The sequence below is a fragment of the Schistocerca serialis genome, chromosome 2 (genome assembly GCF_023864345.2).
Source record: "Schistocerca serialis cubense isolate TAMUIC-IGC-003099 chromosome 2, iqSchSeri2.2, whole genome shotgun sequence".
NCBI lineage: Eukaryota > Metazoa > Arthropoda > Insecta > Orthoptera > Acrididae > Schistocerca > Schistocerca serialis.
Genome location: NC_064639.1, coordinates 1,052,144,204 through 1,052,216,292, shown reverse-complemented (window position 1 = coordinate 1,052,216,292; position 72,089 = coordinate 1,052,144,204). Strand labels below are relative to the sequence as shown.

The window sequence follows — 72,089 nt, the reverse complement described above, 5'->3', positions numbered from 1 at the left end:
ATAATCGTGGTTAGTATGCGCTTGACCGCGCGAGTGTTGCGAGCAGTTCGCTAGTTGTCGTCATGTAGAGCAGTACGCTAGTAGTCGTTGTGCAAGGCAGTCGGTCGGTAGTCGTCGTGCAGTACTCTGTCAGTAGTCGTGCAGTGCAGTACAGTAGTAGTCGTGCAGTGCAGTAAGCTAGTAGTCGTCATGCAGAGTCGTCGGTCAGTAGTAGCAGCGCAGTGCGGTTGTGTGATGTAGTCTGTCGGCAACACTGGTCAAGATGCTGAATGAGGTATACTGTTAATTAAGATAATCATCGGATAATGTAAAGTTTATTTATTGTAATTAATTTTCAACAAGTGCCCCCAATAATAATTTTGATTTCAAAAGCAATTTTACATAAAAATTTTATTTAATTGAAGTAACTATTTTGTTCCACTTCCCTTAAAGAAAAGTTTCAGTTTTCAGTTAAATAATAAAAAAAAAAGAATATTATTATTTGCAATGCAGTTCCTCCAAGCCGTGCGCAAGAATAAGAGCAGAAATTTGACTAGCAGTTACAATGAGGTAAGAATTTAATTCTGATTTTTGCACAGGGCCAAAGACCGATATTTCGGTGTAATTGAATTAACATTATCGGTGAGATTTTGTTGTCACTGAATTGACTTTAATTTTTTTGTGAAGAGCTTACACCAGAGTCAGATTGCGAATTTCACATTTTTGTTGCCTTTGTTAGTATATTTCATTGCAGGGAGGTTATGCTTCTTGGCTCCATTTCTATTAAATACTGTCTTTAAAATTTCAGTGGAGAGGTTACACTTAGCGCAATGTCCATTAGCACTCTTAAATAATATTGTCATCTAATAAATTTTTGTGGGGAGGTTACACTTGGCGACACCCAGTCCAGGATCGTATTTCGTTGAGAGTCTTTTGAACAACAGTCAGATATCTGCTCTTATTTGCTTAGATATAATTAGGATTTGGCGCAACGCTTTTATTAACTTGTGACTTTCTCTCTACAGGTCAACGGCAATTCGTTGCTCTGTTGTATTTGTGTGTTGTTTTTGCATTGTGCTTATTTATTTTGTGAAAAATTGTGACTATTGTAAAAATGCCGCGAAAGACTGTGAATAGTGTATCGCGAGGTATTACGAACGAAATTACCGGCTCAAACGACTTTACCGATAGGACATGTGACACGCAGTGTAATGATGTCAATCCTGCATTCACTAACAATTAGTGCATTCGAACCACTAATGATGACTTTTCTCTTAATGAGGAACAAACGAACTCAATTGTCTCGTCTGTTAACTTGACGACAATTGATGACGCCGAGCGGTCTATAGTAATGAGCGCTGCCGAGCTTAACACAGCCGATTTGGAAAACTCAAGTAACGTACAGACAAATTCTTCTAATGAAAGTGATCTGGATACTCAAAGTAGGACGGATTCATTTAATTCCGAAATAGTGACCGACAGTGTACATACGACTGATAAACCTTTTTGTAAATTACAGAATGACCAAATGGTCACACAAAACGCGACAATTATAGATACACCATCAAACAGTACTGAGAATAGAGTAGGTAATGTCACCTTGGAGCAATTTATGGCAATATTGATAGAACAGAATGAAAGGCAAAGTGAGAAAATGGATAACAATTCCAAACAACAGAGTGAAAATCTCAAACAACTTAGTGAACAGGTCAAACGAGATAACGAAAATCTCAAACAGCACTTAAATGAAAAACTTGACAATAATGCCGAAGATCTCAAACAACTTAGGGAACAGAACAAACAGCTTAATGAGAAATTAGACGACAATTCCAGACAGCTTAGTGAACAAATTAGAGCCGTTGCCGCGCAGTGCCATGACACTAAGGAACAGTTGCGCCTGGAAATTGAGGCTTGTTCACGAAAAAATAGCGAAGAAATTAAGTCTGTTGCGCAAGAATTAAGGGAAATGCAGACAGCCGCAACAGAAACACTCAGAGACGAAATTAGCGGAGTCGCTAAACAATGCTCTGAAAAAGCTACACAATTACAGGACGAGTTTAAAGCAATGACGGTAGAACTTTCGCGCACAATGGACGCAAAGATAGACGCGAAATTCGAACAACAGAATACTCAGATTGACGAACGCTTTAATCTTCACATACAAAACAGTGATACGCGTTTCCGCAAATTTATTCAAGATCAAAACAAAGTAAAACGACAAGTAATGGAAACAATCACAGCACAAAGACAAGAAGACAAACGTAAAATGTTCGCGAAAGCGAAGACGTATGTAGACAATAATATTACTACAGTGTCCGACAAAATTAATACCATAGAACAGTTGAATGCGGAATTACGGGATGAAATTTCTGATCTTAAATCAAAAACAGATACACACACAGTAAATATTCAAACAGTGACAGACAGATTCGAACAATTAGAACTAACACAGGATTGCGATGTCATCAAAGCTGATGTTAAAAAACTGAGCGAAACTACGCGTAAGTTGCAAAAACATTTTAATGCGTCTGATTCTAAAACCGATGATCAGGTTAAAATACTGACTGAAAAATGTGATGAATTGGCCAGTCGTATTGATGTTATCGAAAATACTAATGACAATAAATCAGACGATACTGCACCGGTTTCATTTAACCAAACACCTGAATTTCAAAATTTACAGCAGACAATTAATGAGATCGATTCATCTAACAACACGTTACGTAGGAAGTTGTCAAATTTACAACAAGAAGTAACAGAGATGAAAAACATTTCAGTTAATAACGTACCACAACAGACGCCGCTTTATGAACATTTGTCAGACTCACGCAGCGCGTATAATTTGGGTAATCTACAGAGAGTACGGGACTTAGATTCCGATCAACCACAGTTCAATAGATTCTCTTACGATCCTGAACCTGTTCCATCACACAGAGATGATAATTTCGATTACAAACATTTTCTGTCAGTGAGAAAGTTTAAAGTTTTTAAAAACGATAGAACGCAGATTCACCCACTGGATTGGATTCAACAATTTAGCTTTGCTCTTCCACCGACTTGGCCTGTAACACATAAACTTGAATTTATTTGCAGTTTTTTGGAAGGCGAACCGGCAACTCGTATGAGACCGATCGCGAGACAATGTTATTCAGTAGAGGAATTTCAGAATGCTTTTCTGTCAGCGTACTGGTCGAAGACGACACAGCGCGGAATTAAAGATCAGTTGATTGGTTTGCCGAATTACGAGAACTCCAATTTTCCCAGTGTGACGCAATTTTTTGAGCACATGGTACAACAAAACCAGTACCTAAGTGAACCGTACAGTGAATCCGCACTTATACAATTATGCATCTCTAAATTACCACGGTCATTACGAGTATCACTTCTAACGGGCCAGCAAAAAGAAAACATTTCAGCATTCAGAGATCTTTTACAGCTCTTGGAAGTACAGCAATCTGATTATTCTTTTGTAAACAAAAACTTTTCGTATAATAACCAAGGTCAACAAAAGTACAGCAATTATGATCAGACACGTAATTTCAATAGGAAAGATAACAGACGCTTTAGGAACGACAACTACCAAAACTCTAATAACAGCCAAAATTCTAATTATCAATATCGTCAAAATTTTCAGCAACAGGAACCACACTTTAGTAACAATAGAGGTGTTTCACAACAACAACATCAAAACCAGCCGGTTAGCATACCTAACCAACAATGGAATGCACAAGGTCAACCAGGCTTTAATGTTCCGCCGCGTGCACGTATAGTTCAAGATCCAACAAATAGTAACGCACGGGAGCAAGGAAACAACTATGTACAAAGAAGACAGTATTTCAATTCCCATCGCAATACACCGTATAGGAATGACTATTACGACAGACGTAAAAATAATGAGAACAATTTTCAACGTACATATAATAACAGTCGGTCTCACCAACAGCAAAATTATCCGCAAGAACCTATTCTCATGAATGAACCGGACAGTAGGTATCACCCAGAGCGTAATACGTCTGGAAGAAGTAATAGGACAGTTCAAATAGTCGAAATGCCACAACATCCTCCTAATAATAATAACACGTCAGATAGAATCTGACTAGATACTGTACAGGACGCATCTTCCAATAATACAAGCACTACCTTTGATACGCAAAATGTTGTTCACGAAAATGTAATTACTTTTGACGATATCAGAGACACTCTCTTGCAGGAAAGACGAGTTATTCAGAAAACCATTTCACATCCTGTTATCGAAATTAAAATTGGTTCGTCGAAATTCTCAGCAGTAATCGATTCCGGATCACCTATATCAGTAATAAATGAGGAGACTTTTAACGAGTGTAACAAAGAGAATACCTATCCGACATTACCTTTAGGCAAAACAAAAGTGAAGGGAGCAGTATCGAGTAAAGGAGTAGACGTTAAATTACAGACGCATTTATCATTTTGTATTGGAGGTCATACTTTCCACTCTAATTTTTGGATTGTTCCTTTATTGTCAACAGACGTTATTTTAGGTACGAATTTTCTGGTACAACACGACGCAGTTATCGATTTTCAAAATTGTTATTTAATGTTAAAGGATGAAAATGTACAATTGGCTTTAGAATTTCAGCACTCACTATCTGCGGAAGAACAAACAATTAACCGCACAGAGGTCATTTCCGCAACACGCAACATAGACTGTAATTCTGCATTGTTCACGGATACGTACGTACACAACTATAATACTCCAGACGAAGCTGACTACGACGTAATGCAATTGATTTCTGATAAGGTTAAAGAGAGCAGTGCAACTACAGACGACGAACGAACGCAATTACACAAAATTCTTTTACAGCAAGCTCCAGTTTTCGACAACATTCCTGGTACTATGTCCGGCTTTATGTATGAATTTCAAGTCAAACAGCACGACACATTTAAAGCAAAGCATTATCCTATTCCATATATCCACAGAGAACAGGTTAAAAAAGAATTGCAGGATATGCTTGACCAAGGAATTATAGAACCAGCAGTTAGTCCGTACATAAACCCGCTACATATTGTTAAAAAAAAAGATGGCTCACTTCGCCTTGTACTTGATTCACGTCACATTAATGACATTATTATTAATGAAACTGATCGACCACAGACACTAGAGGAACTTTTACAGAAATTTCACGGTACTGCTATTTATTCTACACTAGATTTGAAATCGGGATTTTGGCAAATTCAACTTCATCCGAACTGCAGAAAATATACAGCTTTTCTCTGTTTCGGCGACTGTTATCAATTTTGCTAATTACCATTCGGCTTAACTATTTCTTCTGCAGCTTTTATTCGCGGTTTGAACACAATACTTGCGACAGAACTTAAAGACAGAATCACGACGTATGTAGACGACATTCTTATCGCAGAAGCTAATTGGTCGGAACACAATATGATTCTTGAACAACTATTACAAACTTTTCATGCACAAGGACTTACAGTTAATCTTAGTAAATCGCACTTTGGCAAAACTTCTATAAAATTTCTTGGACACGTAATTTCAGCAGAAGGCATTGCACCTGATCCGGAAAAACTTCAAGCTCTACGTGACATTACTGTTCCTACGACAAAGAAGCAATTACGCAGTTTTTTGGGCTTAATTAACTTTTTTCGTAAATTTATTCATCACTCTGCCTTAGACACACCCAGATTATGTCAATTAACAGGTAAAAACAGTATTTGGTCTTGGGATAAGCAAGCACATTCTGAATTTGTGAACCTGAAACATGCTTTGTTGAATGCTCCACTTTTATCGCACCCAGATCTTACTAGAAATTTTTCCATTGCCACCGACAGTTCCAACACCGCTTTAGGCGTACACATTTTTCAGGAAATAGAAGAAGATGGTTCTACAGTAATCAAAAACATCGCATTTGCAAGCCGCATTTTGTCACCTGCTGAACGAAATTATTCTGTTACAGAACTTGAAACATTATGTGTTGTATGGGCTTTTACGAGATTTAGGCACTTTCTTTATGGCAGACATACCACCGTCTACACAGACCACAGAGCGATACAATTTTTACTTTCGGCTAAATTTACTCACGACAGGTTAAGTAGATGGAAACTGTATTTACAGGAATTTAATTTTACGATTGTTCACATTCCCGGCACGCAAAATGTTATAGCAGACGCACTATCGCGTTCTCTGAGCAACAATCAGCAAGACGTAGCAACCAACTTCTGCAAAACAAATTTCAGTGTCATGTACATTCAGCAAGTTGCATTTGAAAACTTTATTTCATCGTCATTACAGGACATAGCAAAGGAGCAAAATAAAGACAATGTGTGGAAAGAAATTAAACACCTTTGGCTAGATAAGAATAATGTTACGATTAAGAACCACTACACTGTAAGCAATGACATTCTGTTTCGCCGCTCTCATCCTGACAGCAACAATTGGTTATTATGCATTCCTGACGAACTGGTCAACAAATTAATCTGGTACACTCATTTAAGTTACGCACGTTACGGAGCAAGAAAATGTTTTCTTATACTGAGACAGAACTGTTATTTTACCAACATGGGGAAACGTATACGACGAGTTTTAGCGTCTTGTAAAATTTGCCAGAAAGCTAAATCAGACACCACTTCACATATTCCTCCATTATATCCCATTATACCTGTTAAATTAAGACATATGGTCGCAGTAGATATTTTTGGTCCGATTCCGAGAACTAACAGAGGTTTTTGCTACATCTTTGTCGCTGTTGAGTTCACTTCAAAATTTGTTACTTTCACTCCATTACGCAAAGCTACTGCTAAAACTGTTTCGAAAGCATTTGTAAAACATTTTCTATTTCATGTAGGGCATGTGATGAGAGTAATTTCTGACAACGGATCTCAGTTTCGTAGTAGCGTATGGACACGAATGTTACGAGCCAGAAACATTTCTCCGATTTATATATCCAAGTACCATGCTTCTTCGAACCCTTGTGAAAGATTAATGAAAGAAATTGGTAAGCTGTGCCGAATATACTGCCACAAAAGACATATTGACTGGGATACACACATACTCTCATTCCAAGATGTAATTAATTCCATTCCAAATGAATCCACTATGCTATCTCCGTCTGTTATACTGAAAAACGTTGAACCACCAAACAAAATTAAAGAATTAGTAAACTTCCCTAAATGTCGTCGACTAAGACACCACGAAATAATTGACATTGCGCTGAACAACATCAAACGTGCCGCAGAGCGCCGGAGAAGACAGCAAAAACAGGTTTGTACACGCCGCGACTTTCACGTTGGACAGAAGATATTAGTACGTACACACTATTTATCCAGCAAAATAAAAGGTAAGTGCAGTAAATTTGAACTTCTATACGCAGGTCCATATCGGATTCGCAGCATCCCTCACCCCAATGTTGTACACGTCGAAACTTTGAGAACCAGAAAATCGAAAGGCAATCACCATATCTCAAACATTAAACCGTTTATTGAATGAAACCACTTTATGATGTGACATGCTATGATGCCATTTACTTATGCAATTATATTCACATGACTAATTACTGATGATTATCGTATTTTTTATTGGCAAGTGCCCGACAAGGTAAGGTTAGCAGGTCGCTTTTCTTGTCGTTACACATCAGACCGTGCACATTTTCCACTTTTTTTTTTGTGTATATGATTGCACTCCAGTTTTGTTTGTATGCACTGTGAAATAGTTAAGATATAACACACACCAGTTGACTTTGACATTTTTTGCCTTATGCCATCTCAAGATCATGACTGTTTTACATTTTTTTTTTTTTTTTTGCTTTTTGCTGCTGCATTATATTATTCTCTGTACATTTTGGCTTTGAACACTGTCAATGTCTTTGACATATTACGTTTTCTGTCATGTTCTGCTGTATGGTTAATTATGTTACCATAAACCAGTCATTATTTAGTGGGTATATGATTTAAATGCAAGACATTAATCTTTGTTCATCAATTTCAGAAAGAAATGATGCGTGTAAGAAATAAATCCAACAGAAATGGGAATTTCACCTACGGAATAAACGAAAGAAGATGCAATAACTTTATGAGGAAGAGTAAATGGATCAGGATTAACAAGCATTAACAAGAATATACTATACTCATCGTAGAATAGCAGTCTTAACTAATTTTTTCTTTCAGAATACAAGGTGATTGATGCAGGCTGTCAGACAGAACTACACATCTTAGTTTTAGTGATGAAATATGCTAGAGATAAGGAATAGTTGTATAATGAGTTATGAAGTGATTTTTTTTTGCAGATGATAATGAATGCTGATGAATAATGATGAAGAATATGCTATTATGAATAATGAAGTTTTTCTCTACAGGTGATGATAATAATGAAGTTTTGATGATATGGATAATGAAGTTTTCTTTACAGATGAGAATAATGTTGAAGTTATGTATTTGGGCTATGTAGTTATTTAGGTATTTGTTGCAGTTTGTTTTGACAGCAGGTGTTATATTGCATAGTAGGATGACGGAAAGTTTTGGAAAGGACAGCTATGGAATACATTTTTATACACATTTCACTACCTGTTAATTCGAAGTTCACTACTTTTCAGCATAGTATGCGTTTCTTCTTTCAGCTCAATAATCCATTTTGTATTTTTTCCAGGAGAAGTTTTTCATGATACTTACTAAAACTGTTACTTATTATACCTGTTCTAGTACTTGCATTTATATTTTTTACCCATTTGTGTTTATCATTTATAAATGTGATCACATATACTGCCTTGTTACATAACCTTGCTACAGCTGACTCATGACGAATGACGTTACCTATCCTCATTTGCAGCAATAGGTCAAAAGCAAATAGTGTTATGCCTCACCAATTAATTATCGATCCCAACGCAATGCATTGCTAAAAGAGGTATTACCAATCCCACATAATGTCACTAGTTTATGATAATTCTGAATAATACTAATTAGCTCTGAATAGTATGTCACTTCAGTAATGACTTCTTAATGATACAAAAAATATATATATATATATATAAAATAATGCTTTGTAACTGGCTAAGGACTGCCACTGTTTATTGTAATGAGATTACTTATAATGGCCATGATTATTAGTGCTATGACTATAATTAACTGATTTTTAATAATGACTTCTTAATGATCTGAATAATACTGAATGAGGAACAATGTTTTATTCTATTCAATACTTGCTGGCCACTGAGTGCCAATAATTAATATCACTCAACGAATTATGTTATTCATTATGCCATTAATTAGCTCCTGTTTTCAATGTTGATACTTTGTAACTGGAAAAGAATGTGATTGTTTCATAATGCTTTGTAATTAGAAGGCTAATGATTCTTACTATATTGGAATGACAAATGATTAATTAATTATGCTATGCTTTATAATTGGGAAAGAATGTGATTGTTTAATAATGCTTTGTAATTAGGAGAAGGCTAATGATTCTTACTATATTGGAATGACAAATGATTAATTAACTATGCTATGCTTTGTAACTGGAAAAGAATGCGATTATTTAATAATGCTTTGTAACTAGGAAAAGAAGGTTACTGATTCTATGTAAAACAATTAATGAACATTTTTCTGTAATACTACATACATGGTACAGAAATGTTCAATAACTGGGCTATGAATGCCGCAAACTACTACTGTAATTGACAATATTATGTGACTTAATGTCCTTCACCTTATGAGCTAACTACCCTGAATTACTGCAATGTCCATTTGTCCTGTCTGTCCTAGTGATCATGGAGCACTATCTTTGGTTTTGCACTAATTCTACGTTGGTGTGCCTTGTAAGAGCGTGGTGTTGACACGACATGCTGTCCACCACCGTGAGCGATGAAGACGTTATTATGGTCCCACTGTTTGGTGTACCTAGAGTACTGCCAAAATGAGAACATGGAACATTACTACGACAGTTCAGTGTCTTGGCTACACTGATAAATTCTGATGGAAGAAGAACTTCAAGTTGTGTCACTTGGTGTTGTACTTCTGTGGAAAGATATGGACTTTCAGAACAGCTGTGTGCAATCTAAAGTGCTACAACCATGATGCAATCCTTCCCTTTCCTATCCTAATTCTTGTCACATAGTGAAAATCATTTTTTGCTAACATTATTTATGTTCATGGGTTATACATTTTTTCGATTCGCTGAACTCCAGTGCGAGTACACCTTTCTCATTTTTCAATATGATGATTTTTTTTGCCATTATGTTTATTTATTGCGAAAATGCTAAAGACCTTTTTTCGATTTGTTCTGAAGTACAGTATATGTGCACTCTTGTCTTTTATATTGTATATACATTTTTTATTTTTTTGATGATATGTTCTGAACTACAGTGCATGTGCACTTATGTTAGATATTAATATGTTTTCTACTGAACTTCAGTGCCTGTGCACTTTTCTCATTTTTCAATATGATTTGTACTCATTCTGTATGTTCAATACTTCAGTGTATATGATTTTTTTTTTTGCCACTCTGTTTATGCTAAAGAATTTTTTCAGTGCGTGTGCACTCTGTTATCTGTCAAATAAATTGTATATACAGTTTTTCTGATTTGCTACTATGTTTTGTACTCACATTTTGTCTTTGTCTGATATATTTTGTACTCGGTGTGTGTGCACAACATTTAATTTATGTACTAAATTTGAATATTCTGTAGATTGTAAAAATTTCTTGCGATGGCAAGTCCACATGACTCACCATCGGTGCCAAATTTTTGCCCCCCCCCCCCAGTGGAGGGTTATGAAACACGTATGTAACGTAGCAGCGATGGTGAGGCACGTTAAAATCTTTGACCAGAGAGCCTATAATCGTGGTTAGTATGCGCTTGACCGCGCGAGTGTTGCGAGCAGTTCGCTAGTTGTCGTCATGTAGAGCAGTACGCTAGTAGTCGTTGTGCAAGGCAGTCGGTCGGTAGTCGTCGTGCAGTACTCTGTCAGTAGTCGTGCAGTGCAGTACAGTAGTAGTCGTACAGTGCAGTAAGCTAGTAGTCGTCATGCAGAGTCATCGGTCAGTAGTAGCAGCGCAGTGCGGTTGTGTGATGTAGTCTGTCGGCAACACTGGTCAAGATGCTGAATGAGGTATACTGTTAATTAAGATAATCATCGGATAATGTAAAGTTTATTTATTGTAATTAATTTTCAACAAGTGCCCCCAATAATAATTTTGATTTCAAAAGCAATTTTACATAAAAATTTCATTTAATTGAAGTAACTATTTTGTTCCACTTCCCTTAAAGAAAAGTTTCAGTTTTCAGTTAAATAATAAAAAAAAAGAATATTATTATTTGCAATGCAGTTCCTCCAAGCCGTGCGCAAGAATAAGAGCAGAAATTTGACTAGCAGTTACAATGAGGTAAGAATTTAATTCTGATTTTTGCACAGGGCCAAAGACCGATATTTCGGTGTAATTGAATTAACATTATCGGTGAGATTTTGTTGTCACTGAATTGACTTTAATTTTTTTGTGAAGAGCTTACACCAGAGTTAGATTGCGAATTTCACATTTTTGTTGCCTTTGTTAGTATATTTCATTGCAGGGAGGTTATGCTTCTTGGCTCCATTTCTATTAAATACTGTCTTTAAAATTTCAGTGGAGAGGTTACACTTAGCACAATGTCCATTAGCACTCTTAAATAATATTGTCATCTAATAAATTTTTGTGGGGAGGTTACAAACCACACCCTCGGAAATCGTAACATATTCCTAGAAAACACCCAGTTGAGTGTGACAAGGCAGGGTACAAATGCCATTGCTGCTTACTTCACTCACAGCAAATTCAGCTTTCATTTTTTTAATCAAATTCACTCCTAGGAGGATGCACTATTATATATAACATCGAATACCTGTATTGCAGAACATATTAGTATTACATTAATAAGAATGCTGCAGAATCTGTTACAAACGAGAAGATGAAAAAAAAGTTAGCACATGTGAACATACTTCCACTGATGCCACAATCATATGTCTCCAGTCATTATGCTACAGTAATAAATACAAATTCGTACATTGTCTTTCGTCTTCCAGTGTCTTGAAAGCGTATACCACTAGTAAGTCGTTACCTGACAATTATAACAAATCTTACCATCAGTGAATTGTTTGTAATAGATTTTCAAATCATCGTTGCCCTCGGATAGCATACTGTCACAACACAACTTTTAATATGAGCTCAATGTAATACGATGAATCCAATATGTTGTCCAACTGTTATTGAGTTCCGTGGTCACTTCGAGCTGCATGAGCATTAGCCAATCAGCAAACCCAATTCCTGGGGTGTGCTTGCATCTCTCACATCGTAAAATCATGATGTTGTCATGACTCAAAGCTGAGAATTTGAATCACACACTTCAATTGACCCCATATTTTTATTTCGTTTTTGTAGGTCATAAAATATTTATAAAAATTTGAATTATTAATAAATTCACTACTTTCAAAAATGAATAGTGAAATGGGACAAAGAAAGAGATGTTGGGGCTATTGTGGGGTTTTCCAAAAAGAAATGAAAATGTTTTTCAGTGAATTTGGAACATTGTATGACAATTTCCGTAAACATTAAGAGACAATCTACGTAATCATCTACATGATGGACGAAATAGAGGCCTATCACTCCCTTAGGGACAACGTAGACAAGATTATTGCCCACAGAGGCAACCATTCTTTCTGTGCTTCATATGTGATTGGAATGAGAAGAACTGTGATATGTGGTTCAGTGAGAGGTAACCCCTGAATTTCACTTCAGAGTGGTATGAAAAATATAGTTGTAGATGTGAAACACAAAGTGAGTTGACACAGTGCGACACTGGACTCATATCTCACATCAACAGGTGGCGGCGGGGGGTAGGGGGGGGGGGTTGCTAAAATCCGGTCCAACCATCCAGGTTTATGTTTACCATGGTTTTCCTAAATCACTTACGGCAAATCCGGGAATGGATATCCCTCCTCATCCTATCCCATTCCGTACTTGTGTTCCATCTCTTATGTTTCTTCTTGCATGCCAGCGTGTTATTTGCAGCTTACTGACAACAATATCTCTAAGTTAGCTATAAGCGTTCATAATGCTTGTGACAATACTAAAATTTTACGATGGTTGCAATATTTCTGCTATCAGTCTTAAAACTAGAAGTACGGGAGGAGCATAACGGCTGATTCACACTAAACTTCACATCACGTCACGTCACCACCACGTTACAACATACTCATACAGGTCATCACATTACGTCAGCTCAGTTCACTTAAGCCCAGCACCGAGTGGTGAAAGTGGGGTTATGAGATACCATCCGTGATCCAAAGATCAGAGTACGTATCGAAACTGATAAAATCTATTAATGGGCAAAACAAACTTCATAACATATGTTCTTGACCAGTTTTGTATGGTAACGTACTGACATGCGAAACAACGTTTCAAAACATCGACATTTAGCTGTTAGCGAAAATATATACATACAGAAACGTCGAACAACATTTACAAGTCAATAAATAAAGCCTTTTACCGTATGTGTTGCGTTTTTTCTTACATAACTAACAAAGTCATGAACGATTGCACGAGAGCTGTTCAATAAAGAATGATCATAATTTTTTATGGTCATAGCTTCTCGCGCTAAAATTTAATCTTATGATATTGTGTTAGATTAATGTGTAACAAACACGCCGTAGCAGTATCATTGTTGGCGCTCCTGGTTCCAAGAGAGGCCGTCAAGGTCAGACATGTTCAGTATCGCCTACCGCTGCAATGGAGGTAACATGCGAGGAACAATATGCGGCTTTGAAATTCGGTTCTCGTCTCAACAAATCTTGAGATGAGGCCTGTACAATGTTACAGGAGGCCTATGGAGAGTCTGTTCTTCCCTACAGCAGAGCTCGAAGGTGGTTTAAAATGTTTAAAGAGGGGGGACAATCAATTTCAAAGGAAAGTGGACCCGGTGATCCAGTTACTGCTCTTAGGGAAGAAAACAACACTGCTGCTGTCACTGTGAGATTGGATCGACGAATTACCTTAAGATCACTTTCTGAAATACTGAACATTTCATTGGTGCCTCCGACACGTTGGTGACAGAAAAATTACACAAGACACGTGTTTGTGTGCCATGGGTTCCAAGACTGTTGATTTCTGAACAAAAGGACATTCATGTGCAGGTCTGCATGCAGTTAAAGTTGATGTTGGAGGAAGAGCCGGAGTTGCTCTCAAATGTAATCACTGATGATGAAACTTGGCTACATCATTTTGATCCTGAGAGCAAACAGCAAAGCTCAGTGTGGAAATCTCCTTCATCACCAACCCCTAAAAAAGCAAAAGTGGTTGCTTCTACTGGGAAAGTTATGGTCATCCCATTCTTTGATATTCATGGAATGTTTTATCAGCATGTTGGCATGTTGTATCTGCACACACATCAGTAACTGGATAATACTACAGGGATGTCCTGAAAAGACTGCAAGTCCGTATGAGGCGCAAAAGACCACACTTCCGTGAAGCAGTGTGGATGGTGCACCACAATAATGCGCAGCCGCATGTTGCCAGTGTTGTTGGTGAATATCTTGCAAAAATCAATGTGAAGTGCTTCCCTCACCCACCCTTTAGTCCGGATTTAGCCTCATGTGACTTTTTTCTATTCCCCAACATGAAGAAACGCCTTTGTGGGAGGCATTATCAATCATCAGAAACAGTGGTGAAGGCTGCGGAGGCGATTTTGAAGGACTTCTCAAAAAATGGTTTCCAGCATGTATTTGAAGACTGGCAGAAACGCTGGGACAAGTGCATCGCATTCATGGGAGACTACTTTGAGAAGGGCCATCAAAATTATGAGGACGAATAAAGGTATGTTGTCAAAAAAAATTATGATCATTCTTTATTGAACAGCTGTCGTATATTTCTCCTTCATTAGAGCTGACTTTTTCACTTAAAAATGTGATTTAATGAGAATTGCTTCATCATCTTACGTTATTATGTATACACACTGTAGTCATCAGCTCTGTTCTGTCAATTTACTCTTTCAGGTACCTGATTTCGCTTATGGAAGAACACTCAATGGAAAAATATCCAAGTCATCGTGGAACATTTACAATTTGCCATGACAACAGTGTATAATAGTGAAATAAAGACTAAAGGCCAGTTGACACTGGGCTTCACGTCACATCATGGCATGTCCTGTTAAAACATTCTGCAACGCATTTCAAATGGCTGAATCCATACTGACCATCCCATCACGTCACAACACATCACGGCACCATCAAGCTTTCTCAGGAAGAGACGACTGATGTCATCCATCTGTTGTTGACCACGTGACCCCAAGTTCATTTCCTCCTGATACATGGCCATGCATAGATCTCCATATTTCGTTTCATTGAAGTTTTCGTAGTTAATACAATTGTTTGTTGTTCGTTATTTGTTATAAACTGTTTCATTTTGTTATTTTTTGTCAAAATTTATAATAAATGGCAAAAGAATAATTGAAGCAGTGAGGCAGCCTTCTCAATTGTGTGATGTGAGCATACTAAATTACTTACCTTTCACTACATTAATAAGGTGAATTTTTATACATACTGGTACCATATTTAATTTTTAGAATAAAATGTATTGCAATATGGCTGCAGCTTGAAGTGAAATACTGTGGGTACAATCAGAATGATTATTAAGTGGAATTAATTTTTATGTTGCCAGGCATCTGTAGTTTTGGCCGCTGTGTAAGAGAAGCAGGTCTGGAGACTCTACTAGGGCTGTTACAGGAATAACACACATATCAGAATATCTTCAACACACTAACGGAACTTTATTTGATTGTAGACTGCTAAATACAGTTTTTTCTTTATTGTATTTCAATTCCCCATCTGGGGTGGGCTGGCAGCAGTATAGGCGCTGCTCTTCAGCCGACAGACATTAAGTATATAACAGGAAGACATTTAAAACAACATAAAGGAGAAAATATGGCGGAACAGAGATATAAAAAGGGGGAACACAATGGAAGAGAGCATACAAAAAGGGGGTGACTGTAAAAATAGAGACAAAAATCTAAAAAAGTAGTTAACACAAAAAACCACACACGGTAAGGATTAAAAGAACACAAGGCGAAGTACGGCCGGAGCACAAAAGTAGCAGAATGATTAAAACAGCCATGCAATGGGCGGCGTAGCACAGAACAATCATGCACAGCAAAACTATGTACAAGTCAAGCACTCAATTAACACCACAGCACTTGACGTCACTGGGGAATGGCACCAAACACAACGCTGACATACCATACCGATGGTGAAGGACAAACTGGGAGGATCTGCCAGTAGTAGGGATATGAGGGAGAAGGGGGGAAGGGGTGGTGCTAGAGGGGGGAGGGAGAGAAGGGTACAGAATTTATGAAGATGATTGCTAAATACTGGGCTCACAAGACTAGGAATGTGAGAACAGATCAGCTGCACTTAGTGAGCTCATTATTTACTTGTGTTACTAGGTACATGGTACATAGGAACCCATAAAGACTAAAGGTAAAAAACATAGAATAACCAACATAGCAAAAGTAACAAAACAAGGAATAAAACCTTTGCTCATCCTGAGAACAAAACACAGCACCCCCAGCGAAACGCGTGAAACTACTTGGTGCACGTGCGGAAATTGATACTTGCACTCAGATTGTCACTCGCGCACTAACGCAACATGCACCAGATGATGGCTGCGGTCGCCACAACAGCCCCCTCACTGGGAGGAGAGCGCAATTTAGAAAGCGCGCCGGGAAGTGCACATGAGTGCCAAATCTCGTGGTGCAGTGTGGTACAGAAACTGCTGGTGAAGCAGTGCAGTTGTTCGGGTCACTTCTGGTGCATAGGTGAGCACTGGAGCAGGCAGTGGAGAAGGCTGTGGTTGTTGGCCCACAAGTGACGGTGGCTCTTGGAACATGTAAGACAGATTCGCTCTGTCTACAGTGACTGTGGTATGCATTTCATTGAAGAGAATGTCCATGGTGCAGTCTCCTCTGCTGATAACCTGATGTGGATCAGTGTAGGACATCTGGAGAGCAAGGCTGATGCTGTCGCTATGTAGCATCATGTGTAAGCATGATCCGCAGTCCTTGTACGTAAATAGCGAATTGGTGCCATGTCTGGATGGCTGTGGGAGGGCATGTTTTCTTTATGTGCTCTCTAAGACGCTCAACAAGCGTAGATGGTTCGATCTCTTGTCAGAGGCCGGCTTCTACAAAATCACAGGGTAGTCTCAGTGTTTCTCCGTACACTAGCTCTGAGGAGGAACCACCCAGGTCTCGTCTCGTTCCGAGGAGGACGATTCACAGAGCCTCAGTCCACCCAACTGCATGGCACAGCAGGGCCACTTTTAGGGTGCAGTGCCATGATTCCACTATTTTGTTGTTGGCAAGGTGGTAGCTGGTCATTCGATGATGGCTCATACAACAGTGTGCTGCCAGTTTTGCGAACAACTCGGACTCAAATTGTCTCCCTCTATCATTTCCGACATGGAGAGGCCATCCAAACTGCAATATTCAGTGTGTTACACAGCCAGTACCAACGTTTCAGCCGAAACATTGTCTATCAGAATTTCTTCAGGCCAACGAGTGAATCTGTCAACAATGGTGAGCAGGTAACGCTGGCTGTTTGAGGGCTGTAGCAGTCTGACGATATTGATCTGGACATGACTAAAGCACATTGTGATGGGGAAATTACCTAATGGCGCATGAATGTGCCTGTTAACCTCCCGAGCGGTTCTAGGTGCTTCAGTCCGGAACCGCGCGACTGCTGTGGTCGCAGATTCGAATCCTGCCTCGGGCATGGATGTGTGTGATGTCCTTAGGTTAGTTAGGTTTAAGTAGTTGTAAGTTCTAGGGGTCTAATGACCTCAGATGTTAAGTCCCATAGTGCTCAGAGCCATTTGTTAAATTCACTATGTTGGACTGTAGACAGCACTTCGTCAACTGTCTGCAGTCCTTCTTCGCCCCTATCCACATGAAGTGAGCTAGAACTAGACAGAGAATAGACCTCGCTAAGGTTGTGCAAGCGAATTCGAACGCTTGCTTATGGAAGTCTGGAGGCAGGTATGGACATAGTTTGGCTGTAGACACATCGCAATACAGCTATTCGCTGGTGCCAGGAATGTCCACAAACTGTGTCTTGTACCAGGTCTTGAAGCTCTTGTTCCGACCTCTGTGCTTCCGCGAGTGCTGTATAGTCCATTGTAGAGAATCTTCTGACGCAAGAGGGGCAGTCTACCACAATGTTGTCCATACCTGAGACGCGCTGAACATCTGTAGTGAATTGGGTTAATGCAGCAACTGATTGTCGTATCTCAGCGAGCAGCTCAGGTTACTTTTCCAGAAAACGAATGCCAGCAGCTTGTGGTCAGTAAATATTGTGAAGGTACGAACTTCGACATGAGGGCAGAAGTACTTGATGGCACCATATATCTCCAGTCGTTCTCTGTCACACGTGTTTCATTTCTTCTGTGAGGCCATCAGCTTTTTAGAAAAGAAAACTAGTGGCTGCCATGTCTCTTCGACACATTGTTGAAGTGCTTCACCTATTGCCATCTGAGTCACATCTACTACCACAGCCAAGAGTGCATTCATTCACCTCAGGATGTGGCAACAACACTGCATCCACTTATCGTTTGTTTACACTTCTCAAACGTCACAATCATATTGTCTATCCAGGTAATTGCAAAGTTGCCTTTAGCCTTCAGGCCCACCAACTACGCTGTCAGTGGCTCTTGAACTTCAATTGCCAGCAGTGGACTTGTCTGGCAAAAAGGTTATAGTACACCAAGAAATACGCTCCTGTAATTGGTTCATCCACATCTGCCACAATGAAATTCCATGGGAAGGCATGGTGGAGGTCGATATACAGCTCTGTTCTGTGCAGAGCGTGTGTGGACATAGGCGAGTTGTTCGCAGCCACCAGCCAGAATGTTGTACACAGTCAGTACCAATGTAGCAGTATATGTGGGCCAGTATCTATCAAGTACTTATAGCCATTGCATCCATTGCATCGATTGCTGATGAATAGCCCTTGTGACGTTGGCCGGCAATCTGACAAAGCACCTGTGGTCGATTGCTGCTGGTGTAAGAGTATGCGCAGAGCTTGGTCCAGCATTGCGCACATTCTCAAAAATGCCAATGGTACCAGCAGTCGTCCTTCTGTTTATCAGGTGTCAGTGCAGGCGAGTGACACACAGACCTGCTCAGAGAGCACCTTCTATCCATTTTCCGGATGCGTCTCCACTGGAGCTGCAACACGCTACCAGCTGGCTAATCTGTTGCGTCAGCTGATCAACTTTCGCCACTACTCAGCGCACCCTACCATGTTGCTTGTACTCGCGCTCTGTGCAGTTGATTCTGTAATGTGTTCGGGCAATTTGGCGTTCAGTAGTTTTTGGCCAATTTTGCCACGTCGTCTAATGACATCTCTCACTGCGTCACAATAATCGCCTTGATGGAAGGAGGCAAGCAAGTGTTCCAGATCGTATGCAACAGCTGATTGCGTACGGGACCTGCATCGATTTTGCCTCTAAGATGCAGCAGGTACTGTGACGCTCTTTGGTCGCCGATATCCTCTTGGGTCATTATCTGCCTAATACATTCCTCTTGAGATGCAGAACCATGGCGGATCAGTTCCAACTTCAAGTGGTTGTATGCATGGTTTTCAGAATTTCCAATTCTGTAACACACCTTAGGAAGAATGAATTACTGAAATTACTGGGATTTACCATCTGTGGTGGGTCCTCCCTACTCATCTTACTAAACTGCTCTATGAATCTCTCACATATTCCTTTAGGTCACTCAGCAATTTTTCATTGTCACTTATTATTATGTTATTGCAAAACTGCATTGTCACTCCCCCCCTCTTTCCTTATTTACTATACTCCACATTGTTTTGATAGCATTACTAGGTTGGCTTATCTGTTCAGCATACATCTGTGCTTTCAATGTTTTAAGTGCTTCCCTGTAGGTTTTTCTACAGGATTTGTATTTAGATTGGAAGTACTGCAGTTTGGTGTCTCTAAAAAGAATATATAAAGCCTTCATTACTTCCTTTAATTTTATCATGTTAGGGGGAAGTTCAAGATTACTGAACTGGCAGTTTTCTTTAGTATTTTAACCACTGGGCACGCTTGATAAGGCAGTGAGTTAATGTTATACAACATTTATCCCACTTTTCTTGATATCTTAGATTACATATAGGCCTACATGATGCCAATTTATGTGTGTCAAGGTTTCCTTTAAAGTATGATAGTCAAGTTATACAACATTTATCCCACTTTTCATTAATATCTTCTATTTCATATAGGCCTACGTGGTGCCATGTGTCAGGGTTTCCTTCAATGTATGATAGTCAAGTTTTCTTTCGTAGGTAAATAGGTCCCCATCAGCTACTATTTCTTCGTCTTTAAGAAGCTCTAGGACTAATGCACTATGCTCTGAAATGTGATTCTCAACAGTTCTAACTACAAGGTCTTCCTTTCTTAAGTTTGTAATAACATGGTCAATTCATGTCTGAGAGTCATATGTAATTCTTGTTGGCATTGAATTCACATGAGTATAATTATAGAACTGTAAAAATAAATATATTTAAGATTATTTATACTATTAGTTAAGGAGTTTATGTTCACATGGCCTACTATTATAGTCTGTTTTTTTTTTTAGGTGAGAGTTTGTCAACACGTTCCTCTAAATGACAGAAAAATTCTTGTAAGTTACTGTTAGGAGATCTGTACAGACTAGCTGTTATTAAACTGCTATTTCTAAGCTTTATTCTTATTGCAGGTATTTCAAAAAACATCTCACATGCAAGTTTGTCTACCCAATCAATTTTTTCCCACTGGACATTATTTTTGGCACAAATACCAAAACCCCCATCTTTTTGTTGTTTCCCACAATAGACACTGACCGTTTTATGATTACTTAAATCAATGCTACACGTTTCTTCAGTTTTGCACCCTAGTTAATTCACAAAATAAATATGAAGTCAACTAACACTTAGAAATTCGACAATTTGTTCTATTTTCTTGGTAATACATTGGACGTTTTGTGATATTATTTTTAGTTAACTGTCATTTACGATGTTGTTGTCAAGTACTTCGCATTCACATATACATGGTGAACGCTGTTTTCCTCTAAAAATGTCTCTGTAGGACTACTTTCGCTTGTGAACGATCTGTTTTTATCTATAAGGCTTTTCAGTTCAATCTTTTCTTTTATTTTTTGATTTAATTTTTCACACAAATAATGTTATCTGCATAATTCAAATGAAATCCGTGTTTAGTGTGTTGATCTCTATCCATCGTTCCTATGCCTAGAATTGAACAATTTCCATAGTTTGAACATAATGCCTTAATTGTAATATTTGTTCTTCTTACTCCCTTGCTAACGCACCAGATTTTCATCAGATCGTAACAATACGGGACAGTAGCGACAATCGTGTTTATCTGCTTATTTTCTTCAAGAGAATTCTTCAAAGCTTCAATGCAGACACCAGCTTCGTTGCTTCCCACATCATTCGCACCACTTACACAAACTATGAAATCATTGCCACGCAGCATTTTAGCTTTCAAGTCGGCGCCTTGTACGATGTTTTTAGTTTTCGCGGCGGGTTTCACAACACTTTATATTATATACAGTCATAGAATATTATCACTTCGCCGTTCACGTATGATTGACGTAACTAACTTACTTGCAGAATTAATAACAGTGTACTCTATGAATCACTCGTTTCTAGTCTAGGTCTGATTTTTGTTTCAGTAATTGCTCATTGGTTTATTATGCAAAAATCTCAGTAGTCGAACTTCATTGTAAATATCGATATATCGAACTTTGCAGCCGTCCTGCCAACCTTAAGCGCAACTATACGGAGTACCTTGTTTGTGTGTTTAAAATACTGTCTGTGTTTTAATTTTAATTGTATTTGGGGAGGGACTATGGCTGGAGCAATAGTTAGGTGGCAGCAGGTATTTCGGGGTAGTGTAGGTAAGATACTTCTACTTAAGCCTCACTTTTGCTCTGTAATATCATTGAATCAGTTTAAACGCGATACAGCTGTTAATTACGTGAAAAAGGTGTTATTCTAATTAGGATTATTTTCACTATACTCCTACTAGTGAGCATTAAATGCTTCTGGTAATCGCTTCAACTGTTGACTTTCCTTGTTAATATAGTTGAAGAACGCGAACAGTGAAATTTTTGAAGGGGTTACATAATAGTCCTCATGCTATTATAAACCATTCATCTGTAGTGGCAATATTTATCTTCTTTTGCAGTAACAAATTGTAATTCACCAGTCCATATTTTATATGCCACCAGCCGAGTTCATGCTCCATTTAATCTTGTTACTGTCATCAGGACATGTAACACATTATGTGTGCTCGCCTTTTACGATACAGAAACGATTCTGTAACTGATGTAGGCCTACTCCTAATTTATCCGTCAAATTTTATCAGAATTGTTTTATTTTATGTGCGATAAAAACATTGTTAACAAAGTATGCACCAGAATAAAAATGAAGTTACCGGATTTTGACATCTTGTGGTATATTAAACTGATAGGGACAAAGCTGATTACTTGCCATAGACTCGTAAGTGTAGTACATGAGCAACAGTAGAAAATTTGAAGTTCGAAACTCAAACTTTAACTGAGGGGAAACAATACAAGTGATTAAAATAAAAAGTGGGAAATGGTCATTCTTTATTTACTATTTGGGTTTTAAATGTTTGATGATACACTGCAAATGCAGCAAACAAATACTATTTGGTCAGTCTACTCTGCCAATCTATTAAGATGGTACGACTAAGATATTTGACCTACTTAAGAGATGTGAGGTTAAACTCCCCCATCAGGTCATTATGATTTATTTTATGGTTTCCTTGAATGATATGAGGCCAATAGGATTTTACTTGGTCCAAGTAGCTGCTGAGTTTTTCTTGTGCAGTTAATGACACTTGTCTGCATAATAGAGATCACTAACACATATTTATGCTGTGATGCTCACTCAGCGGTAGCAGATTCAAATAAAGTTATTCATTCATAAGAATTTATTGTTAAGCATTGTTGCTGCCAAGTCTGTGGCATTGAGTGGTATCAGAACATCAAGACACCCTCTGAAAATGATTGAATACATACCTTCATTGGTGTAAGAGTTCTGTTTGTTTTGCAGGTTGTACTGCATCAGTTGTTAACAATGTGCCAGTCAGGCACAACACCACCACAGCCACTCCACCAACAAAGGTAGGTAAAGGAAAGAAAAGGGAAAGACCATGACATGTCGTATATAGTTTTCTTACTGTAAGGTAGAATGAAAATACTTTACTTCAACTTTACAGTTTTTTTCCTCATTGATATATTTTTACATTAACTAAAATACCTTTCAGTTTGAAAGTTGGTGTATGATGTTTGTAAACTAAGCTTTTATTTTCAATATGCTATAACGTGTATGTGCCTATATGCCAACCTTGCTCAAAGCTTACTGTGTGTGACAAATTGTTCATTACTTACACCATTATTTGTGCCTCCATCCAGGATTCTGTATCAATGTATGACCCATTTAGACTTGACATATGTTTTACACTTCAAAATTATACCATCGTGTAGGGAACTAATGCTTGCTTACTCTGCCCATGAGCATTGAAATTGCTCATACTTTTGTTCTGGTTTCCTTCAAGCTTGAGAAACACACACTTCTGAAGGAGCTTTCTTCTGTTATTTCTGGAAATTATATATGGTACATATGTTAGTTGGGTTGCCCACACTGATCAGAGATATATGGAGAAATTAGATGTTCCCATAATTATAAATCTCTACATGGACTAATTTTTGTTCAAAGAAGTTAGTTTATTCCATGGTTTCCTGATAGTCGTAGGGTATCAACTGGATTAGGTGCAGATATACTACCAGTTAGTGATGTGTGAAAGTTTATGCCAAACTGGGATTCAAACTGAGATTTCCCACTTATTGTTAGCGGTTGCCTTAACCACTTAAGCTATCTGTGCAAACTTCCTGGACTGACCCAAACTTCCATAATCTCTGCAAGTCCATTTTTACACTGAATGTTTGTGGGACATCAGCTGTTCAGTATAAAGTGTCAAATCAAAATACCTTCACATATCTAAATTTCCAATTTTATATTACTTTTGCTACCAACCTCTGTGTTACATGGCCCCTATTTTGACTGCACAAGAGGTGAGATCTTCCTACAGTTGGTCAGATGGCATAACGTAATGCTGAAACTGATAGCAAAACTAATATAAAATTGGAAAGTGAGATGGTTGAGGGTGTTTTATTGGACATTTCAAACTTCCGTAAGTCACAATGTCTCCATTTTTGTGTCATAGTCGCATATATTCACGGCCTGATGTTCGTACCGTTACTCTGGACTCCCACACCAGTGGGAATGAGACTGTGGTGAGAGAGTCTTGACCAATGATGTTACTATCATTTGCACCCAGGACACCCCCCACCCCTCCTGTGGTGTATATTACTTACTACTTACTTTCGTGTTGGGAAGAATAGACATTGACAATGGACAGCCATATGAAGTCAGTCTGAAATAGGTTTTCTGACTATGAATATCTTGGCATTGGCTGTGTTAGGTGTAGGGATACTACCTATTGGGTTGGTCCAGTAGACATGTGTGGATAGCTGAAGTTTTTAGTCAACCAACAGGTAGTATGTCTGTATATAATACAGCTGACTTGAAGATATTTGCAATCAGCAGATTTATTTTGAATTAATTTTGTGTGGTTTGCGATCATTAGTACTGTCTATTCTTCCAGACATGCAAGTAAGTTGCAGGGTGCTCTGGAAACAGTAAGGCTTAAAAACTCTACTTGCTACAAGGTAAGTTGTAGTATAAATGAAAAGTGGTACCAGTCAGTGAGCAAAAAGACATTGTGCATTACAGCACACCACATGGGAGAAAATAAATGCAAAAACTACATGATCTTAAAGATGAGTATTGCTACTCTCTTGATATCGTGCCAAATGACCAGTAACTACCTAGGACTCAGACATAGCCCAGCCATAACTAGGACTCAGACATAGAAATATGGCTCCAATAGCATAGCCAGTGCCAGACAAATGCATTTAAATCCCTGACCTAGTTAAGTAGGTCATTGGCAAGGTAGGGCCATGCATGGCATCTACGGTGTGTCAGTTGTCCCCACGAGTTCTACGAGCGCAGCCTCAGTCAGCGCCATAACTATGATGCAGTGCCGCTGCCACCAGTCGCGGATTCATCTCCTTGGGTGGCACAACCTGCTGCTGTGCAACTAGGACATCTGTGGCTACAGTGTAAGATGCCTTCACAGACTTGCCACTGGCTACCAGCTCTGAGGTGAGAGTCGTGATTGTCACAGCCAACTTGGTGCCCAGAATGCTGAGCACAGTGAGCCGTATCCTGGACAGCAGGCATAGACCGTAGTCGGTTTGCTATGCTTACTTTTTCTGCATCACCAAGTGGAAATATTACGAGACAATGTCAAACTGTGCCACAGATAAGGAGTACATCCACGTAATTTTCCAAATCTGATGGGGTAATAAAGAACTGTTTTGTCCACGCTCGTTTTTCTTTCCAGCCACGTCCTACACCACTACATTCTGAAGTCACTCCTGTCTCCCTCACCACCATACAACAAACCTAGGTCACCCTAGGTGGGATTAGTGTGCCTCCTGAGCAGCAACAAGGCTGCTCCCACCACCCAGTGGTAGTCATTGCACCATTGAGCTGCTACAGACCACTTAATATGGATGCACATTGACGAGGAGTGATCAGTATTTTGGGACACTACTAGCAAACTATTGTACTGGAAATCTAGAATTGATAGATAATTTTAGTTTGAATGATTTCTGCAAATGTTTCAAGGATGATAACAATACATTAAGAGGCCAACAGGAATTCCACTATTAAATGCATGGGAGAGAGCACCTAGGTGGAAAAAGAACATTCAGTGCCTCTTTGAGGGGGAGGACTTGCCTGACAATGTGGCAGAAGAAGGAGTCAGTAGGGAAGAGATAGAAGATCCAGTATTAGAAGAAGAATTTAAGAGCTTTGTAAGATTTAAGATCAAATAAAGAAGGAGGGATTGATAACATTCCCTTGGAATATCTAAAATCATTGGCACAAGTGGTGCCAAAAAGACTGTTCACTTTGTTGTGTAGAATGTATGGGATTCGTGATATACCATTTGACTTTCCGTAAAACAATATTCACACAGTTCCAAAGATTGCAAGAGCTGACAAGTGTGAGAATTCTCGCACAATTAACTTAGCAGCTCATGCATCCAAGTTGCTGATAGACTAGTATACAGAGGAACATATAAGAAAATTGAGGATGTGTTAGATGATGATCAATTTGGCTTTAGAAAAGATAAAGGTGCCAGAGAAGCAGTTCTGATGTTGCAGTGGACAATGGGAGCAAGACCAAAGAAAAATAAAGACATGTTCATAGGATCTGTTGAGCTGAAAAAAAAAAAAAAAAAACATTTGACAGTGTAAAAGGGCGAAAGTTTGTGTTCTAAGAAAAATAGGGGTAGGCTGTAGGGAAAAATAGGTAATATACAACATGTACAAGAACTAGGAGGTAACAATGAGACTGGAAAGTGAAGAGTGAAGTCCTTGGATTAAAAAGGGTGTAAGACTGGTATGCAGTCTCTTGTTGCTACTGTGCAATGTGTACATTAAAAAAGCAGTGACAAAGAAAAGAAAAAGGTCAAAGAGTGAGATTTCAATTCAGGGTGAAAGGATATCAAAAAGTTTTGCCAATGACAGTGCCATCATCTTTGAAAGTTGGGAAGAATTACAGGATGTGTTGAATGGAATGAGTGCAGAACATGGTTTGAGAATAAACTGGGTTGTATTTTTAGTCAGAATGTTGGTGGGAAAGAACATCGGGCGGCATATGCCTCTAGACATTTGTATAAGGCTAGAACTAATTATTTGACAACTGAAAAATATCAGCAGTTATTTACAGAACCCCTTATTTTCATTGCTGTTTGTACAGTTGGAAATTCAAAGTGATTACAGACCACATGCCTTTAAAATGGTTATTACAGTTGAAAGATCCATAAAGCCAATTAGTGAGAATGGTGTTAAAATTGGGTTAGACTATGAAGTAATTCATAAATCAGGTGTCAGGTATGAGTGCTGATATCCTAAGCAGGAAGATAGCAGTTTTATAAGTAATAGCTGGAAGTCAAGGATATTGGATAAAGGCACAATCACCTAAACTAGATGTGAAGTACCAGGAAGACAATTTTACCTTCCAGCTACCATCATGGACACAACAGTGATTAACATATCCCAGCCAAAGATATATTTGCCAGAGGAACCACCACACATATTACCTAAACAGAACCCAATTTTTTTAAATTAATGATGCCTTAAATTCGAATTTGCTACACCCCCTAGATGAATTTTTAACTTGAGAAAAAGAACAAATTTCAGTTCCTCAAATATTGCAACATGTGAACAACATTACAAGAAACATAGACAAAATACAGTTATTTTCAGTGCATCAGTGACAAGCATTATCTTTGTTCTAATTTTCATATGAAACGTAAGATATCTCCATCTGAGTGAACTACCCTCGGATACCTGTGGAATAGATATGAACATTAATAAACAGTTAAGTGAAAAGTGTAATTGGTTTATGTAACCAGGACAGAATTACAAAGTAGATTAATTAAGCAACTAATAGGTTGAGAAGCAACCCAGAAAATGATTATAGAACAACTTAAAAAATACAAGGCAGGTATATAATTATTACTAATAAGTGAAAGAAAGGGAAAATTTGGGACAATAAAAAGAGGGACGTGCTATAGTATAGACTAGTAATGGGTAGACATTACAAAAAAATTTATCAAAACTCATTCACATTTCCACTGGTAAACTCGGGTCATACCAGAGACAAAGGCAGAAGCAGGAAGTGAGCCAGTGTGTCACGCCGTAGCATAGCGAGGAACTGAGACAGCAGCTAACAGCCTGTTAATGAATATAGTAGAATGAGGACAACACATATGGTCATTACGAACTCAGCTGTGTGTCATAGTCTCACGCCAGTTCCCTTAATATACCTCAGCTCTCATCACGAGTTAGTAATTGGGATCAGTAGCAGTCACAGTAGTGGCACTCTATTTCATGATGAAGATATTGTAGAGCATCTATGTCCTAGATGCCCACTACAGTCTATGAACTAGCCGAAGGTTTACTCGATGATGGACTTCGTCTGGTGAACTTCATGCTGCTTGCCACCAACCATTTACTTGTGGAGGAACTGACTGTTTTCCGACAACATCAGATACATCATAGATAGTCATCGGAGGTAATTGTAGAATTCAGAGTGGGACAGAGGACAATCTAGCAGCCAGCCTGAGACCATTTCACGGTGAGCAACAGCGACAGCTGCTTACCGGCAACCTGCCACGGCACTGGAATCATTAAACCTCACCTGTGCATGTACCGCTGAGTTGAATAACAGCTGAGGCGGGTGCAGATGGACGACCACTTACAAACATTGAGAATAAAATGATTGAGATCTAATAATATTTGATTGATGTCTTTGCCACGTCATGGGTTTCCAACAGCTATCCTGACTTCACATAGAGGTGTCTGCTGAGCCCTCTGTAGCAGTGCATAGAGAAAATACACAAAGCTTTAATTTAAGTTAAAAATATCTGTTTCAGTAACTCTGGTACGGATTTCCTTTTGGGTCAGTACTGGGACCTCTTTTCTGTACATAAATAAATAGACTGCAACAATGTTATTCCATAACTGACATCAGTGCAGTGGAAAATGCTAACCAGTATTTCGCTAGCAGTTTTACTTGTTCGTAAATGGAATGACAGCAAAAACCTTGGAGATAAGTGGTAGTATAACAGTCTAGACAGAAAATTTTAGTGTCAACCTCAGAAATTACTTTCTGCAGTAGACAAATAACCAGTGTTTTGGAGTGTAGGTTGGCTGATGGGAGAGAAGTAGAAAATACTTGTTCAAAAGTACAAACACCACTATTTGAGATATTTCATCAAGAGTCAAAATATCTGAGACTGATATAGCGCCCATTTCAAGCCTGCATTACATAGAAATAGAATACGCTGTGGAAAACAAAAAAAACACTTGTTTGTCCCACACTTTCAACCGTAAGGTCCATAGTTTTCACTGTTCTTACTACTTCGTATCAGTTGCCATCTAGTGCAAGACTTGCTAAATGATCTGATTAGCTGGTTCAACCCTTAAGTAGTGAAGTACTAAAACCTAGTTAAGTCACTTGACTTGTATTTTGCAGTGACAAGAAAATCTATTAGGTCACACTGATACAGGCTTTAGTTGGTTGCATAAACAAACATTCTACAAAAATTGGCAAGCTGCTGGAAGATGTGATGGTCAGCTCAGTGTCTTGTTGTCCACCACAGCATGTGAGACATTGATCATTCTTGATGGGGAACTAAATCCGTTAAAAAAAGTTACTGTTAGTATGCTGGTGGGGAAAAAAAACTCATATTATAGTGAACGGAATTCCTTTCTGTTTCTCATATTCTATTCGGTTGTATTGGTAACTATTTTTTATGACTCACAAATGTTCCACTATTGTTATTAATCCTTCACATTCAGCCATTTCTGCTTACAAATTGTTTTGTAATTGCTTTAATTATGTAGATGTGTAATTTTGAGTGGCTTAAGCTTGTATTAATTTCAGAGCAAATACGGACCCCTTTCTGATGAAGATCGCATCTTCACAAACTTGTATGGTAGACATGACTGGAGGCTGAAGGGTGCATTGAAACGTGGTGATTGGTACAAGACAAAGGAGATCTTAGTAAATGGACCTGACTGGATCTTGAGTGAGTTTTCTGTGCGGAGAAATTTCAGTTTTCTTTCCACCTCTAATTAAGGAAATGTGTGCCAAAGCAATAAAAAAGTGGAGCAACACTCAGCTATTTTTGCCCTGAGTGGGTGAATGTTTGCTATCAGTAGCCATCTACAGGCAGTTATTTCTGCAGAAAATGGAGGGAATTAAATACCCAGTTAATTTTGGTAAAATAATGTAATCAACTACATCTGTTTATTTTGCATGTAAATAATTTGGAAATTAAGGTAACAAGCATCAATTTTCTGAACAATAGAAGTGACACACACACACACACACACACACACACACACACACACACACACACACGCCAGAGAGAGAGAGAGAGGAGGGGGTGTACAAGATAGTGAAGTTTTCATAACTAATATATATATATATATATATATATATATATCTTTTGGTTCCAGTCAACGACTCAATGTATCTACTGTTCAGTTAATTGTTGCCTTCACTCCTAAATTATTTACAATCTGCCAGAACTTTCCATAACGTATTTAGCTTGTAACACAGTTGTGTAAATGGTTGTTACGAGAGGATTTTTTCTGTTTTGTTCTTAATACCTGTTGAGGTGAGTTCCCTCCACATGCAGTTTAGTGTAACACCATGGGTCTGTCTGGTCCATGTGTTAACTGAAACTCTCTCTCTCTCTCTCTCTCTCTCTCTCTCTCTCTCTCTCTGGTGGTGATGCTGCATAGGTACAATGTGCACTACAGAAGATATCACATTGTCCTTTTTGTTAAGGTTTCCATTTTCAATACATCAGCCATCCTCCTACGTGTGTCCAAGTTTCTTTTTTAATGATTTTGTTTTCCTCTATTTCTCTATTTACTGTCATGTGGGAATGAATGACTCTTGTGGGTCATACCATGTCAAATTGCCTTATGTTCAGAACATTTTCCTGCTCACAGATTTTGATGAAATTTTATATGAAAAGCAATACTGACCAACATACAGTCACTTCAACTTCAAGCACGACTTCACACAGAGTAAGTGAGAATTTCTGGTGACTTTTGGCTGTATATCTCAGGTAATATTTTGTTAAAAGAAATGAAATTTGGCTATCTTGTAGAGCTTTTTGTTCTCTTAAGAATTGCAATGAAAAAATTGTACGAGCCATTTTCATTCATAGGCAAAGCTGCATGAAAAAATTTCAAATTTATAACTCTGGGACTAACGGTATGACAAACAGGAAACTTGGCATGTAGTAACCTAACAACATAAGGTTCTCAAATGTAAAGTTTCATTTATGTGCCACTTTCCAGTGCTGTATAAATTAAATGCAAAGTTGAAGATTTTGTAAAAAAAACCAACTGTGGGCTGTAAAACTTCCCAAATTGGACCCATTAGAAAGACAGTGGTTTTAAATGAAAAAAGTTTATTTGATCAACCAGTGCAGGCTAACAATGCTAGATAATTTGAATCGGAGCTGTGCCTAAAAGTCACGCAGCATGAAAAAAAATGTAAACTTTGCAATTATTATCTCATAGAGTAAAAGCATACTGAACATGAAACTTCATATGCAATAGGTCCGGTTGGTCCGGTTGCACAAGGATGTGGAACAAAACATTTCATTCGCCTACTGTTCTCCAATAATCTACAAATTTGCTGAAAATGTGTTTTTTTTTTTTTTTTTTTTTTTTTTTTGGAAGAGCTGAAAATGGATATATTAGACAGTTCTTTCACAAATACCAGTTTCATTGGAAACGTGTTTGATACCCCCGCCACCCCTCTCCCCAGAATAGTGGGTTTAATTTCCAGCCTGGACCAGCAGTCCCACATAAATTGAAGCAAACTGTCTGGAAAATTCACACTGTGAATTAAGTTTTAAATTAGGCTTCTTATATCTTGCCGATGAAAAGGATGATAAACGTGAAACTTTATCCACAACAACTTAGCAACTTAAGGTTTTCCAGTACAAAATATCATTCATGTACTGCAGTTCAGATTTACCCAAAATCAGTTCAAACTTGATGTTCATAAAAATTACAAAAATACATCAAATTCGGTCTAATTGTGGAAAATCTTTTTTTCAGACAACCAGGAAATCACATTTGATTTTCCAGCCATGAGCTAACAATATCTGAAAAATACCGACAAATTGGACGGGGTGTACCATGGCAGCAGGCTACATTTCAAACAACTTGTTGATCGTGTTTAGCTGCGTGTATTTTTTATTTACACTCCTGGAAATGGAAAAAAGAACACATTGACACCGGTGTGTCAGACCCACCATACTTGCTCCGGACACTGCGAGAGGGCTGTACAAGCAATGATCACACGCACGGCACAGCGGACACACCAGGAACCGCGGTGTTGGCCATCGAATGGCGCTAGCTGCGCAGCATTTGTGCACCGCCGCCGTCAGTGTCAGCCAGTTTGCCGTGGCATACGGAGCTCCATCGCAGTCTTTAACACTGGTAGCATGCCGCGACAGCGTGGACGTGAACCGTATGTGCAGTTGACGGACTTTGACCGAGAGCGTATAGTGGGCATGCGGGAGGCCGGGTGGACGTACCGCCGAATTGCTCAACACGTGGGGCGTGAGGTCTCCATAGTACATCGATGTTGTCGCCAGTGGTCGGCGGAAGGTGCACGTGCCCGTTGACCTGGGACCGGACCGCAGCGACGCACGGATGCACGCCAAGACCGTAGGATCCTACGCAGTGCAGTAGGGGACCGCACCGCCACTTCCCAGCAAATTTGGGACACTGTTGCTCCTGGGGTATCGGCGAGGACCATTCGCAACCGTCTCCATGAAGCTGGGCTACGGTCCCGCACACCGTTAGGCCGTCTTCCGCTCACGCCCCAACATCGTGCAGCCCGCCTCCAGTGGTGTCGCGACAGGCGTGAATGGAGGGACGAATGGAGACGTGTCATCTTCAGCGATGAGAGTCGCTTCTGCCTTGGTGCCAATGATGGTCGTATGCGTGTTTGGCGCCGTGCAGGTGAGCGCCACAATCAGGACTGCATACGACCGAGGCACACAGGGCCAACACGCGGCATCATGGTGTGGGGAGCGATCTCCTACACTGGCCGTACACCACTGGTGATCGTCGAGGGGACACTGAATAGTGCACGGTACATCCAAACCGTCATCGAACCCATCGTTCTACCATTCCTAGACCGGCAAGGGAACTTGCTGTTCCAACAGGACAATGCACGTCCGCATGTATCCCGTGCCACCCAACGTGCTCTAGAAGGTGTAAGTCAACTACCCTGGCCAGCAAGATCTCCGAATCTGTCCCCCATTGAGCATGTTTGGGACTGGATGAAGCGTCGTCTCACGCGGTCTGCACGTCCAGCACGAACGCTGGTCCAACTGAGGCGCCAGGTGGAAATGGCATGGCAAGCCGTTCCACAGGACTACATCCAGCATCTCTACGATCATTTCCATGGGAGAATAGCAGCCTGCATTGCTGCGAAAGGTGGATATACACTGTACTAGTGCCGACATTGTGCATGCTCTGTTGCCTGTGTCTATGTGCCTGTGGTTCTGTCAGTGTGATAATGTGATGTATCTGACCCCAGGAATGTGTCAATAAAGTTTTCCCTTCCTGGGACAATGAATTCACGGTGTTCTTATTTCAACTTCCAGGAGTGTATTTATCAACATGATATCCTACTATATTGCTTTCATCCTCGGCAACATTAACAGTTCACAAATTACAGTCTTGAGAACCTGGATGAAGAAACCCACCTGTGGCTGGTATTGCACAGTTATTTGCGTGACCCCTATTTTGGTGAGGTTGTCACTTCATGTTCTTGATCTGTTAGTGACATCACCACCGTGGACCAATGCATTATAGTGAGTTGTTGCTTGTCAGTTTAAAAATAAAAACCACATGCAACCAAACCCAGACAACAGGTTGCTAGGATCTAGCCTGTTGCCATGGTATATTTCCTCATATTTGTCCATCATTTTCAGGTATTGTTAGCACACATTGGAAAACAGATTTTCTAACATCAGGTTGTATGTGATAGATTTTTGTAATTTTTGTTAAAATCGAGTTTGCAATTTTTTCGTAGAAATTTGGAAAGCAATGTGTGAATGATACTTTGTTGGAAAACCATACGTTGCTAAGATGTTGTGTCCACAGTTTCATTTTTATCATGCCTTTAGTCAATAGAAGAAGCCTAAGTTAAAACTTTATTCGCAGTACAATTTTTCCAGCTAGTTTGCTTCGACTTGCGTAGCATTGTTAGCCCTGGTTGGAAATTAAACCCACTGATCTAAGGGAGGGGGGCTACTGACTTATTGCATATGAAGTGTCATGTTCAACATGTATTTACTCTTGAGATACAAGAATGCAAAGCTTACATTTTTTCATGTCGCAATTTTCATGCCCATCAAATTATCTAGCATTGTTTGCTTGAGGTGGATAACCAAATAAACTTTCTTGCAGTTGAAACCATGGTCCTTCTAATGAGCACACTTTGGTAGGTTTTATACAATGCAGATTTTTGCAAAGTCAGGTCGAAAATACTGCATTTTTTATCTTTTTACAAAGTCTTCAACTTTGCACTTAATTTATTCAGTTTTAGAAAGTGGTATACAATTGAGACTTTATATTTGAAAACCTAATGTTGTTAGGTTACTACATGCCAAGTTCCACATTTGTCATACCTGTAGTCCCTCTGTGATATAAGAAGCCAACCTTTGAAATTTTTTGGGCTCTGGGTTTTCTTCTTCTTCTTCTTCTTCTTCTTCTTCTTCTTCTTCCCTCCCCACCTCCAGGTAATCTTGTCTAAAAAATTTTGGCTGAATATGGCTCATAAAATTCATTTGATTATTATTCTTAAGAGAACACATGAAGTTGTACAAGATGGTGAAATTTAATTTCTTTCAACAAAATATTATCCGATACGTAAAAGCTCAGTCATCAGAAATTCACACATTGAGCCAGACAAATGACACATCTCGGTCAGTATCTCTTCAACTGATGTGAAACTGTTCCAGTATTCATAAGGACATGCGTGAATGATCACATAAAACTTCAATGAAATCGTTGGTGTTCAAGCAGGCTTAGGTGAGTTGACAGAATACTCTTTGTAAGAATTTTGTTTCTGTATGGTTTCATTGTTTTGCAAACACAAATTTTATCCGTCTTTCAACAAAGTAAGAGTGTGGATGGATATGTGTGTGTGTGCGCGAGTGTATACCCGTCCTTTTTTCCCCCTAAGGTAAGTCTTTCCGCTCCCGGGATTGGAATGACTCCTTACCCTCTCCCTTAAAACCCACTTCCTTTCGTCTTTCCCTCTCCTTCCCTCTTTCCTGATGAGGCAACAGTTTGTTGCGAAAGCTTGAATTTTGTGTGTATGTATGTGTCTGTTTGTGTTTCTATCGACCTGCCAGCACTTTCGTATGGTAAGTCACATCATCTTTGTTTTTAAGTATATTGTAAAATTATGAGATAGAATTACTGACTAAAATTTCCTTCAGGAGACAAAATTATTCAAACTTTCGAATTGACTGTACTTTTGTTTCCTTTACTGCTCACAGCAGATGGGTATCTCCCATATAGGTGTCTGTGATCTTCTCTTCCCTTTTGATCTCCCCCAACATATCCCTCTGTCCTCTCAGGAGGAGGATCTAATAGTCCCAGAAAATAGAAAATAGTACTGTGTATGTTTACAATTAGGTGACTGCTTCAGTACTCATAATTTCACCTCTTGGAGGTAGGTACAGGCCAGAAATTCTGACTCCTAATATTATAGCTCTCTTAAATGAATTTTTCTTTTGATACTCGTACAGTATAGCATAATATATTTAGCTCTCTACAGTTTTAAACACAGCTATAATAGAGTTTTCATATTCATTACCCTGCAATCATGCTTGATGCTATCATATAGTAATTATCCTGAAATTATCAGTCATCTTAATGAAGTTGAGTTTATTATCTATGTTGTTAGCTGTCATAATTCTGTATTGGGTTTATTGCAGATGAGATAAAAACCTCTGGCTTGAGGGGCAGAGGAGGAGCTGGTTTTCCTTCAGGAATGAAATGGGGTTTCATGAACAAGCCATCTGATGGCAGGTACAAATTATTATTATTATACATATTATATATAATAGTAAACACAGCAAATGAATACACTGTGCTGGATTTCATTTATTATCAGGAGTCAGGCATGCATGATGTATCTGCAGATAATTCGTGCAGATCTAAGTAAAGTGGGTTTTGGTAGCTGGCAGGTGGATATTTTATCAGTGTCATTGGTTTTAAAGTGCCCGCTAAGATCTTTCAGCACTGCTTCCACTGTGCTGAGAACCACAGGGACCTCTTGCACTGGGTGTATACGAGAGTCATTGTAGTTCAGTTTTAAAGTTCACATATCTGGCAAGTTTTTCATTTTATTTCTTCTCAGTTCTTCTGTCACTGGGGTGGCAATGTCAATCATCCACACTTTGTTATGCTCCACGATTGTGATGGCTGATGTATTGGGTTCTAGCAATTACTGGTGAAAAGTCCCAAAGTAATTCGGTATGTTTGTTTATGACAACTTTTTGTGGTTTGTGGCCCCACAAGTTCCCACTGGCAGATGGTAATTTTGCCAAAGAGTTCCTGTGGATCATCTATGCTCCATCTTTGTGCCTCTGCTTGTAATCAGTCTGAGCTTTTGGCAACAGCTCAAGATATGGTCAGTTGTTACAACAGCTTTCTTGCGGAGTCTACACTTTGAATCTTTCGCTGATTTCTCGATTCGGCCTTTGCTGTCATTGGTTCTGATCAGGGTGCCGCAGGTTTTTGTGTCAGCAGGGGCAAAACATTTTATCCATTTTAAATTTTTGAGGACATTGGTATCTCTCATCATTTTCTCCTTTTGATCCTACTGTGCCACCACTCAGTGTCATAAACATAAACAAGGTAACTGTACAATTGTAGTAAAGAATGTTTTTACATTCACAGATTTTACATTTTCCTGCCAGTTGTTATTTTCTCTTGTTCCTGTTGTAAGCACTGTTCTCTCAACTGTTTTCCTGCAATTAAACATTTCATATGTATTAACATTTCCCATATTTGATGCTGAGGAACCACTACCACAAACTTCAACATCAGTTTGGAAATAGATTTATGTGGAAACTAGAAGTGTTTTGGTGGTGGTTTTGTGTGTGTGTGTGTGTGTGTGTGTGTGTGTGTGTGTGTGTTTAGAGCGCTGACGACTACACTATATATAAATAAGGATGTATATTGATGATGGTTCATCTCTCTTTTCATTAAATAACCTTTTAATAACTGAAAAACCCAATTATGTTGAAGGAGAAAAATATAGTTGTTTATAACCTTATTTGCTATGTGGGGAAAAAAGGTAATGGAAAGGTAAACAGACTATATATATTCTCTTATAAATATTGTTTAATGTGTTTGTATGTATGTATTAATTTTCACTGGCAAATAAATGTTGGTTTCAAAATTTTGTTTCACTTCTCAGCAATGTACCATACAAGCATGATCAAGAATATCTGTTATGAAGTTTGCTTTGGCCATTAATAAACTTTATCATTGTTAGTTTCTCAGTTCTGAAACTATAATCAGACATTTTGTGTAGTGGATGGCAACTTATAATCTCACTTTTACCATTCAGCACTGGGCTAAGCGAATTGACTTGTGCCATATGGTGTGAATTGGCCTTAATGCAAGACATAAACCTGAACAGTTTGCTGCAGAATCTAAATAATTTTGGGATCTGTGGGGAAATATAGGTGGCATTTTTAGGAGCACTATCAAAATGTTTCCACAATGTTTCGTGACCTGACCGTACTCTAAACTGCATTCAAGTGTCAAAAACAGCAATTCAATTTACTTGTCCCCTTAAAGACAATTGTATAATGCACCAAACAATATACAACAAACAACTGATTTCAACTTGGTGTGATAATTTTGTACTAATTTTGTAACATTGTCACTGACAAGTTCTTCCAGATTCTTAATTTTGTTTATCATAAATTAACAATATTAACAAAGTTATTTGATTTTTCAGCTGCATTTTTAATGCCATTCGGCATTCATATACATCTCTGCAGTTTCTTGAAACTTCTTCAGATTGGTAAATAGGAAGCTTACGAATGTACCATTCCCTCCAAGCTTTCACTTTTGGTTTTTGTTTGTTGTTGTTGTTGTCTTCAGTCCTGAGACTGGTTTGGTGCAGCTCTCCAAAGCACAAAATACTTATGAATGTCAGTAATTTTTTTCTCTCTATTCATTATGCTTTTAAACTTCACGCTACACAAAATGGTAAGTACTATATTTAACTGATTATAAGACGAGATTTTTCCCCCAACTTTGTCATTCAAAAACGTTAAGGAGTCCTCTCATATTTACAGATTAAACTGTAGCTGCTGAGGTAATGTTTTTACATTGTTTAATAGATTAGTGTAGTGGTCATCTTACATTTGCAGATGAAGCTTTGGCTATTCAGGTTTCATATAAATTTATTTTGAAGAGTTCTGAAGGGTAGGGTTTAGCAAACTTGCTTTCGTTTGAATAGGCTTGAGATTTCATGATATTCTGAAGTGCTCATTGCAGTCTCAACCTAGCTTGAATAATCACATGACATTTGATTTGCAGTGCAAGTGCAAAGGATATGTGAGAAACTATTAACTAGTCACTACAACCATCAGATTGTGTGCTTAAAAATAGCATTAAATTCTATCAACTTTAAAATTTTGTTCTATTTCAATAAGTTTGGAATAAAAGTTCTCATACATGTATGGGACCCTGTACATACATTTATGCAGCTTTTTAAGTAATGGTAACATTCATCTTGTTTTTCAAAAATCATTACTTGATTCTGAACCCAAGTCAGTGTTCTATTTGGATATGAGAAACTGTAATGATTTACCAATTGGGTTATAATTGAGAAATTTGATCACTGTTCAAGTATTAGAATACTGGGGGGAAAAGTCGCCATCTTTTAATCAGCTTTAGAACTAGATGGTGACATTAAGAAGAAACGAGAAAGAAAATTAATCCAGAATTAACTGTCTAATAAATGAAATAAATCACATTAGACTAACTACTGTTGTTACTGCAAGAATAAATTACAGTGGAAAGACACAGCCAATGAGAGAGCAGTGGGCAGATGATGCGGTCGCAAGCATGAGATGTTATAACATTCTCACTTCAGTATAGAAGCAAAATCTGTTGTGTGATCGGGAAAAAGCAGCTGTGTTCTAAAGTTCCACCGTAACCATATAAGTTTCACTGCTGTCCCCTTAGGATGATGAAAAAAATAGAGATACCACAGATGACAGGCTAAATAAACAAGACTGACAGTGAACGAAAAATTAATGTAAACAATTAATTTTTCTTTATTTTATTTCACCTTGTATCATCAAGACATAGACAGTAAATAAGTAGCACAAGTTTAAAATAAATGTAATGTTAACTCTTTAGGGAGATACTTTATATCAATAAAAGTTCGTAATTTTGATTAGACAGAATATGTTATAAAATAAATATTTGTCAAGGAGACAAAAAAAATGGCAGGTCATCTTGTATTTAGTCTCTTCTTATATTCGGGTAAGTATGATAAACCATTTTTAAGATATTAAATAATTTCTTACATATTTCTATTTAATGTCCATTTGACACAGGAAGTAATTCTTTCAATGTTGGCAAGAATGAGCAATGCATGTAGCACTAGGAACAATGCAACAATATTGTTCAAGAATGTATTTGTACATATTGAAAATAAATAGATGATACAGCTGTTTATTCTCATTGTCGCGTCATTTACTGTTGTTGACATGCACCAGTTATTGGTATTGAAATAAAAATATAGTTATTGAATTGATACAGTACCAAACTTAATATCCACTTTTTAGATATCATTATTATTGTGTTGACTTACAAGAGTAGCTTTTGAAACTGAAGTAAAGCAAAATGCACACTCCAGCTAATTCACCAAATACTGAAAGGATTTTTTTAGCTGCAAGCACATGGTGGCCAAAACCAGACATTCCCTCACTTACTGAAATAGCTCTGTGATTGTTAGATGACAATTTCTGTACATCTTCAAAGAACAAAATTTGTTAAAGAAAAATGTAATGCATTTAATTTAATTATCCTTTTTATAATTTCATTTGCAATCTCCTATAAAGTTTTTTCCGTTACTGTAAGTCATTTTATAACTCGCTTTACATACCCTGTCAGTCAAAGAAGTTTAAAGACTGGATTAAAGTCATCTTATCAATATTTTCAAGTCATTTTTGTGCTAATTTTCTAGGTATTTTAGGTCAAAAAAACCCAGGCTCTGCAGTTACAGGTCGTTTTCCATATTCATAAACTAAATGAATTCGTACAAAGGGCACCCCTTGTTCTCATGGCTTGTTGCTATACTGCAAAATTCAATATTTAAATTTCATTCATTAGGGTTCCATTGGTCAACCAAGACCAGGTTTTTTTCCCCAAGAGCTGTTCATGCAATGCTTAATTGTGCAGTCTGTTAGTCCGGCATTAAGTTTTGGTTTGTCATACATTGAGAAGCTTGTTGACTTCAATCAGAGCTGATCTTTTGCTATCTTTCACATAGTCTGCCAATGCATGCTTCTTTTCTTCCACTGAATGCCTCTCTTGGAAGAGTCTCATACTACCTAGTTTATTTTGTAAGTACAACCTTTCAATGTTACTATGAGGCTGGAGTCCACGGTGAACTGTCAAGAGTTTTCATGTTTTCTTGTATAAATTATCAAGCTCTGCTTGTGTCCCATTCACATTGTCTGTAGTGTATCTGATTACAGGTATGACCCAGGTATTACGTGCCCAAATGACATTGCTGCTATTCGGTTTACTTCTAAAAATTTTCTTTCCCTTTTAGGTGTACTCTTTCATGAACAAGCATTTTACATGTTCATGCTTGATGTGTCCACTAGGCTGGTGGCATTTTATTTTGTTAACTGGAACTTGTTCCTTTACTTCGAGATTTTTGCCTTTCTTTAGTGCCAATATGGCACACTTGTCTAAGCCAAATTCGATGCTTATGTCATCGCTGAAAATTTGGACTGTGTACATCGAAGCGGAACTTACAGGCTGTTAAGTGAATGAAACGTATCAAATTTGTTTATACAAATCAATGCAGTTTTCAGTATGTAATCGTACTCTTGTGAATTGTGTACTAATTATTTTGACATTATCCTAACCTATTCTCTTCCTCCTCCTATGCTTTTAATTTATTTTCCTCCTTTCCTTGTATCACCTATCCATTATTCTTTCCTGTCTACCACCCATTTTTTTCCTGTCTGTCATCATTCCTATGTTCAAAATGCGGCATCAAAATTGTGTGTGCATCATAAAGACGAATTCAGAAGCCTAATCCATCATTTGTACTTTGTGCCTTACCATCGAAGGCACTGTTAAAAATATTTTGAAACTGTGCAAAATATTAAGATACTGTATCTAGCATTGAGGTCACAGGTGAAGCATTAGGATCCATATGTGTGATTTTCGGGTTGAACAGTACTTATAAAAGAAACTGTCCGGCCAGTTTCTGTTACTATCGGACTGTCAGCACCTCGATTCAGAGACTTAAGTTCTAGTGTGAAATATTATTGAAACATTGTATCACAAGTTTCCAGTCGTTTAACATTTCCAAATTGAAAACAAATTTTGTGTTACAGCCCTATTTTATTTATCTATTTACTTTTATTTTTCCAGACCAAAGTATTTGGTTGTTAATGCTGATGAAGGAGAACCTGGAACTTGTAAAGACAGGGAAATAATGCGTCATGATCCACACAAATTAGTGGAAGGTTGCCTTGTTGCAGGCAGAGCCATGGGTGCAAGGGCAGCATATATTTATATTCGTGGAGAATTTTATAATGAGGCTTCAAATATGCAAGTGGCAATATCTGAGGTAAGAATTATCACTGTTAAATATGTGTGTCATACTCCATTAATATATTGCATTGAGGATACTAGTCCTGGGTGAAATATTTCAAGATTAATGGTTTCTCTCCCAAACTAATTTTGTCACACTTTGACAGTATTAAAATGTTACATTATAGAGGCAACACCTTGTACTGTTGATAAATGCGCACACAAAATAGATGTCACTCCTAGCTTTTGGAATTGCCATTTCTTGGCTGATGAAAAGGAATGTTTCATGTCTTACAAGTGGGTGTAAAAACACTTCTCTCTGTACATCAGGGAGGAGGCAGGAATTGGCTGGGGAGAAAGAGGCTAGATCACTCAAAGCACTGGCAGAGAGGAATGCATCTTGCAAAAAGAGGAAGGGTGTCCTGAATTGAATTTTATTTTCTGTGTAATTAAAATGTAATGTCACATTTGCACTTTAACAGTTTTGAGGGTAGGTCTACAGATATACTTGTTACACCTGTGTGGTATTGATGGGAATTCACTCACAGTAGTGTGTGTTATAGCCGTGATTAACAAGGTCAGTTTGTTACAATCGACATTTACAGAAAGTGACAGTTCCATAGCCAGTACCAGGATTTTGTTGTATTTAATGAGCTGTTCTTTTTTCATGTAGCATTTGACATTTATTTTAATTTGTCGGAGTGTTTTGATGATGTTAATCTTACAACTTAACAATGGTCTGATTGGAACCAAAGCAACCTGTTGCACATTGAGGCTATTTTAGGACACAGGTAAAATGTGTGTGAATGCCAACTGACAGGGAAAATTTTAATTGTTATAGATTTAGAGCTTTTTCTTTGTTATATAAAATTTACAAAGAAAAGACCGCAATCAAGCTACAAACTGTGAGCTAATTAATACATTTCTTCATGCAGGAACAATTGAATTAATTTCCATCAGTGTAACTGTATTTTTCAAAATTTCAGGAATGAGTTATACAGCTTACAGCTCAGCTCTATTTACAATAGTACATGCAGGGATTTTGAGATTGTCTTGGTTTTCTTTTATACTGGTAGTAATTTTCATATGTAAGTGAACTTCACTTTGGGGCTTTGGCATACAATTTAGTTTAATCATTGGCTTCCTTGGGGTATTATCAGTTTGTTGTCCTTGAACCACAGTTAGACTTTAGTCCGTTTGTCATACCTTCTCCACCAGTTTCATTCAAAGTTTCCTGAAATGCTCATAAAAAAAAAAAAAAAAATTTGTTGCAGTCTACATCACTGGCATCATTCTTTTGCGTCCTTTTTTGTTGCCAGGTTGACCTATTCTCATTCTACAGCAGTGTGTGAGCTATCCCTCCCATAATTTACATGAATGTGACTTGTTACCATGTCAGTGTTAGAAACACTTGTCAGTATGTTAAGAGGGAAAGTAATGACAGTCCAAACTCTAAGCAACAACAAACCACAAGTAAACTTCCTGTATCAGGAAACTGTAATCTTAACAACAGTGTGTGGATGTAGTGCATAACTGACCTACCTTGGTGGTTCTCCATTGTTGAAGTCTAGCTGCACCGACCACACCTGTCAGACTTGTCTGATCTTACCCAGAGGACAATTGACAGCACATTGTACACCAGCCTGTGAATTCTGAGAATGTATGTACTAGGCAAATTATACTGTGGGAGGTTGTTACAGTTTTAAATAAATCAGACAAATCTGGTAAAAGCTTAATATAATGTTGAGATCTGTTGTCCTCCAATTTCATAGGTGCACATTCATTACAGCAGTTGCACAGTCACAGCTGCGTCAGTAGAAATCACGGTGTCTTTGTGAACATAACTTTGCCTCTCAGCCCAACACTACCGGTAGGCAAGATAATGTTACTTGCATCCGAATGCACAATAATACTTTGCCATCATTCTACTCTGTTTGGAAACTATACCTGTTACATGGGTCATCCTAATGTACCACCAAGACGATATCTCAACAAACACAAAATAATACAGTGTCTCTCATTATCTTAAGTCTGTGAATGTGTTGCAAAGCAAAAATACTTCTAATTACAAAACAGTCCCTTCCTATGTGATTTGACTTGTAAATACCTCATGTCATACGTGCGAACACAGCACATTTTGCCATAACTGCAGAGGAATCTCCAGCAACATGTCCGTGTGCTCCAGGCTCCAGCCATGTTCTCTTCGAACAATGGCACATCCTCTCCACTGTGATGATTACATCACATCACATTGCATCCTTACCTTTAAGAACTGATAATGTTTTTGATGTTAGAATAAGTTCTGTCGATAACTCTTGAGACCCTTGCAGAATGATGTTTGCCAGAACTTTACCTCTCTCTTAACTGTTACAGTCTGTAACTTTTATCAGGTTCTACTTTACCTGTGACTGTTTATATTAACCTTGAACCTGTCCACCCACTCAGAAAGAAGAGATTTCTGCTGCTGCAAGCTACACAATAATTTTGCTTACAACACAGTTCGTATCCATCTGCCAGCCTTCAAAACTTTCCAGAAGCCATGGCTTCACCTGCACCTTAGTGACTTGCGTTATCTTGGCCAAAATAACACCACTTTGTGACAATGGTGAAGTCTGCTCACTTCTGTCACTCATAAACTGAGATCGATTAGCTGAATTAAACCTTGAATTTCTTGTTGCAGTTTCCACCACCATTATTCTAATAAAATTATCTGTGTTGGTAGATATGCATATCCTTGCTCAGTTCTTTCATTATTTTAATTTGCTAGATCCAAACAGACTGGGAGATGAGGGTAAAAGAATAAAGGAGGTAGAAGTAAACTCTGGAGGAAAATGGCACTGGACAAGATGACAGGAGGAAAGGCAACGTGTGTGGACAAAGTGCCAAAATGGTGAAGGCAGCAGTAAGTGTTGATAAACAGTGGATGTATATGTGATGAGGGTGGTACGGAGTGAGAAGATTCCGGAATATTGGAAGAGGACACTAATTGTCCCTGTACTCAAGAAGAGGAGTAGGAAGGATTATAGAAACTACAGGAGAGTAACCCTGAAACCACACTGTGCCAAGGTAAATGAAACGATCCTGAAGAGCAGGATCCGAACAAGGGTTGAGAGCAAATTGAGAGTGGAACAGTGTGGCTTCAGACCTGGGAAGTCAACTGTTGATCTCATATTTAGAGTAAGGCTGCTACAGGAGCACCATTATGGATTTTGGGAAGACCTTGTAGTGGACTGTCTCAGTATAGAAAAGCATTTGACAGCGTCTTTAGAAGAAAGGAAGCACTAGAAAAGGAGTGGAAAAAGAGACAACAAGCAGAGTGGAGGAGACATACTGTGGAAGTCTGAGTTGTGTGAATTGAAAGGACAGATTGGTTCCAGCAAACAAGTGGTGTGAAACATGTCATTGTTTTGTCACATCTCCTCTTTATTGTCATATTGGATAAGATAATGACTAAGGTGACAGAAAAAACTAGAGAAGACAAGATGAAAGCAATGGTGTTCTTGGATGATTTGATGATTAGGGGAAACGGGGGAGAGCTGAATATGTGGGAAGAAACTAAGAGACAGTATAGAATGAAATTTAGTATAAACAAATGTGAAATCCTGTTTACAACTGGAAAGAAAGATCGGCCATTCAGTGGCATAGTGAAATAAGGTTTGGAGATGAACAATTGAAGAAGGTGGAAAGTGGTAAGTACTTGGGAAGTGTCGTAGAGGAAAATGCAAGATATGAGAAAGAAATCGGTGAATGTGACAGGTGGACAGAAACATTCCTGCTAAGTGTTAAAAGCCTGGTTTGGAATAATGACATTTCACATAAAAGCAATGTTATATATGGAAAATACTACATTTCAGTACTGGCCTATGTATTTGAAACATGGGTAGTGAAGAAAAAGCATGTAAGCAGGTTACAAGCATGTGAAATGAAAAGTATCAGGGGCAGGGTAGGAGTAACACAGGGAGACATATGATGAGGAATAAAAGGGTAAGGGAAATACTGAGAGAGGAACCCTTGCAGAGCAGGACAAAGAACGGAAAATGAGAGGATTCCCAAGAAGATACATGAAATGGAGATGTGAAGGAAACAACCAAGAGATAGGTGGCTGAAAGATGTGGAGGAGTGTGATTAAAAAGAGAGCTGAGGACTGGACCAGAGTGAACACAGGAAGATGGTGGGGAAACAGGATTAGATAGTGAGATTTATGTTTGAAGCACATCCAGCCTTGGGCTGGAAACTGTTAAAGATGATGATGATGATGATGATGATTTTAATTTAACCAATCATGGACGAAAAGTACAATGAGCATGGACAATGGACAGACACACCATGTGTCAGTTGATCTAAATATCTTATATTTGTATAATCTAGAATGTTTGTATAAATACCCGCCTTCTAAAATATTTGATGATTGTATGAAGTTCGTTCAAATGAAACCTGGTCAGTGCGTCTACCTTTGCCTTACACGTAAGGTGGCACCACGTAACTGCGGGTAGGGTGGCACCATCTATTGGTAGAGAGGCTGATGCATGTGCACCCTTTGATGTTGCATAGCACCAGTGTGGCTTCACGCTGAAGAGAAGGTGGTCACACAAGTTATCATCCACCACTGAACATGCGGGCGAGTAAGCAGGAACAACGAGAAGTGATTCAATTTTTGGCGGCAGAGGGAGTTAGAGACCATCAAATGTATCAGCAGATGAAGGCTGTGCACGGTGAGTATAGCCTGAGTCATTCAACTGTTGTGGAATAGTGCAAACAATTCCTTGAGGGGAGCGAGTCACTGGAAGATGATGCTCATCCGGACAGGCTCATAGCTTCATCACACTAGAAATGGTTGCAGTAGTGAATGCTTTAGTCTTGGACAACTGCAGCTGAGCTTTGCTGTGTGCGGGTCTCAAGTGTAATCTTGCCAAATTTCAATTTTTTCAGCTGGCAATTGAGTACCTATGTTTTGGGGGTTCTCACACAGGAGTCAAGCCATTGTGTCCCATGTTGATAAAATTGCAGATTCGCCGCAGCCGACCTCCATTAAGAAACTGCAGGCATTTCTAGGTAAAGGTGCATCCACTGTTGCTCAGCCCCTGCATGAGCTTTTGAATAAAAATAAACCTTTAAATCTAAGCTTTGGTCTGCCCCTTGCCTGGCCACTTTCCAACTGGGTCAGCATCTCGCACTGGCTACGGATAACTGTCAGCACGGTCTCGATGCAACGTTGGCATGCACATGGCTCTGAACGGATGTGTGCCTGTCACGAGTGCAGATGACACACAGGTGCCGACCCCGGCGACGCTGCCCCCTGCGGGTTCGGGGGTAAGAATAGGCCTGCGGTATTCCTGCCTGTCATAAGAGGTGACTAAAAGGAGTCTCCAATGTTTCGGCCTTATGTGATGGTCCCCTCTTGGGTTTTACCTCCATCTTTCTAAATTATTCCGAAGAGCGAGCCAATTGGGGAAGGGCGCCTTACATGGTGCACTGTATCCGTCGTGCAATTAGACCTTTAGCCAGATTTCTCGTCGTTGCAATGGTGTCCCACTCGTTTTCGATCTCTTGGGCGAGGATACGTACCTGGGTGCGATTACCACGCTGCACTCTGCAGTGTTTCTTTTACCTGCGACGACGGCCTTGGACATTTTTGCACCTAAGATCCAGCACGGTAGCCAGTCCATTGTGGTGGGGCCGCCATGTACCCTCTTGGTTGTAGCCTCCTGACAACACAGGGATCGCTCTACTGATGCCTGCGCCGTTAACTCCCCACGTATGCCAAGGAGTAGATGCCTATCCTCCTGGGGTATCGGGACTCCCGGCAACGGCCATCCTGCCAGGTGGCCTTTGCTGTGGCTGGGTGGCGCCCGTGCGGAGGGCCCTTGGTCGGAGTAGGTGGCATCAGGGCGGATGACCCGCAATGAAGCGTGGTACATCATCTCTCGCTGGCGGCCAGCCGCCAGCAGTCTCTAAGCGTTCTCGGGCTCAATTTAATGCTCAGAAGTACGATCCGAAAACGTTCCCCTCCCTGGCCACGCCGTGGGAAGAGCGTAAGTCTCAGGATGGAGGTAACAGTTATTCGCCCCGATTCTTAGTTTGCACGAGAGCTGATGGGGAGTCTTTTCTCTCCACAAAGCCTCAGTTCTTCGTCGAGCATTTAGAGGACAAGTTTGGGGAGGTGGAGGGCTTGTCTAAAATGCGCTCTGGGTCAGTACTGATACAAACGGCATCCTCCGCCCAGTCACGCAGGTTACTTGCTTGTGACAAGTTGGGGGATGTTAACGTTACTATTACACCACATAAGAGTTTAAATATGGTCCAGGGTGTTATTTTCCATAGGGACCTCCTTTTGCAGTCTGATGACAAGCTGCGCGCCAACTTAGAACGTAGAGGTGTTCATTTCGTCCGGCGCGTTCATCGGGGTCCGAGGGACAATCAGGTTGCTACCGGTGCCTTCATCTTGGCCTTCGAGGGTGATACGTTACCGGAAAAGGTCAAGGTGATGGTCTACTGATGTGACGTCAAGCCCTATATCCTTCCCCCGATGCGGTGCTTCAAGTGCTGGAAGTTCGGCCATATGTCTTCCCGCTGCACTTCCAGCCTCACATGTCGAGATTGCGGACGCCCATCTCATCCCGATACTCCATGTGCCCCGCCTCCCATCTGCGTCAACTGCGGAGAGCATCATTCCCCTTGCTCGCCTGACTGCAACGTCTTTCAGAAAGAGCGCAGAATCATGGAATATAAGACCCTGGACCGGCTGACCTATACTGAGGCCAAAAGGAAATATGACAGACTCCATCCCGTGAGAATGATATCTTCTTATGCAGCTGCTACAACAACTGTGCTAGCCCCATCAGTTTCGAGACTTCCAGCCAACAGTAAGACTCCTCCTGCCCCCTTGCCCGTGGGGGGCTCTACCCAACTGGTTGCTCCTGCACCACCTACCTCAGGAGCAACCTCCTCCCACCTGTCGGGGACGTCTGTCCCCGCTTCTCAGCCGGAGAAGCGTCTAACTTCTTCGGCTACTCTCATCCGTAAGAGTTCCCTTGGGACCCTCCCTTCCCATTGTTCCACCAGCGGGAAGGATGACGGCCGCCAGTGGCATAAGTCCTCACTAGCGGCCGGGCGTGGGGCTTCATGATCCTCCTCTGTCCCGGAGACTGAATCGGTGAAGCCTTCCCAGCCGGTGAAACCCAAGGTTCAGCGAGAGAAGTCCAAGAGAAAGACCTCTAAGGCCAAAGAACTTGCGGTAGCACCAACCCCGCCGCACCTTTCGCGCTCTGCGTCTGAGGATGAAGTTGAGATTCTGGCGTCCGCTGAGGACCTTGATCTCGCTGGTCCCTCAGACGCCTTGGATGCCTCTCGTACGGGTACTGAATCGGTGGCAGTGAGTGAACAAGCTGCGTAAATTGCCTTCCCAGTCCTTTCACGCCTTTCTCAGCCATGGACAATATCATCCTCCAGTGGAACTGCGGCGGTTTTTTCCACCATCTAGCTGAGCTCCAACAACTTATCAGCCTTCACCCTTTCTTCTGCATTGCTCTTCAGGAAACTTGGTTTCCAGCAATGCGAACCCCCGCCCTCCGTGGCTATCGGGGTTATTATAAGAACCGGGCAGCATATGAAAGGGTGTCGGGTGGCGTCTGCCTCTATGTCCTTCACGCTCTGCACAGAGAGTCTGTCCCTCTCCAAACACCTTTAGAGGCTGTCGCTGTTCGGGTGTGGACGCCACAGGCTGTTACCGTCTGCAGTCTTTACCTTCCACCGGATGGTGATGTCTCGCAGCATGTCCTGGCTGCGCTGATAGCCCAATTGCCGCCACCTTTCTTGCTATTGGGCGACTTCAACGCCCATAACCCTCTGTGGGGTGGGTCAGTGGCAACAGGTCGAGGCACCATCGTTCAGCATTTATTGTCGTAGCTCGATCTCTCGATTTTAAATGATGGTGCCTTCACACACTTCAGTGTGGCGCATGGCACATACTCCGCCATTGACCTTTCAATCTGTAGCCCTAGCCTCTTACCGTCTGTCCAATGGAGTGTGCATGACGACCTGTGTGGTAGTGACCACTTTCCGATCTTTCTGTCACTACCACAACGTCACTCTTCTGGGCGCCCTAGCAGATGGGCTATGAATAAGGCTGACTGGGACTTGTTCTCCTCCACTGCCGCTCTTGAGCCTCTCTCTAATGACGACATTGATGCTGTGGTTCAATCGGTCACCACCGGCATCGTTACTGCCGCCGAATCTGCCATTCCCCGCTCCTCTGGGTCCCCTCGGCGGCGGACTGTGCCTTGGTGGTCGCCTGAGATCGCTGCAGCGATTACAGATCGCCGGCGGGCGCTACAGCGTCACAAGCGACATCTCTGCATTGAACACCTGATCACCTTCAAATGGCTGCGTGCGCGGGCCCGCCGCCTTATCCGCCAAAGCAAGCAGGTGTGCTGGGAGGGGTACATGTCCACCATTGGCCTCCATGTCACTCCATTGCAGGTCTGGGCCAAGATTCGACGCGTCTACGGTTATCGGCCACCTGTCAGCGTCCCTGCGCTCTCACTGAATGGAGCAGTTTGTACTGCCTCCGACGTCATTGCAAACCACTTAGCAGAGCATTTTGCTATGAGTTCCGCTTCTGCGAATTACCCTAAGGCCTTCCACTCCATTAAAGAGTGGATGGAACGTCGGAGCCTTTCGTTTCGCACCAACCAACCAGAATCGTACAATGTTCCATTCAGTGAGTGGGAATTCCGCAGTGCCCTTGCCGCTTGTCCTGATACCGCTCCTGGACCAGATAGCATCCACTGCCAGATGCTGAAACACCTCTCAGTGGACTGCCAGCGACGGCTCCTCGACCTTTACAACCGTATTTGGGTCGAGGGTGAGTTTCCGTCGCAGTGGCGGGCAAGTATCGTTATCCCCATTCTGAAACCAGGCAAGAACCCTTTGGAGGTGGACAGCTACCGCCCCATTAGCCTCACCAACGTTCTTTGCAAGCTTCTCGAACGGATGGTGAGCCGGCGCTTGACTTGGGTACTGGAGTCTCGGGGCCTTCTGGCTCCATCTCAGGGTGGGTTCCGTAAAGGCCGCTCTGCCGCCGACAATCTGGTGAGCCTGGAGTCGGCCATCCGTACTGCCTTTGCCCGCCGTCAGCACCTGGTCGCTGTCTTTTTTGACATGCGGAAGGCGTACGATACGACATGGCCTGATCACATCCTTTCTACGCTTCATGGATGGGGTCCTTGGGGCCCTCTGCCGATCTTTATCAGAAATTTTCTGTCGTATCGTACCTTCCGCGTGCAAGTCGCAGCCTCATATAGTTCCACCCACGTCCAGAAGAACGGTGTGCCACAGGGTTCTGTTTTAAGTGTCTGCCTGTTTTTAATAGCCATTAACGGGCTTGCTGCGGCCGTGGGAAATTCTGTCTCTGCTTCCCTGTATGCTGACGACTTCTGCCTTTATTACAGCTCTACTGGCATTGCAGCTGTTGAACGTCAGCTAGAGGGTGCTATCCGCAAGGCGCAGTCTTGGGCTGTAGCTCATGGGTTCCAGTTTTCGGCAGCCAAGACCTGCGTAATGCATTTCTGCCGGCGACGCACTGTCCACCCGGAGCCGCGGCTTTATCTTGCCGGCGAACTTCTTTCAGTGGTGGAATCACACAGGTTTTCGGGGGTGGTTTTCGATGCCCGGTTGACTTGGCTGCCTCATATCCGGCAGCTTAAATAGGCGTGTTGGCGGCATCTAAACGCTCTGAGATGCTTGAGCCACACCCGCTGGGGCGCCGACCGATTTACCCTGTTGCGGCTCTACCAGGCGTTAATCCAATCCCGTCTGGATTATGGGAGCCTGGCTTATGGCTCAGCATCCCCCTCTGCGTTGCGGGTGCTGGACCCAATACTACACAGCGGGATCCGACTTGCCACTGGTGCCTTCCGCACCAGCCCTGTGGACAGCATCCTTGTTGAGGCAGGTGTCCCTCCACTGCGGGTGCGACGCCAACAATTACTGGCTGCTTATGCTGCCCATGTTTTTAGCTTGCCCGGGCATCCAAATTACCGTGTCCTGTTCCCGCAGTCGGTTGTCCATCTGCCGGACCGTCGGCCCCGGTCGGGTTGTCCGATCGCCGTACGCGTCAAGGAGCTTCTCTGCGGGCTTGGGTTTTTCCCTGTTCCACCCTCTTTGCAGGCGCCTCTGCGTACACCCCCGTGGTGTGTTCCTCGCCCTTGCCTTCGGCTCGACTTGGCACAGGGCTCGAAGGACTCGGTCCCTCCAGAGGCCTTCCGCCGCCGCTTTTATTCCATCCTGGCCACGTATCAGGGCTCTGGAATTGTTTACACCGACGGTTCGATGGTTGCTGGTTGTGTCGGGTATGCGCTAACTCTAGGGGACCATTCCGAACAACGGTCCTTGGCGGCTGGCTGCAGCGTTTACACTGCTGAGCTAGTCGCCATCTTTCGAGCCCTAGAGTATATCCGCTCCTGCTCAGGTGAGTCCTTCGTGATCTGTAGCGATTCCCTGAGCTGTTTACGAGCTCTCGACCAATGTTTTCCTCGTTCTCGTCTGGTGATGGCTATCCATGAGTCCCTGCATACTCTTGCGCGTTTCGGCCGCTCTGTGGTCTTTGTGTGGACCCCCGGTCATGTCGGTATCCTGGGCAATGAACATGTTGACCGCCTGGCGAAAGAGGCCACGTGTAAACCATCTCTGGATGTTGGCCTCCCAGAGACTGATTTGCGGGCAGTCCTCCGCCGAAAAGTTTTTGCGCTTTGGGACGCTGAATGGCGCGATCAGATCACACCCAATAAACTCCGCTCCATTAAGGAGACGACGACTGTGTGGCGGTCATCCATGCGAGCCAACCGCAGGGACTCAGTCGTCCTTTGTCGGCTCCGCATTGGCCACTCCCGGCTAACACACAGTTATTTACTGCGCCGGGAGGACCCTCCTGTATGTCGCTGCGGGGCGGCTTTGACAGTGGCCCACATTCTGTTGGCCTGCCCCCTTTTAGCTGTGGTCAGGCAGACATTTGCGCTGCCTGATACGCTCCCTGCCGTTTCATCTGATGACCCTGCTATGGCTGCCTTAGTTCTACGTTTTATTAGGGCAGGGAGTTTTTATTCTTTAATCTGAGTGTTTCTGTTTTATTTTATTGTTTTGTGTTGATTCTGGCCTTTGGCCTACGGTTTTAAACTAAGTTTTTAATGTGTTTTCGGTGGTTAGCTTTTCCTTTTTCTTTTTTTTCTTTCTCCTATGGTCGGCCAACCACCGTCACACTCCATGTGATTTTATTTCGTTTTGTCTGGTCCTTGTCTATGTTTCTTTTGTTTTGTGTCGTCTGTCTCCTATTCTGTTGAACATTTTTTATTCTCTGTGGGTATTTTTAGTATTTTGGAAAAAGGGACCGATGACCTCTGCAGTTTGGTCCCTTTAATTCTTAAACCAACCAAACCAACCAACCAGCGACGCTTGATAACAGCAGGAACCAGGTTCAGCTGGCGGCCAAAACCATGAGCCCAAACATAGGTGCACCCGGAAAAAAACTGTTGTGTAGTCATCGACGTGGTGGGCACAACATCAGATGCAGCAGGTGAAGGAATGCCTGTGGTTGGTGTCCATATGCAGCAGGTGAAGGAATGCCTGTGGTTGGTGTCCATGTAGCAGCTCCACCCATCTCTTGTCGTCCAACGGAATGAAACATAAAGGGGTTTCAGGAGACCTGACAGATACATACTTCCGCATTTGAGTTTTAAACATCGGAACCATGTGTTCGGGCTCAACATTGAGTTGAGGATGAAACGGGGAAGCTGTGAGATGGCAAACACCACTAGCCTGACAAAAAGATGAAAATTCTCGAGAAACAATCTGGGGGCTGTTATTGATAACCACTGTATACGGAAGTCCCTCAATTGCAAAAATCTTAGATAGTGCTGAAATAGTGTCTGCCCTGGACATGGACAGGCAATGCGCCACACAGGGAACTTTGAATAGGCGTCCACCACAATGAGCCAATACTGATTTAGGAAGGGTCCATCAAAATCGACGCGTAGACACTCCCATGGGTACTGCAGCATCGGCCAGGCGAAAACAAAAAAAAAAGTAGAGAGAGAGAGAGAGAGAGAGAGAGAGAGAGAGAGAGAGAGAGAGAGAGAGAGAGAGAGAGCTGCCCATTGCTGAACACAATTAGTGCAAGTGGCGATAAGCCGCATCGTGTTCCCAGCTATGCCTAGCCAATATATATGCTGGTGGGCCAAAGCTTTGTTGCAAGAGGTCCACTAATGACCAATATACAGAAGCCGCTGTGCATTACGGCATAAGCGGCATAAGGAAGCGGGACTCACAACCTGGGAAGCAGCATCCTCCATAGCTAACAAAAGAACCCCGTCAAATGCAGAAAGGCAGTGCTTGAGGGAGAAGTAATTATGCAAGGTATCCGAGGCATGGGCCGGGTGTTTTTCCAGCCAACTGTGCTGCCATGTGAGCCATTTGGGGAAGAACTCGTGCCCTAGCATCAATGATGTCAATTCCTCTTTCTCCTCCCCTCCCCTCCCCTACCCTACCCTCCTCTTCTTTCCCTGCCATAGCTCCCCACTCCATCCTGCTAGTTGCCAGCACTTGTAGCTAGTCTGTGTGTTGGGGCTGTTATGTACCCATCTGGTTGAGCTCCCTGATAACAAACAGACCATACTTCCGATATGTGAGCTGTTACCTCCCGTTGTATGTCTAGGAGCGGTTGCTTGACATTGGAACTCCCAACGACGACAGCCATGTCTGACAACCCTTGCTGTGGCTGGCTGGCACCCATGACAAGAGCTCCTGATCAGAGTGGGTGGTATCAGGACGGAATCTTTGCATATGAAACGTATTAAGCACCAGGGCCATCCTTCTGTACAGCCATCTCTTTGGTTGGTAATGGATCATTTGATGCTGCTGTTTATGACCCTACGGCCTTCAATTCCCTGGCTACACCCTTGGAGGAGGGCCAATGTTACCAGCTTTGGGTGAAACACTGCCACCAAGCCATTATTTTTTGTGTAAAATATCAAGGATAAGTTTGGCGAAATGGAGTCTCTCAGTAAGGTACCATCAGATTTGCTGTTGATCAAAACTACTTCTGCCAACCAATCTGCAGCCCTTTGTGCTTGAGACCATCTTGGTGGCATCCTGGTGTCCATTACTCCTCACCAGTCTTTGAATATAGTTCAAGGAATAATTTTTCATAGGGTCCTCATCCTCCAAACTAAAGAGGAACTCTGGACCATTCTGGAATGATGGGCCGTTTATTTTGTTTGTCGTGTTCAGAAATGTCATAAGGACAATCACACAGATACAAGCACCTTTATTCTGGCATTTGAGGGTAATACCCTCTAGGAGAAAGTAAAGGTTATTTTTATTGGCGTAACATGACACCATATGCCCTACCAGACATGCTATGTTTTCAGTACTTGTGTTTCTGGCATATCTTCCCACTGTACAGGAGACCATCCATGCAGCAAATGTGGACGCCCTCTCCATGAGGGGAGCCCATGTGTTCTGCCACCTTAGTACGTTAATTATCACAACTTTCACTTTCCATGCTTGCCAGATGGTCCAATTTATAAGAAGGAAAAGAAGATACAGGAGTAAGTCCCTCAATCATTTATCTGACACTGAGGCCCATCAGAAATATGACCGACTACACCCCATGTGGAGGACATCTAAATTTGGTTCTGTTACATATGTTCTCCCTCCTCCTTACCCCAGCACTGCCCTCTCTCCCCCTCCCCAGTAGTCCCCTCACCTTCCATTCTGGGTGCCGTTGCCACTCCTGCGACCCCTCCTCTTGGCTTCTTCCAGGCCAGAGGCCTGCTGCTGCAATTCGCCCCAAGGTCCACAGGCAGTTCGCCTCAAGGTCGCCCAATCTCTCTCTTAGTTCTAGATCGTGCAGAATCCCGCTCTCCCTCCATACCCTTCCCTCCTTGTCCTATGAAAGAAAGGAAGAAACAGGACAAGCCATGGCCCCTCCCCGTGCTCCTGGAGGTGCCCTCTCCCCCTTGCAATCGGAGTCTTGATATCTTATTTATAGCCCTTTCCGGGCTTCCAGTGGCATTTCCATGCCGGTTCATACAGATGTTGTTAATACATGAATCTCCTTTTGTACCGTATTGGAAGCAGTTGCCTTGTGGCTCCACTTGGACTCTGTGGTCACGGTTTGCAATCTCTCTTCCCACCCCCACCCCCTGACTGGCCAGCTACACTTGCAGCCCTGACTGCCCTCCTTCAGCAACTCTCCCCCCTCCTTTCCTCCTCCTTGGGGATTTTAATCCGCATCATCCTACGTGGGGCAGTGCTTCCTCATATAGTCAGGGGCTCCTCATTTATAAATTTTTGTGGACCATGACCTGTGCCTTTTTAATGATGGTTCACCTACTCATTTTAGTGCTACATATGGCACTTCCTGTACCTTTGATCTTTCCCTCCCTTGCCCTCCCCTTCTTCTACCATACATTGGTTGCCACACAGTGACCCCTGCAATAAGCCATTTCCCATTATTTCTCCCCTTCCCACCTCCTGACGGCCAGGTTACCCTGTTGGTCTTTCCATTGTGCTGATTGGCCTCTATATACCTCCTAGGTTGTGTTTACACCTTCAGTGGCCTCTGTATACCAGCTAGGTCATGTTTACACTTTCATTGTCAGATTGATGAAGTCATTCGTGATCTGTCTGAGAAGATAATTCACACTGTCAGCATTACTGTTCCACCCTCAATGGGTTCTGTTCACCGCCAGCCAGTTCCATTGTCACCACCATCTGTGATTGTAGTTGCGCCCTGGCGGCACACATCCTCCATTGATCTTATTACCTTTAAATGTCTTCACACCAAAGCCCATTATTTAACCAGGCATGGCAAGTGGGAGTATGAGAGTACTTTGTCTGCTCCCTAGGTTCCAGAGATTGGCTTTGTCTGTGCTCCAGTGACGACAGCCTAATCTGTAGCATTTCCCGAGGTCTAGGTTTCTGTTGGTGAGTTGTATCAAGGGCTTTAGTTATTTCCTGAAAAGAGCTGTGCAGAACTTCGTACAATGATTTGTAATGTATTTTGACCCTGATGGCCATCATATGGACATCATCATTTGAGAATCAAGGTAGTAAAGAACTTGTTACACGTACTTTTTGTAAATTATGTTTATCTGTGTTGAATATGTGGGAGGCACTCTGCTGTACCCTGTAAAAACCTAAGTGGTTTGATTCAGATTTTGAGTGTTTTCATTTTTAGGTAATAAAAGTAATAATATCTTATTAGTCTAAAATTGTTCCTTATATTACACACTTTATTTGGCTGTATAGTAATAATCGGACCTTTTCTTCCAGGCATACCAGGCAGGCCTCCTTGGAAAGAATGCCTGTGGTTCAGGCTATGACTTTGATGTATTCATGCATCGTGGAGCTGGTGCTTACATTTGTGGTGAAGAAACTGCACTTATTGAATCCCTGGAAGGAAAGCAGGGGAAGCCAAGGCTGAAACCACCATTTCCAGCCGATGTTGGAGTGTTTGGCTGCCCTACAACTGTTGCAAATGTTGAGACTGTGGCTGTTGCTCCGGTACGTAAAACAGAATTTCATGCATCCAGTTATTCTATCCTTTGAATGTAACCTCAGTTTGGTGAAGTAGGGAAACTTAGATATTTTTAAAAATAACTTACAGATTCCAAGTTGGTGTAAAACTGAATTAATGATTCAATCCTTCTACATATTTTTAATGTTAAGGATATTATGTGTTTCAATATATATGTAAACATTACGTGTCAATGAAGTGACAAAGAAAAAAAAAAGAGGTTAAAATCAATAACTCTCAGTATACTAATCCACATGAATAGAACAGTCAGCTACTGTTGGAATGTGTACAGCCCAACTTGTTCTGAATTCTAAACAGATTGTTCAAAAATGACATCTTTGTAGTCACAAAGCTGCCACCCTTTGGTTTGGTTCGCCTTAGAAACACACCAAAAATTTTGAGCTGAGCTTTGGTCTCGTCCAGGGCCGGTTAGAGAACATGTTTCCACACAAAGTGACATGCTATTTGATGTCCTCTCACACACTGATCCCTTGTATATTTTCACCTGCATCAGTTTTCACTACAAATGATGAAGATACATCCAGTATATAAATTTATTACTGGGGCTCCTCCAGCTCCCCCTCGCCTTGATGTTGCAGGTAGCCATTGTGTGTCACTTATGTGTTAAACTGGCTCTGGTTTCATCTAATGTTGTAATCTGAAGAAAAAAAAAGTAGTCCGAAATAATTAATGTAGATTAATGAAATTTTGGGAATACATTTGCCTTCTTGAAACTCTGGGTCAGTGGCCAGCTGGCCACTGAATTCTGCTGGGCTGGCTGCCTGCACACTTCGCATTGCTGGCACAACCTCGTTACGTAAGCTGGCTGCACACACCCTGTGCCAGTGGTGTGAATTTAGAAGCTGCTGTGGCTGCAGCAGCCCCTGGCACCGTTCAGTGGCATCACGGTGGGGTTGCCCACTGCGTTGAGACACTGTCAGATGGTGGAGGATTTTGGCAGGTACAAATAGGAAGTGACCTGCTGCTCTTTAGGCAGAAGTCACCCTTGCTGTTGGAGATGACCTGGTGAGACCAGCTGCACCATGGCACCCAGTCTAGGGAGAAACTTAGTGCACAGAGCCGTTAGCCTGCCGTGGCCTCGAACCAGTGACCTCTGCTGGCAGATCCATGTAGGTCTTCATCCAGCGTAGCCATATTGTGCTGGTTTCTCTGCGAGACTCAGAACAATTCTATCACAGAACTGACCAATATTATAGTTGGCAGCAGCGTGCTTGTTGTACATATGCACCACTACCAGTTAAGTATCTTAAAACACTACTACCACTGTCTGTGGAAATCTGCGTTGCCCCTTGCTGCACTAGTCGGTGCAGTACTGCTGAATTCACTGTTCCAGCAAGCTAACCTGCCTCACAACATTCTTGTTGGACTTGTTGAATTGTTACAGTGACAATATTCTATGTTCGCCCACCATCAGTGCTGCTGCAGTTCACTGCTGAGGCTCTCACTAATATGCCCGTATATGGTTGTCACATTACAGAACAATAGATTAGTGCACCCATTTTAATTAAAACTTCTCACTACAGAGGAGAAATATATTCAGTTTTGTTGAATCTATGAATTTAATAAATTTTCATTTGTTTTCAGACCATTTGTAGAAGAGGAGGGTCATGGTTTGCTAGTTTTGGCAGACCCAGAAATTCTGGAACAAAGCTCTTCAACATCTCGGGTCATGTATGTAATCCATGCACAGTTGAGGAGGAGATGTCCATTCCTTTGAAGGAGCTTATTGAAATACATGCAGGTGGTGTCACAGGTGGATGGGATAATTTATTAGCTATTATACCCGGAGGCTCTTCTACACCTCTCATTCCAAAACAGTAAGTGCATTGTATAACTAAGTATCTTTCATAATTAATGCACCTTATAATCTTCATTTTATTCTGACAGAAATCCAATTTACTCGCTGAATCCTCATATTTCTTTGTCATATTTTCTAGTGTTAATGAAGGCTGGAAAATAACAATCAGTTGGCGTTCCCATTTATGAGCTCAGTAGCTGTTTGTAATCTTCCAAATTAAGACTGGCCATGTATTTGCTGAGGTCTTGCTGTTTTCAACTAGGACTAATTTGTTTCATATTCAGATGTGCCATGTAAGAGAGAAATCTCATATAGCACGACTTTTAATTTGCACTTTGTGAACATTCTTTATCAAAACCTACCTTCATTATTCTTCTTTCTCTTCTTTTTCGTGACCATATCTCCATGGAGTCCGCTTCACCAAATGTATCCGGTAGACCCGCTGATTCAGCTCATCCATCACTGCTTACAGTGGCTCCAACGCCGTGGCAAGGATGTGATCTTTTGCTGGGTACCTGGCCACGTTGGAGTACAGGGCAACGACATGGTTGATAAAAGCTGCCAAGGAAGCATGTTGGGATGGTGCTGTCCATCAATGTTCCATCCCATTGCACGCCATTATCTCATTTTCTGACAGATGCATCATGTGTCAGTGGGAGACTGAATGGTTGCAGGTGTCGGACAACAGACTGCAGTCACTCAAACCGACCACAAAAGCTTGGCGGACTTAGTGTCAGCCTCGCTGCTGGGAAGGGGGTTTTGTTTATCAGACTGCATATCTGGCATAGCCCTTTCACACACAGCTTCCTCCTCTGGGGATAGGATCCACCTTTCTGTGAAGTTTGTGGTGTGCTGTTGTCAGTTCAGCATATTGTGGCTACTTGTGTCCTTTATATTGACAATAGGGCAGCCCTTGGTCTTGCTGGAGATCTGCACACTGTCCTCGCAGATGCCGATACCAGTGTTAACAGAGTGGTGAAATTTTGTGAACTATCAGGCCTCATCCCTAAACTGGTGGGGAAGGGCGGCAGACTTTAGTACGTTATAAATTGCTCTGCATGTGGGGACAGCCTTCGTTCCCATCCATAAGATTTCGTGTTGATTTTTCGTCAGGGCACTGATGACAGTGATGTCAAGCGTCCTCTCCACCCAACTCATCATCATCATCATCATCATCATCATCATCATCATCACCACCCATGGAGTCAGCAAGCCTGAAAACAATATCCAGACTGGCCAGCGCATTGGCCCTTGTCATTAATCCACTGGGCAGATTCAATCCGGGGACAGTGCATGTTCCTGAAACCTGGAAGCAGCATCTTAACACGCAGCGTTATCATGGCAGTTGAAACCTACCTTCATTCGCCCTTTTGAAAACTGAAATTAACATTTTATTTGAGTTTATAACCTGAAGCATAACTGTTGGTAAAAGTTTTATTTTGCCTGTTGGTGATATTGTTTTGGACGAATAAGGTTAAAATATCTATCTCTAAACAATATTGCAGTCTGTTTCATTTGTTTTTCACATTGAATATGTGCTTTCTTCTGTAGGTGTAATTTAATTGTCCATAATTGTGTAACATACTTCAAGAAATAACTCGGTTATTGCATAATATTAATTACAAAGGCTATTCTCTTTTTAACAGCAGTGCTTTTTTTAATGATAGTGCTTGTTCAGTGCCAAAAACACTTTCAATTTGAGGAAATTGAGTAGTAAAAATGATAAACTTAAGGAGGTAGTTCATAGGTAAAATGGTACTATATGTAAAATAAAAGATTTCAGTGTACCTAACAGTTGAATAATGCATCAGCAGACCTACTTTGTGAAGTACAAAGCATTGTCAAGAAATTCTGAGCAAATATGTGACATTGACATAATTTAATATTGAAAATACAAGTTAGAGTATGTTGCATCATCTGGACAAACATCCTGAGGAATTTTATTGTTCATATTAAAAAAATAAAAAAATTGAATCATTGATATGGTCACTGCCCACTAAGAAAAGTGGGCAGTAGTAAAAGTAGGTTAAGTGCCAGATCACACTGTAGGTGGTAGTTTTCTTCAGATTGTTTCCAAATATGGAAACCACAAAATGTGACCTTTTTGCAGGTACCTTAACCACCAAAATTGACACGGGATTCATATCTATAAATTTGTAGTTTTTGAATGTAAAGCGCGCGCGCGTGCGCGCCATCCGCACATATACAGACACAAGCAGACATGTGTAAAGGCAATGAGTTTGGGCAGAGATGTCAGTCGAGGCGGAAGTACAGAGGCAAAGATGTTGTTGAGTGACAAGTGATGTACGAGGGGCGGCAACTTGAAATTAGCGGAGGTTGAGGCCAGGTGGGTAACGGGAAGAGAGGATATATTGAAGGGCAAGTTCCCATCTCCGGAGTTCTGATAGGTTGGTGTCAGTGGGAAGTATCCAGATAACCCAGAGGGTGTAACGCTGTGCCAAGATGTGCTGGCCGTGCACCGAGGCATGTTTAGCCACAGGGTGATCCTCATTACCAACAAACACTGCCTGCCTGCGTCCGTTCATGCGAATGGACAGTTTGTTGCTGGTCATTCCCACATAGAAGGCTTGACAGTGTAGGCAGGTCAGTTGGTAAATCACGTGGGTGCTTTCACACATGGCTCTGCCTTTGATCGTGTACACCTTCCGGGTTACAGGACTGGAGTAGGTGGTGGTGGGAGGGTACGTGGGACAGGTTTTACACCGGAGGCGGTTCCAAGGGTAGGGGCCAGAGGGTAGGGAAGGTGGTTTGGGGATTTCATAGGGATGAACCAAGAGGTTACGAAGGTTAGGTGGACGGCGTAAAGACGCTCTTGGTGGAGTGGGGAGGATTTCGTAAAGGATGGATCTCATTTCAGGGCAGGATTTGAGGAAGTCGTATCCCTGCTGGAGAGCCACATTCAGAGTCTGATACAGTCCCGGAAAGTATCCTGTCACAAGTGGGGCACTTTTGGGGTTCTTCTGTGGGAGGTTCTTGGTTTGAGGGGATGAGGAAGTGGCTCTGGTTATTTGCTTCTGTACCAGGCTGGGAGGGTAGTTGCGGGATGCGAAAGCTGTTTTCAGGTTGTTGGTGTAATGGTTCAGGGATTCGGGATTGGAGCAGATTCGTTTGCCATGAAGACCTAAGCTGTAGGGAAGGGACTGTTTGATATGGAATGGGTGGTAGCTGTCATAATGGAAGTACTGTTGCTTGTTGGTGGGTTTGATGTGAACGGATGTGTGAAGCTGGCCATTGGACAGGTGGAGGTCAACGTCGAGGAAAGTGGCATGGGATTTGGAGTAGGACCAGGTGAATCTGATGGAACCAAAGGAGTTGAGGTTGGAGAGGAAATTCTTGAGTTCTTCTTCACTTTGAGTCTAGATCATGAAGATGTCGTCAATAAATCTGTACCAAACTTTGGGATCTGGACTCACAGTGAAGGTACTTCCCACTGACACCAACCTATCAGAACTCCAGAGATGGGAACTTGCCCTACAATATATCCTCTCTTCCCATTACCCACCTGGCCTGAACCTCCGCTAATTTCAAGTTGCTGCCCCTCGTACGTCACTTGTTATTCAACAACATCTTTGCCTCTGTACTTCCGCCTCGACTGACTTCTCTGCCCAAACTCTTTGCCTTTACATATGTCTGCTTGTGTCTGTATATGTGCGGATGGATGTGCGTGCGTGTGTGCGAGCGAGCGAGCGAGCGAGCGAGTGTATACCTGTCCCTTTTTCCCCCTAAGGTAAGTCTTTCTGCTCCTGGGATTGGAATGACTCCTTACCCTCTCCCTTAAAACCCACATCCTTGTCTTTCCCTCTCCTTCCCTCTTTCCTGATGAAGCAATCGTGGTTTCCGAGTGCTTAATATTTGTGTGTGAATTTGTAGTTTTTGTTAGAGAGACAGTACATATTGGAGATTGATTTATCACGGTACATCATTTTTTTTTTTTCTGAAATCTGACAAGATTAAACTTTTATGTAATCAAATCGAAAAATAACTTAACAAAGTTGTCAGCAGCCTGCTAATTTTCAGGTTCTTTCCGTATAATATTTTGCAGCCAAGAATGTACTGTGTAATTTTTTAAAACGTATTCTGGTTGATATGCTGTGAAACCTTCACCCCCAGCCCCACTTTTCTTACACCACACACACACACACACACACACACACACACACACACACACACACACACACACACAGGCACACAGCAAGAGCCTCATTCCGTTTTAATATTGAAGATGGAAATTTTACATCTAATAGTGGAACTTGAGAGAGTAGTGAATTGTCAGAAGTAGATCTCTTGGCTGATGAAAATAATTACTGTTGTTTGTATCCTTCATCCATCTTCCAGTTAGAGAGCTTAAATGTTATTTCTGTATAAAATCTCTATTTTTTTACGTGTGTCCCATAGCTACCTCATTAGTGAACAGGAAGGATGGCCTAATAATTTTATTCAAATTATAGCTGATTTGCAAGATCTTCTGACAATGGGAGATACGTGTGGAACTTATAGTGTAGGTAGGCCAATTTAAGTGGCAAAACTTATCAAAAGGAAATATTCTCCCGAGAAAGCTTTAAAATTGTATGAGAGAATTGCTGGCCATTATTTACTTTCAGCACAGATATGTGTACTGCCATTACACACACTTAAAAGTGCATACACCATCCTAGCTTGTGGAAAAAGTAGTTCCTTAATTGGGGAAGAGAGAGGGACAAATAGTAAAAGATTAAATACGAGTAACCTGCCCTTTCTTTTTAGTTTATGTGCTTGTTTTGTAAATAGAAATGTCTTTCATATGTGTCCATTGGCAGTATTGTTATCTCTCTTGAAGATATGTGCTGGCCACCAATGTTGTGCCATAATTTTAAGAATTATAATTTTGTGTACATTTCATTCAGGAAACTCAGTACCTCTTGCTATTTGCTGTTTATCAGTTTATGAGAAAGGATGACGACCTATGTCAATAGTAGTCTGTTTTGGCCTTCAATAACATTAGCTAGTCTGCATAATTGTGGCAGTTTATTGTTGCATAACATCTATATTTCTTTAGTCCTATAATGAGCACATAGAACGATTAGTAGCTTTAGTGTACTTGTTCTTATTTTTCCAAAACTTTTTCATCCTTTTAGTTTGTATCTCTAATCATTTATTGCCCTAGCATTTTTGTGTTTGATTCATTACTTCAATTGTTTTTCTGTCACTCAGCTTTTCCCCATGGAATTGGTACTGGTGAAGGTTTTACACACACACACACACACACACACACACACACACACACACACACAATTCGTAGTTTCTTGGCTATTCATAGTTTCTTGTAAAATTATGTATTTATTATAATGCTGGAATTAATATTTGTTTGTTGCCTTTTTCAGTGTTTGTGAAGAGGCCATTATGGATTTTGATGGGCTAGTTGCCTGTCAGACCAGTTTAGGCACAGCAGCTATAATTGTAATGAATAAACAGACAGACATTGTTAAAGCAATTGCAAGATTGATAGAGTTTTACAAACATGAATCTTGTGGGCAGTGTACTCCATGCAGAGAAGGTATTAACTGGATGAATAAAATAATACATAGGTTCATAACTGGTAATGCTGAACCTGGTGAAATTGACATGCTTTGGGAACTGAGTAAGCAAATCGAAGGTCATACAATCTGTGCCTTGGGTGATGGTGCAGCTTGGCCAGTGCAGGTAAACATAACAAATACATGTATAATGATTATATGGTTACATAGCTTATATGAAATATCAAAGTAATATGTTTATTTCATTTTAGGGCTTGATTAGACATTTCCGGCCAGAGTTAGAATCTAGAATGAAGAAGTTCAAGGAACAACAACCTGCTGCTGCAAGTAACTAACTATTTATTGTCAGCACAAATTAACTATTCTCCAGGATGCTGACGTTTATTGTGTGTAGTATAGTGTTGAGACTATGCTTGAAATGAATGAAGCACACAGTTAATTTATTCCTGTCTTGTAAAAAATGCTCTTTCGTGTTTTATTGTGTAAAATATAAAATTGTCACAAAATAGTGGTGAATTTTTGTGTGAACTACTTGGCAGCAAGTAGCATGTAAGTTCTCAAGTCATTTGTTTATAGGACTGTTGTAACTGTATTGTTAAATATAAGTTAGTAGGCCCAAATCTCTCAAGAACAAAGCTATGTTCATTGTCTTTTCCCATATGAGTGTTATGCAGGCTAATGTGAACAAATACAGGGGATATTTCTTTAGACTATTTTACAACCCATTGATTTTAAATAGATTGTACTTGTTGTTTAGGGTGTTGTCAGTGATAGAAACATCAGATTACACAAAGCTGTGTCAGTTCCTTCGAATTCAATTGCACCATCCACTGCTCTGCGAAGAAATAAATGTTGTATATCATTTTCACCTTGCAATCAGCAAATTACATCCTATTTATGAGGCATGTTCAGAAAATAAGTACCTTTTTGGAAAAAAAAACCCTCATAAAAACTTTTTTTCTTCTCCAAACAAAAATTTATCTTCACGAGAAAGAGCCTCTCCTAAGCTATTTTTATAAACATTTGCCATCATTGTTCAGTAATTTTTCGTAGAGAAAAACCTACTTTTCTATACCCTCTTCGTAGGAAGATGCCACCAATGAAAACAGCAACTGCCGAGAATGTTTTTTGTTGTCATTGCTGTCAAGGGGCTTTCCTCCAAGATCACACTTGAAGTTCAAGAATAAGTGGTAGTCAGAAGGTAAGAGTTCACGTCTGTACAGTGAGCACCCTGCTTCCAACCAAATTGTTGAATAAGGTGTTGAGTGACTCCAGCAGAATGGGGACATCCTTTGTCATGAAGCAACACAATGCATTCCACACCTTTTGTTTTAAATTGTGCACCGAAGTATTCTCAGTGAAAACAATCAATTTTTTACAGTATAATGTAATTGTATAGATAAGTTTACTCACCAAGAGGCAGAACACACATATGTAATGCCTAATTATAACCTAGTTTTATATGTGTGTTCTGCTGCTGCTGCTGCTTGATTAGGAGATTCTATTATCTATCTAATTATTTATGTTGTCAAGTATTCTCAGTGTTTCATCATATCGTACTGCATTGATACTTTTGCCTCTGGAAAGGAACTGAACAAGTGGTGTGCCCTGTGTGTCCAAAACACAGTGCATATGACTTCTTGTGCTGACAACGGTGTTTTAAGTGTTTTGTTTTTTGGGAGATGTGCCTCCATTCAGTCAACTGTTGTGGTTCTGGAGTGACATCACAAACCCAAGATTCATCACCGGTCACAATTCTGTTTAAAAATTCATCTCCCTCATTGCTGTATTGGGTAAGAAATATCACATCCATAAGCATGTTTGGAACCCAATGGGAACACAGCTTGAGAAAATTTGTGACTATCTCCTGTAAAACACCATTCCATCACTCAGTACATTTTCACCATAAATCTCTATGTGTTGATGATGAATTTCAGCTGGTTTGATGTTCTTTGTGTTCAAAAACCATATTACAGAAAGCCCTTCATTGTTGGTGGGCTCAGAGATAGTCTTAAATATTTTGTACGATTGCTAACAAATGTAAACTCAATAAATCTGGCAGTGACAGCATCAGTGGAAAGACAATGAACCAAAGAGATGAGTGTGGAACTGTTACACTATTGCTGCGGTGGTGGAAGAATGAAACTGTACTCAGTTTCGGAACATGTCTCGTACAAGACTTTTAAATGAGGTATACAGTTGAACCTTCCATGAATAGAAACATTATCTTCACCCTATAAATTTATGGCTCCATAATGCCACTTTCCTACTGTAAAAGCACATACTGAAGGGGAAAGTGCATGCAGCAATATTGTCTGAAAGTTCTTACACTCAATACCAAATGTTAATGTAGTGTTTGAGTATTGTGGTTAGCAAATTGATAATGTATACAGTGAAACCCTACTTTTACACTTTAAAAGGGAATTCAAAAAAAGGTGTAAAATGTGGGAAATAACATCTTAAGCTGTAAAAGTTACTTATAGGATACCCCCTTGCATTTTATGTAGTATATATGTACATAAAAGGCATCAAAAGACTTGTCAGGGACTTTATTATCTAATAAAAACCACTGATGTAACTGGAATTGATAACTGTCTGGGAAGTGGAGACGTTTGACTTAATTTCAAACATCATAATCGATGTTTTTGGAAAGCCTGCAGCTGTCATTCATAATTTAAGTAATGAAATACTGCACTAGTTACATATTTTTTCATGCTTATCATGATGCGTATTGAGAATTTTTTCCCGTTGTCAAGTGTAAATATGTAAATAAGTATTTTGTATGGTGTTTGAATATGTGTTATTCTGCGTCTCTTGCACTGTACTTGTATTTTTGAGGTTATCAAGTACTGTGCCTCATCAGTTACGTAGACCCCCCCCCACACACACACACACACGTGCACACACATAAACACAAACACACAAACTATCACTGACATTGTTTGTTTGTGTAACGTTACAAAAAATGCATATGTAAATACTGCACTTGACAACGAGAATAAATTTTTGAAATACATTTTGCTCAGCATGAATACAATACATAACCAGTGCTGTGTTTACACTAAAAACATTTGAGCAACACAAAGTGAATGACGGTGTCAACTAGTGCTCCACATGGCCATACGCCAAAACACGCTAAATATGGTTCAACAGAGGTGTCACGATGATCACAACAATCACGAAATTGCATTTGCACAGTAGAGACATTTTGGAAATGGTTGTGATTGGCCATGATATCTTCATTCGAATGAACCTTGTTAGTCCCATCAGCCACCATGCCAAGTAGAGCTTGGCAGTGGCGGGAGATACGGCACGAATTGTTACAACTATTACTCATTTACTGGTTCAGATCCACTGAATAGAGTGCCCTGGTGTCAAGAAACTTAACCACTTAATATTTGTAAACACTATTGGATGGCCAACAGTATGCAAGCATCATATTTTCGCCACAAAACATTTTTTTGTAATGCGTAAATCGCGGGAAAATTATAAATATATTGACACAAAATCAGGTGCAAATTAACATTGTGGGCATAGGAAATTTGACAGGGCTGTTAAGAAATGTCATAAACAGCAGGAAAACGTTAATTCCGGGAATGTAAAAGCAGGGTTATACTGTGTTTCTTCTGGGTGAAACGCATAATGCTGTTTCTCCAGAGATAAAGCAACCAGAAGCACTTTACGTGAAATCGGTGTTCATTTGCAAGTTTGAAGTGATAATCTCCCCTTCCCAAAATAATGTAGCATATTTGTTGTTTATGAACTTGAAATTGCAAATGGGGTGAGTGTGGTTTTAGTGGCTGTAAAGTTGAGCAGTATTTCACCAAATTTTCTCACTAATGAAATAGTTTTATGTATTCCCACTCACAGCTCATCAGTCTTCACATTTCATAGTTTGTGGTTCATTAAATTCTCTGCTCTCAAATTTTCATTAAGATCTTGTGATATGAACTCATTGTGCATTCTTTACTGTCAACAGAGATAATGAAAAGAAATATTTTATGAAATACACACATTCTTAGTAAACAAATGCACCTTGAATGGCTATGATTCCCACCAAGGACAGGAAGCTATGTGCTCTGAAGTACATCTTTCATACCCAGAAGAAAATGCATGCCTTTGTTGTGCTGTGGGAAGCATCCAGCACATGCACAAAGCTGAACAGGAAAAGAAAAAACATTGTGCTCATCACAGGCATAACCCCTGCAGAATTACCGTATTTACTCGAATCTAAGCCGCACTTTTTTCCGGTTTTTGTAATCCAAAAAACCGCCTGTGGCTTAGAATTGAGTGCAAAGCAAGCGGGAGTTCTGAAAAACGTTGTAGGTGCCGCCACAACTAGCTTCTGCCGTCGAATATATGTAGCGCCACACAGGCATGCTTTGTAGGCACAAAGATAAATACTGGCACCAAAACCTCTTTCGACCACTGCATTTTCATACATTATCCAACGAAGTAAATACAAATTCCGTATTGTTCATCTTAGAATGTAGCGGCATTTCAATGTACTACGAAAATTGGACTGGCAAGACTGTTCGGAATGTTTGTCAATAAGGCCAGCTCTAGGTTCTGGATTTTTTCCTACCTGTGAGAAGAGATGGTTGCTAATAGGAAATTTTCTGAATTGTGAATCACATGCAGTATTCTCTTCACCATAAGAATAATACGAATCTAAACATTTTGCCATGTATTGTTTCGTGTTTGCTGCTATCTCATTTAAATCCTGCCTGCCTAATAAACTACGAAACTAGAGTGAGACAACAGCAAACGCGGAAGAATATACATATCATGTCATGTTTATATTCGTATTATTCTTATGCCTAATAGTGATACAGTCTGAAATGAATTGACTAGATTTTTAAATCTAAGATAACTCTAATTTCTGTGCAGAAAGTAATGTACTAAAGAGGCGCCTGCAAAGATTTTCAAACGGAGAAAAATTTTCGCTAAACTCTCGTTCAGAACATCTTCTATCACACGCAGTCTATTATTTGGTTCTTGTTGATCATTATTAAAGAAAGCAGCAGTGGAAGTAACAACAAATAGCAGTTTTTTGCCATTGTTCCGCTAATGAGACTATTCCTCTCTCTCTCTCTCTCTCTCTCTCTCTCTCTCTCTCTCTCTCTCTCTTTTTTAAATTGTAAGCGGCGGTAGCGTGCACAAAAGCAAGTCATGCCGCTAGCGGTGACGGGCTGTATACACTCATTATCAGAATGTGACAAACAATGCACGACACAGTATAGTAATGCATTTACAGCTTAGAGTGACGTAAACACCTATAGCAAAGAGAACGGCACTTATCAGATCAAAGAAAAAATAAGCAATCAATTCAAACCAGACGAAGCTCGTGAAAAAGGAAGGGTACCCGTACAAATACGGACGGAGCGCCTGACGCATAGCAATGGCTACCTGGTAAAGCTTAACTGCTAAGCTTACGGCTCGAACCAAACTACTGTAGCTCTATCGTCATTCATTCGACCTAAATTGTGTCTCATATTACAATGGACCAACTTTGTTTCGATTTGGAGGTGTGGCCTTAAACTTTTCTCTCCCCTTGAATTTCGATTCTCAGATTTCAGGTGTGGCTTAGATTCGGGAAAATTTTTTTTCCTTGATTTCGAGCCTCATTTTTCAGGTGCGGCTTAGCTTCGAGTAAATACGGTAGCTGTTAGAGATTTCTACAGTGCCGTACCATACTGGTAAATCTGTTTTACTGTCATCATAGGTCATGTATTCCACGCCTTAAATGCAGCTGCTCCTGGATGACTTTGTGGAAGAGGCCTTATTTGTGTGTAATTGATTAGTTGTAGAAACTTACTGAAGGTTGGTCGGTGTCCCAGGCTGCTGACTTGCAGTCTGATAAGGAAGCAGCTTGCTGTTGCTGAACAGGCAGTGCATCGTCCTATGGTGGTCAAGTCCCAAATCCTGCCACTCTGTCTTCGGCTCTGAGCACTACTGTGGTCTATCCCATTAGACAGGCAATCACATACGGAGACAGCACAAAACTGAATACAAATAAAGAAACCAAAAGATATAAATATAATGGCATATTAAATTATATGTGGGCAATACCATTATGTATTAGAGGACATGCATCATCATGAATCTGGTCAGGGTGGTAGGAGATGCATTAATAACAAGCATTTTTAATTCCTTTTGATTCAGTGAAAAATAAAATGTTTCAATCCAGAACTGGTAAGTAAAAAACTGTCCACACTCACTCATCTGACACATCTTCTGTAATTTAGGCTCTTACTTGTTTCACCTGCAGAATCTCTTCATCCATTGGGAATCAATTTTCTATCAGCTGAACAGTCACATGTGGCAACAACATGGACCTTTGAGGCAATATTATAGTTTTAGGGAATGTCCATGAGCTCAAGAACCTGAGGTCTACTGCAGCTGAATGGTCAGTACAAATTTTCTATCAGTCTAAAGGACCATTGTCATTATTATGACCCAGACCAAACAACTGGTTATTTTATAAAGTGTGCGTGCTATTTGATGCAGTTAGTTTCATGTAACAGTTCCCGTTGACTAATTCTGGAGTGTGAAGCATGACACACTTCAGCGCTGAACTTACAGTAAAGAAATGTCATTATTTTCTTCTTGCAAAATTAAGAAGTTTAAAGCTGTTTCTATACTATTCTAGCAACATTCTCTGTGAAAACTAGTCAAAGAAGTGAAGTCTAAAGTTAGCTTTCAAATACAGGTTAATGTAACAATATGGACAGTCGAGCCCACACACTGGGGAAATTTAATCGAAATACTCGAGAAAAATTGTCCTGCAAAACAATTAACAGCTGGTCTTTTTCGTAAGGAAACTTCTTGGTAGTAATTAATGAACAGCTCTGCAACACTGTTAGTTTTTGAGTAGAGTGTATTTATGTGCCTGGAACCTACTTAATTGCGTGCACAAATTAAGGAAATACATTAACACTATAAGGATGGCACACTGTAGTTTGTAGCATATTTGCCTTTGGGAAGTGTTACAGATGTCATCAGTAACTATTTTTACGCGACTGTGAAGTGAGATGTGTCGCTTTTCCTGGTGTTTTTAACTATTTGTGATGCAGTTTCAAGTGCCCAGAAGTAAAAAGCCTGTAATGGTTATAATAATGAGAAATATCTTGAGCAATTAGCTGTTTCAACTGGGAAGGTATGTACACTTTACAACAGAGCCCAGTTTTTATCTTAGTGTGTAGAATATTTACAACTTAAGAAAATAACTATTAAAATTATTTTCATATGAGACTGACTATATAACAAACACCACAGGAAACTGAAAACCTCTTACAATGCAATATGCCAGTAATCAGTTTTCTCAATCATCAGTCCCACTGAATTGTACCCATCTATGTTGGATATTAGTAGTTGTCAGTGCAGTGTGGGAGATTGCTCCTCAAGACAATCTGCAACAAAGTAAATGTCGTGTAAAAAAGTTGGAAATGGATGACAATTACAGAGAAATAACATGGAGGGAGATGGCACATTATCCATTGCTCACTGCTGTGCTCACCGTACAT

General features: G+C 40.6%; 1 protein-coding gene across 1 annotated transcript; it reads left to right on the top strand.

Annotated features, from left to right (window-relative positions):
• Nucleotides 1–21,777: 21,777 nt before the first annotated feature.
• Nucleotides 21,778–65,071, top strand: LOC126458494 (NADH dehydrogenase [ubiquinone] flavoprotein 1, mitochondrial). Its single transcript, XM_050095589.1, has 9 exons — nt 21,778–21,932; nt 23,116–23,186; nt 29,650–29,794; nt 35,762–35,855; nt 41,475–41,673; nt 56,967–57,197; nt 58,816–59,048; nt 64,411–64,729; nt 64,815–65,071. Exons 1-9 carry the CDS (start codon nt 21,884–21,886, stop codon nt 64,896–64,898), a joined length of 1,425 nt encoding a protein of 474 aa, XP_049951546.1. The 5' UTR covers nt 21,778–21,883; the 3' UTR covers nt 64,899–65,071.
• Nucleotides 65,072–72,089: the final 7,018 nt, after the last annotated feature.

Bases quoted from the DNA above. Each gene is read 5' to 3' on its own strand.
- LOC126458494 (XM_050095589.1), top strand. From the start codon at position 21,884: ATGGCTGGAGCAATAGTTAGGTGGCAGCAGGTATTTCGGGGTAGTGTA. The intron at 21,933-23,115 runs GTAAGATACTTC...TTTGTTTTGCAG, and splicing joins GGTATTTCGGGGTAGTGTAG to GTTGTACTGCATCAGTTGTT. The intron at 59,049-64,410 runs GTAAGTGCATTG...TGCCTTTTTCAG, and splicing joins ACACCTCTCATTCCAAAACA to TGTTTGTGAAGAGGCCATTA.